This window comes from Dipteris shenzhenensis, chromosome 28 (assembly GCF_047967505.1).
Source record: "Dipteris shenzhenensis isolate YYH24624 ecotype China chromosome 28, Dip_SZ_1.0, whole genome shotgun sequence".
NCBI classification, from domain to species: domain Eukaryota; kingdom Viridiplantae; phylum Streptophyta; class Polypodiopsida; order Gleicheniales; family Dipteridaceae; genus Dipteris; species Dipteris shenzhenensis.
The window spans coordinates 40,563,050-40,635,138 of NC_141623.1; the positions used below are offsets into that span (position 1 = coordinate 40,563,050).

The following is a 72,089-nucleotide window of genomic DNA, read 5'->3' on the forward strand; positions in this document are numbered from 1 at the left end:
AGATCCAAGATGGTAATGAGGATGACAAAGAGGAAGATGAGAAGGAACAATTGATCATCGCCTTACACCCCTCCAAAGATCCCAGTCATTTTGTCTTGGAGCTTACAATGACAAAGCATATCTGGGAGGAACTTGACGAGTTTTATGGTGCAAAGGGAAAAAAATACAAGCTTGCTCTTAAGATCCAATTTTATGATTTGAAAATGCAAGAGGGAGAAGCTCTTGGTACCCACATATCAAATTTAAAGAGCATCATGGCTCAGTTGTTGGCATTTATTGATTCAAAAGTGGACCAAAAAAATGCTATAGCGATCCTCCTCAAGTCTATGCCACTGAAATATGACAATTATGTAATAGTCTCAAGAATCTTCCCAAATCCTACATTTGAGGTATGTTTTTCTCTCTTTTAGGGGAACAAAAAATGGTTTGGGATAGGGCCTCTCCATCGGCACCCATCTCTTCAACAACCATTTTGTAGGCTCTCTCCACAACCGAGAAATTTCAACTAAAATGTACACTTTTTGCAAAAAGAAGGGGCACACCAAATCCTTGTGCTTCAAGAAGGATCCATCAAGAATAAGTGCGAAAAAAGAATGAATATCAACTATCTTCTCATGAGTGTATGGGAGGTAGTTCATCTAAAGAAGCAGGCAACTATGCTCAACCAAAGCTACCAAAAGGGCTCCTTTGAGCCTATGTAATTTTTTATTTTGTAACCCTATGGTAAAATCATATCTTATGAAAATTTCTACCTCTATAAAGGCAATAGATTATAAATAAGTCCAATGCAATATTGCATAAGGGGGGGGTTTTAAATCCCTCTCATAGGGACCTTCCTTGGTAGGCATGTGCTCTAGATACATGAACCATGTGGACTCACAAAGGCGTATCCTCAACCTTATCTTAATGGAGATAGCTCTAGCATACATCTATAAAGGAAGATCATCCTTGTGGTTTTGTACCACTTGTATGAGCTAAAATTCAATTGGGTCAAGACCCCTTTAGATAATCTCATGCATATGTAGTCGCTAGTCTCTTGCTTCTCCTATCCTCTTCTTCTCTTGCTCTACGTTCCATCTTCCACTATGCTCTATAACTTTGTTACATTTTTTTGGGTTGAAAAGTGATGACTGATAAATGATTCATTGAGGCTCAAACACTCAACTTGATCAAGATTATGTGCTATTATCATGAGATTTCATGACAACACCCATTCATTATGGCAGATGTCTTTCATTTACTTGAACACTAGATCTTGATGGGCTTGGGGTTAATACTCCCTCTTATTCCATCCCCTCTTCCATACAGATAAGTCAAACATAACCCATACTAGTCCATCTGGCTACTAAGGCTTTACCATCCAAAACCCATCATGGCACACTCCTCTCGCTAGCTCTCTAGCTCAACTTTATAAGTTTTTAAAGAAGTTGTAGGTTGCTCGTTTTGACCTTCTCACATTTTCCACTCCATAAGTGGTAGAAGTGAGCACTCAAGGCCATAGAAATAGTAGTTTTGGACTCATATAGCAATGCATTCTCACTCTAATTTTCCTTTAGGATATGTGCAAGGACAATGTGGCAAGTTTCAAGGAATCTCTTTTGGGTCATATGCAAGGATGTAATAACCCTTTCAGGTACACATTAGCAAAAGCATAGAAAATTTCCCTCGACACAAAGGAAAAAATGCAAGGAAGAAGGAGAGATCTTGAAAAAATTTTGGTTTAGGCCTAAGAAGAATGTTTCTTACATTCCAAAAAAGAATCTATATAGTGCACACATCGGGTTTTAGGGTTTAACCCCAATGCTAATTAAACATGTCAATTTCCACCCCTCAATTATCGAAAGACAAAGAGGCTTGGTTCATCATGGGCATAAATGAGAGCCTCATATACCCTCTACCTATGCAAATTCAAGTGGAGAAATAATTATTGGCAAGAAGTCTTGTTAACATGGGGCTAACAAAATAAGTTGGATTCCTTCATTGATATGTTAAAAAGTTAACAAAGGATTCCTTAAAGGTTCTCATAAAAACTGAAGCCTGAAAGTTGAAAAAGGATTCCTTGAAGATGCTCATCGATTGTACAGAGAAAATCCTTACCAACTTAGGATATAGTCTACAAGAAGCTTGACATTCTATTGTGACCCCTCTTTCATATTTCAACTTTTAAGGGTAAAATGATCTACTTCCTAAAACTTAATCATAAAATGGATAAGATTATATTGGAGGACAACTAGCCCATTTGTACATGGGAAAGTGTTGATTCTATGTAGCAGAAACCAAAACTTGAGTATGAGCCATATACACAAAGCTATTTGCATGTATGGGTAGCAACGTTACTTTTGTTTAAAAAACTATTATGTTCTATCTCATAAAGTTCATACATAGATCAAGAAACCTAGAGGAAAAGATTTTCTTCTATACTTGAGATACAGTGGAGTCATTGATGGTTAGACACATTTTCATTCCCTTTAGGTGATATGCATGAAGAGGACCTCTACAAATGAATAGAAAGGAAAAGCTTTGGAATTTGCTCTACGATTAGAAGAGTATTGGGAAAATAAGTATCTATTAACTCTGTGTCAACATGGACTTAAGTAGCACAGAATTTGTGTGTGGAGTAGTGGCAAAGCTCCGCTTGTATTTGCATAAGGCTAGGAATAATCTCTCTTAGGAATCCAACATGCATGTTCTACATGCAAGTCCTACATACGAGTCCTACATGCAACATGCAACTCCTACATGCAACATGCAAGTTCTATATACAATTCCTACATGCAACTTCTATATGTGCATCCTAGATGCAAGTTCTACATGTAGAGAGAGAAAGTCTTACGATCCCTACATGCAGAGAGAGAAGCTCTCCAACTTGTATAAATATCCCATAGTGGAATGAAGCCCAGACTCTTTGGAGCATTGTGTCGAGTTCTATTTTTGTGCTCGATGCAATTGTCACCAAGTGTCCATGCTCCCTTCGCCACGTTTAAAAGCATGTCCTAAACATGCCTCTTTCTCCCCTCTCCTCAAACCTTGCAACTCCTCCTCTCCCTCTCCTCCTCCCTTCTCCTCTCTCTCCCCCACCCCCATGCTCTTATGCCTTCTTTCTCTCCCACTCCTATGCTTCCCCTAAACCCTTACCCTCTTAGATTACTTCCTCAACCCTTTACCTCCATGATCGATGAGGGAGATGAGTTCTCCACCATGTACTCTACTCTAAACCTTGGAACCCCTTCTAAACCTTGAACCTCCTTCTAACCCTTAAACTCTTTCTAAACCTTACAACCCCAATGTAGGTGAAAGCCTTCATTACCCCAACCATGTTGATGAACGTTCCTTTCACACTAGCATGCATGACGTTTTCTCCCCACACTTGAGCCTACGTCTCTCTTTGGAATATGACCCGAGGTCCTAAGCTACACTTATAATACAAACAACAACACCAATATATCTATAGGTGACAAAAAGCCTCATAACCCTGCTCATCCTATGAAATCTGTGGGATAGAGCCAACATTTGGCATTGTTGCCAGGGAGACTAGCATCTTAAGTACAAAGTAGAGATACACAAGTATGTGTGAAGAACAAACCACCATGAACTATCACAGACATATCCCTTAAGGGCTAGGAGAGTTGAAAAAAATCCAACTCTAGCCAAAAATAAGAATCCCAAGCAGCAACCTTCAGTAACTAGCTTAAGAAATTTTATGTTTCTTAAAAAGGAGTATGATTTTTTCCCGAGTTCAAACCCACGAGCTTATAGTTCTGAGCTTGATTCCAATGACCTTTCATGATATACCCTGTTAGATATGCTCAATGCCCCACCCTTCTAGTAACCACCGGTGGTCCAAGGTGCTCAAGTTATAAGGCCCCCATATGAGGAGAAGCCATGTGTGAGCCCGAGACACTCGATGGATCCTAACTTGCATGTCAGATGAGGCCTATCAATGAGACCGTTGATGCTAGAAAGGTGATTGTATGGGAGCCCCTTGCTCTTGCTGGGGTTTGGGGGCCAGCGGTCCCCCTGGTGAAGGTTTGAGGATGATAGCCCCTGAGGCGATGGTATAGAAAATATTCCTTGAGTATTCCATGGACGACTAGTCGGTTCCACCGACTAGGTTGACTGGTTGGCTTCACCAATTAGGTTGACTGGTCGGTTCCACTGACTACATTGATCCGATTATCGCCCTCATAGCTATAAAGAGGTGACCTCCCCAATCCATTGTACTAGATCAGATCTTCCAGTAGAGATCTTCCAGCTAGTAGCTCTTCACCTAGTATCTATCTAGATCACCATCTAAGCTCCACTGTGGGAGCACACGGGTGGATGGAGCCATCATCTGTACTATATCAGTATTGAAGGAAAATTTTATTCATCTCCAGTTTGCTGTGTACTCTCTATTCTTTGTTCAATTTACGTTCCGCTATGCCATGTAATGTAATATACCCTTTCCTAGAGAAATGGTGTTGTGCACCCTTTTGATGCTTCTAACCCATACCCTCTAAGTTTGTCTCCAAGGTCCACACAAATACTTACCAACCACGTAGTACTAGAAATACAACACCAACATAGAACGTGCACCCAAACCACAAAACACAAAACACTACAGATATGGTGTTATTCTTGTCATACCACAGGTACATTCCTTCAAGAATAACATTAGAGATGTACCCTAGGGTATGGAGTCCACACACACCTTAAGGACTACTACATACCACCTAACCCTTGAATGAATGATTGGTGTGCGTAAGGGTATTCAAGGATATTAATTTGAACTGAAAACCCCCCATTTGCTAAAGATATCTCCCCCAGTTGCCTATTCAAAGTTGGCATTATAGGCCTCCAAACCAATGTGATCCCCACATATCTCACTATCATCTACATACTTGAGGCTTGCTCTGTGCCTTCTCATCATGATGTTGGTCTTCCCCCTCAATATCATGGAGAAGCTCTTCATGTGTCCCACTAAATCTCTCGACTCCAACATCTTAGCTAGTTGAGTCCTCTTGCCTCCACTCTTATTAGAAAATGTAGTATTCGCTCTTCCTCTTCCTAATCCTCTAAAGGAGTGCATTGCATCATGTATATACTCACCTTTGGCATGGTAATCCTCTCTCTCTCTCTCTCTCATAAAGTTGGGAGGACCAAATTTTTTTATAAAATTATATTGATCATTTGGCTGGATAGAGTCTTATAAGTACATCATTTGTCCTTTTTATAGTTCATCAATCTGAGCTATAGTTTGAGAGTTATGACCATCATCACATCTCAATGAACCATTTTTCTAGTAAAAGGGTCCTAGAAAGATGCCAAAATTTATTTTTGAGTACATGATCAGATACAACATAAAAAATACATCACATTTTATTTTTACATCTGATTAATCCAAGCTATGGTTAGAGAGTTATGAGCACTTTTGTTAACCACCCCATCATCATGATAACTTTCCATGGTTTTTGAAAGGTCACCTCCATTTATCATACCTCCCCTTAATGGAGGGGAGATGATGAGGTGAACGTCAAAAGGGGGGGTGAAGTGGATGCTCCAAAAGAGAAGCGACACAAGTTGCAATGGAGAAGGGCTAGTAATACATAGAGAGTTGATCTTAAATTAAGGTTTTAAAAATACCCATAGGACCCTTTTGTTGGCCAAAGGGTCTCCTCCATTTTTTCTTTGTTGTATTGAGCCTCAAGAAATTAAATCAAAAATGGTTTGAAAAAAGACCACAGGACCATTTGGTCGGCAAAAGGGTCCTTTGGCCTTTTTTTGTTGTATTATGCCTCAAACTATTAAAAAGGAATTGCTCATAGGACCCTTCCATTGGCTAAAGGTTCACTTGGACCATTTTAAGAAATAAGTTTATTGACTTATTTTTTACTTAAATGCAAAAAAAAAAAAGCTCATAGGACCCTTCCATCCAATCTCATGGGCTTTTTAAAGACCAAAAGTCATTTATTTACTTTCAATTTGAATGCATCCAAAATAAGCTTAAATGACCCTTTTGTTAGCAAAAGGGTTATTTTTTACTAAAGAGCCTAAAAAACTTATGAAATTTTGGTTTATTCACTCTTTGGGCAACAAATGTTTTTGAAAGGATCCTAGTAGTTTTTAAAAAAAAAAGCCAAGATGTAGTCAAAAGTAGTATTTTGCATCCTTCTAGGACCCTTTCGCTAGTGAAAGGGTCCATGGATATGTGACGAGCCTCAAACCGTAGCTCAAATTTAGTGAGATATAAAAAGAAAAAGTGATGTAATTTTTGTGATTCATCTAACAATGCAATCAAATATAATATTTATTTGAGACCGCCAGTGAAAGGGTCCATGGAGATGTGATGGCAGTGAAAAAATGGTCATAACTTTGAAACAATATCTCGGAATGGTGAGATGTAAAAAGGAAAAGTAACTTTGTTTTTTTTCTCTATCTAACCGTGCAATCAAAAGTAAGTTTTTGCATCCTTCTAGGACCCTTGCTCTGGCAAAAGGGTCCATAGAGATGTGATGAACATAAAAAATGGGTCATAACTCTCAAACCGTAGCTTGTGGATTGCTGAGCTATAAAAATAAAAAGTGATGTAATTTTTGTGCTCCATCTAACTATGTAGTTAAAAATAATATTTTTCATCCTTCTAAGACCCTTCTGCCAGTGAAAGTGTCTATGGAGATGTGATGATGGTGGAAAAATGATCATAACTCTCAAATCGTAGCTCAGATTGACAAGCTGTAAAAAGAAAAAAAGATGGAAATTTTTCGTGCTCTATCTAACCATACAATCAAAAGTAATTTTGTTAATAAAGAAAAAGTATTTTACTTTTTTGTTCTATCTAGCCATGAAATCAAAATTAAGTCTTTGCATCCTTCTAGTATCCTTTCGCAAATGAAACGGTTCGTGGAGATGTGATGAGAATTAAAAATGGTCAGAACTCTCAAACCGTAGCTCGGATTGATGAGATGTAAAAATATTTATTTATATAAATCTAACCAAATGGTGAAAATAATCTTATAGGGCAAAAAATAACCTCAGCACAAAAAAAGAGCTAGGGAGGGTTACATTCCAAATATGAGTATATGCATGGTGCACTAAGTATATACATAATGAAAAAGATAGATAGTATATACATGGTGCATTTCGCCCTTTTGTTAGTGTGAAAGGGGTCATGGTGGTATCCATATGAGAGCACGCATTTCCTAATACCATTGGATTCTTATTTCCCTTGATGCTATGCTACCAATGATTTCATGGTGAAACATATCCTACCATTAGTACATTCCAGAAGGCTCACAAAGTGCCCTTACCACTAGAAGCTTAATGAAGTGTTCAACATCCCTTTTAGTGGAAAAAGGAGTGACAAAGTGTTCATCCACCCAACCAATACAATTCATGGTGATGAAGCCTAACAAAACCCCTTTGCTAGCAAAAGGGGAGCTAAGGGTTGCATGTCTCCAAGGACTATTTCTAAAACCATGGAAAATAAACATGAGCTTGTTATTTCTTGTGACCTAAGAGTATTAATCTAAAGTCCTCTCTCTCTCGCTCGCTCTCTCTCTCTCTCTCTCTCTCTCTCTCTCTCTCTCTCTCTCTCTCTCTCTCTCTCTCTCTCTCTCTCTCTCTCTCGCGTGTGTGTTCCTTTTATCATAAGTTATAGGTACTATACAAAAGTATGATGCATGTATAAAATAGTATCCTTTCACCCAAAGATATAGGCAATATGAAAAACTATTGTGTGTGTGTGACACACACACATGCACACATACACACAAATTTGAGTATGCGATTTGAGTTTAGGACTCATCTTGTTCCAGAGACATCCTATGATAATTACAATAGTAAAGGGTGACTCTTGGACTTGGGTAAGACTCAAAGACTTCAAGACTCACATTGCACATCATTGAGTACTTTCTTCAAAGGACATATATTTCACCCTTTTTCCAAGAAAGAGTAGTTTGGGTGGCTGTTTTTTAAAGCTATCTTGGCAATGCAAGCTCGAAGCTCGAGGATTTAGGCTCGAAAAAGGGAAGCCCCCCTTAAAAAGAAGCCACTTAAAGAACAAATTAGGCCATCTAATGGACACCAATGTATAGAGCTAAATTTTTTGAATATTTTTCGTTTTTATAGAAAAGCGATCCAAGATATCCATGAAAAGTTATGGGCACGAGAAGGTTCTATGGTCAACCCTAACTTTAAACCCCTCCCACCTCCATTCCTATAAAAACCCTCTCCACCCCCTCATTCTTCTTCTTCCACATCTAGCCTCCATCCTCTTCCACATTCCGAGCCCCACGCAAGAGCCTTCTCCCTCTCCATGGAACACCACCCTACTCCCATCCTTAAGAAAGGACATACAGATTCGGCCTTGGCTGAAGTTTGCAGAAGTACATTGCTTGATCTCTCTAGGGTGCTATTTAGATATGGTTTGCTAGTTGCCAATTGTCTCTAGATATGCTTTGGCAAGAGTACCTTGGCTGATCTCTCTGGGGTGACGTTTAGATATGATTCGCTAGTTGCATATTGTCTGTTGGAGTTAGCCGGGCTTATCTTGTTGTAATTTCTCCCAACTATAATTGGGTGCCTCTATCTTGCTTGTAAGCATGCTTGTAAGCATAGGCCACGGGCTCTTACCCTTGTAGATGGCCTCTTTTTGTACTCTTTTTTTGTTGTGGTTAATATAAGCTGTCTCTCTTTTTTTTTTTTAAAAAGAGCGTAGAGAAATAACCAACCTAGGAAAGATATATGATGAATTGTTATAAAAACTGTAGTTCTTGATGAAGCTCACTAGACTTGTGATCTAAAAGGGAATATGGATCTCTCTTATGTTTTTGCTTTGGTTTCCCTTGTTAAACAAGGTAAGTATAACTAAAGGAACTTGTTGCAATAAAGAAACACAAAAATGATACCAATCCAAAGGGGAATCATGGATGCCTTTAGCATAGGTGTCATAAAATAATGTCTACACAACCACTGCACATTGGAAAAATGTGAGTACTTAAACTTATATGGATCCCAATAATGTTTATTGTCTAGCATGGGAGAAAGTTAATTATTATGTACATTGTGTGGAGGCATCTCAAAGATATGCATAACATTCATACCATATACAATATGTTTAATGCATACAAATTACCTTGGGTATTTGCTACACCTGTATTGATTTGGTTTAACAACCATACCAAACATTGATTACAATTAGATAGTTCTATTATATAATTTCATCCATTTATTATACGATTGTATGTAATGTGTAGAATCAAACTAGCTTATCTATGCAGTGTGTCATAATTCAAATGAAAAATATTACATGATACTACTACATATAAGGTATTTCTCTTGGATATTTAGCAATGTAGCAAAAACCAAGTGGTGTGGAAACAATGTTGGATAGGCCCATTGCTTTTGTAAAATATTGGATTCATCACTTTTGGTCAGTAACAATATATCTAGGACGGCTCAAAATAAGGAGCACTAGTATTAAAATTTAGAAATTCAATGACAAGATATAGATAATAATATTCATATGACAAAAAATGTGAGGTTATATATATCATTTGGAGAGTAAAAGAGGTAGGTTAATTTTGGTAAGAGATAAGAACATAAGAAAATAGGGACGACTAAAGATAGTTTTCACAATGGAAAAATGGAGTTATACGAGTATTGTTCTCTATAATCAAAATTCAATGGAATTGAACACTTTTTTCCCTCAAATTTCCACTCAACACCATGTTGGTATCAAAATATTCCTAGAAGCAAGGCTCCAAACGTGGAAGTATTAACATAATATATACACTAATAGCAAATATCTACAATTTCCTATATTCAATTTGATGTTCACGAAAGGTGCAAATTTGAAATCTCCAATGTGGCATTAGGGACAAAAAGAATAGTGATTACTTCTATGAGTAAGGGATTTGCACACAAAATAAATAATGAGACTACAAATCTAAGATTTGGAATGTACATCGTAAAAGTTTTGACAGGGGTTCAAATGAGAGCTTTCCAGGTCAAAGATATGCCACAATGAGTGAAAGGGGTGGGGCTATTAAGATCATGATAAGGGATATCAAACCCATGGAGCTATTGAGATATTGAAATGTAGCTCTTGAAGGGGATGTCCAATGGTTCAATTTTGCATTTTCCAATAAGAAACACAAACACAATTAGGTGCACTATGGAGTGCAATAATCAAGACAATTGTAAACATTCAAATACTATGAGAGAACAACCTTTCTATTTAAAACCCTTCCTTAATGCATTGCATAAAACAAAACAATCTCGTTGAATGGTTGTCTTTCTTGGTCGAATTCATTTGTGGCCTAATTGTGGACATTTTAAATGTCACAATACAAGGAATATCAACAAAAGTGGTGCCATTTTACGTGCACATAAAAACAATGTCTTTATTAATAAAGACATGTGAAAGGTTGCAATGGGAAAGTAGTATCATGGATGCCTCTATCCCCCCTCTATTGTTGGTTTCCATGATTGATGTAACACGCATACAATCTGATTTTTTAATAAGTATCAATCCCTTTGAGCATATTGAGCCTTTTTGTGGAGATCCTTGAGTAGTACGTTCTCTTATGTACCATTCCAATTTCTTAGATGGTTAAGCATCTTGAATATGTTGGGAAAACATTGAGTATTGAGTTATATTATGGCCCATTTGCATAAAAGCATGGCATAGCATTCTCAACATATGCTTTGATTGAGCCCATATGAGTATGCCAAACATTTTCTTTAAATAGTTCACTTTTACGCTTTGATACAATGTTTGAGAGAAAAGTAACCTTTCAAAGAAGTGTACGAATTGTAATTTAAGTGGAAATCAATACTTGTGCTATTATATGCAAACGTGGATATTCGATATCTCTCAAATAGTGGGTTGGTGGTTGTGTTTTCAAATTTTTAAATGTAGTCGTATGCTTGATTTTTTAAGTTGTCAAAGTAGTAAGAAATTCAAATTTGTGGTGTTAGTGGTGGATTTCTACAAATGGCATGCATCTCATTTGAAGTTGTTTTCTTATGCTAAGTATACTCATACAAACTATAAGAATGTTGTCGCATGTTGATCACTTATATCTTCCCCTCAAAAAGTTTCCAAATGAACAAACACAACATTTGACTTTGTAATTTACTCATGGGTCCAATCTTCAATCACTCGGTAGTTGATATTATGATGACGTTGACTTTGAGGTATTAAAGCAAATCATGCATCCATACATATTCTTATGCATAGGCATGTAAAGTGCACAACTTTGAATCAAGAAGTGCATTAACTTTCCAACCCATGGTGAGCTATAAAGTGGTTTGAGATAAAGTGCACAAAGCTTTGTGATTCACATTGGAAACTTCTAAACTATGAAGTCCTACCTGAATCATTATGTATCGTGGAATGATTCACAAAGGACAAAGGACATGGTAGTTTGGAGCTGTCCATTGTATACATGTTATAATAACGTGGAGGCTAAACATATGGATGGATGTTGATGTGAAGAGCATGGACACCAAGGGTCATTCTCATGGGATGGGGTAGTAAGAAGGTGGGTGTATAAAGGCAAGTAGAGACCAATATATTTGATTTTTGGTGGTCCACTTGTAGGAAGAGAGGGTGGAGGGCATGGGAGTGAGGGAAGGGCACAAAATCATTGGGTATGAGGTGAAAGAGTAGGTAGAGTAAGAGGGCTTTAGAAGTATGTGCAAAAGAGGCTTGGGAATGTGGAGTAGATCGGGAAGTGGTGGTGCTATTAAACAAAAGGGGAGTATGGGGATAATTCTTTACAGGTTGTCTGGTGCAAGGGGAGCCTTAATCTAAGGAGATTTTATTTTAGTGTATAGAAAACTTGAATAAAGAAGTTGGTTTAAGTCAAAGAACGAGTCTCTAGGTGTGAACGTGTGTTAGTGAGAGTTTTAGATCAATTGCCAAGTTCTAGGTGCGAACGTGTTTGATTAGTTACAGGTTTCTAGGGGCATAGAACAAGATCGTGATGAGATAACGACGTTAATGATTAATCCCAAAAGAAACCCACATGTTTGGAATTAAACAATACAGGCTTATACAACAAAGTAAAAATGCTGAATGTAGGGTCACCTATTTAACATGCCACCCAATCTTTAACACTTGGCAATATTCATTCAATTCAGTGGGTGTGCTTGGGTTGGGGAGAAGGTGAACCTATCGTGCCTACAATGCAAGCATGGGCTTTGTAGAGTTTGGCAAATGTTGGTAGGGTTGTTGCATTGATAGGATTCTCATATATGTCCTAGGGAGGAGTCATGATGGTGAGAGGAAGCCAGGTATGATGCAAGAATCGATTGGAAAATGGGGTAAGTAATGATTATAGGTTGCATGGTTTTGCTTGTCAATAACCCATCCATGAGAGTACGGAGAGGGTGCTGGTGGTGGTATGATGCATTGTGATGAATGCCGGTTGTTCACCATGGTGGTGATGGTGAGCGAATTGCACATAGTGTTGGTGAAGTAGAGTCGATGACAACGCTTAAGGTCGGGTTCAAACGGGATGAACAACATCCTCACAAAAGGGGTATTTCATGAGGGGGCACATGTTTATTTGACAAAGGACATGTCCGCTAGAAGGCTTCTTTGTCCGGCAATCCCCCTTGTCCAAGCACTAGTCAAGCATTGGCTAACCAATTAAAAAAATTGGTATGCTAGAACGACCAATAACCTTCTAGGTGAAGCTATGAGAAGTAAATGACGCGATGGATGTCCACCATGCGTGAACGTCACACAACGGTGCGAGAGCTTCCCAAGAGGACGATTTGGTTGCTGTTATTGCCTCGTGTGAACTTGCCCTGAGCATGGAATAGGCGTGTGAGAGGGCAAACGTGGGCAGAATGGGCAAGTGGACATCTGTGTGCACGTGCTCTCGATAAGCACATAGAAAGAAAGAAAGAAAGAAAGGCGTTGGAAAGTGCAGGCGGACACCGGCCGAATGCGAGGAAAGCCGAGTCGGAGGTGGAGTCCAACTCTGAGAATTCTTGGAGCAAAATGGCGAGGCGTCGAGTGCAGCAAGATGGATGTTAGGTGTGGGGTGACAAACTGGCATGGATGTGTATGCATGCATGAAGATGGGATGGATGGATGGATGGATGTGTGTGCATGCAGATGGGATGGAAGCCATAACTCGCATTCAAAGCGGCAAGCTAATTCCCGAGTGTTTTTTCTGAAGTTTTCTGTGTGCGTTTGTGAGAGTGCGTTTCTTCACGGAAAGCTTTGCAAATTTTGCCGGCTATGGCGATCGCCCTCCCCTTCTCCTTTCCCCAGGTATTTCCCCTCCCTCCCCCCTCCCCCTCCTCCATTTTTCCTCCCTCCTTTCCTCCTCCCTACCTCGCTTTTCCTCCCGCAATCCTCCCCCTCCTCCTACTCCCCCTCCCTTGCCCTCGACTTTGCCGACAGCTCGCTCGCGCGGCTCCTCGGCGAGTTTGATGGTTGGGAACCGCCACTACTGCACCCGCTTATGCGGGAGGTGATTGGCGCAGCTCGATCTGCGGCCACGTGCGAGGAATGGATAGATAGAGGGAGGGAACATTCGGGTTGTAGAGGAGCTTCTGCCTGTGATTTAGCTGGCCAAAGGACAGCTTGTGAATCCGGTTGGTCTACTCCAAGCTCAACCTTTTTTGTCGTGTGATTCTCGAAGAGCGCAAAGGAACAGCAGTGATCAGCGTTGGGGAGTGAAGCATTCTATGCTTAGAACTGGACTGGTTTTCCTAATGTTTGTTCCCTCGAACGCCAGCAATTTCTCGTCGCGTGACGCGTGAATGCATCTGCGAGAGTGAAACCGCTCAATGATCATGGTTCTGGCAATAGAGGTCGTATTCTTGCACACCATTGACAAAAAATGCGGGTGCATGTTTAACTCAGATTCTCGAATTACCGCTCGACGGCTGCGCTTACTTAGTCGGGAACGCAGAGTGATCGGATAGACGGTATCGCGTTTGAGAAGATGAAGTTTTAACTATTAAGTTGAACAACGACAGGTTTAACGAACTGCCAATAGTTGCTACATGGCTTTGTCAGTGACAATCCTTCAAGACGAAATTTTAATGCTGAGACATTTTGTTCTTTAAAACGATGGCATTTATCTGGAGGGACCATTTTAGACGATTCGATTTATAGCAGAGAGTTTTTCAGGCAGAAGAAAATTCGCCCGTGATCCCATCTACGGAGTCGAACAGACCCTCTTAGTAGTTTCCGTCAGCTAGTGGTAGGCAGCCATAATATGACCACCCACCTCAGGAGCAGGAAAGCCATACATTTCCACCATGGTGAAAATGCTTCAAGGCATAGGTGTTGCAAATCTTTAAAAAAGATTATGATATGACCCCGAAGCTGTTAAGGAGTAATAAGCCCAACTAACAAGTTGAGTCTTTCTGCCTGACAACCTCTACGGTGGATGTATGTGAGTCGCCAGAACCCGGAGCGTAAACATTTTGCTTGGGCGTAGGTTCCTTTGAATCAAGGGATTCGCCGATTCGAGTTACTGTTAAAAATCGGTTACGTAAATGTAGTGCGATGGGTTGCATGGGGAGAGGTATTGCTTTGTGTAGCTTTTAAACTGGCTGCTGAATATTTTACCGTCCAAGCCAATTTGTGTGACTGTAGGTTTTGACATAAAGCTCTGCCTGCCTCCCTGATGATAACCTTGCTGGTTGGCTGGCCCAACTGAAGATGGCAACTGGTCCTGTTTCCAGGCTTGGGACGAGATTAAATGGCTGCTGGACTGATCCCTTGGTTTGATGGTAGGTTTTACATCCCCCTCTGCCTAGGCCCTTGGTCAGATGTTTACCCTCCTCATGTTAGAGCTGCTAGCTGGCCAGCCTGATAGTTTCACATAGGTCCTTCAACCTGTTAGTCAACGTGCAATACCTGAAGGCCTGTAGCAGGGTCATACAATGTAGTCTACTCCTGATAAATCTCAATATGAACCTAAGGGCTGTATTTCAGTGTGGGCGTTTAAATTATAGACTTTAAGGTGGTTTTTTTTTTGCAAATCGTTAAATTTCTCGCTCTCCCATCTCCATGGATCTGCTATTTGACGATTTTAAACGTTATATTTCTGTGGTTTAGTGGACAAGCACACGTCATCTTTCATTGTCCAAGGTGCTGCACTATGTTTCCTAAAATTTCTCTCCAGAACGGTTCATTCAAGATACAAACTGAAATAATTTAGCATTCATAGCTTGGATGAAGAGATTGTGGAGTGCTTGCCTGCTTCATGCCTGAGGAGCTTCAATATGAACACTTTCACATAAATGGATGCACGTGTGTGTGTGTGTTTGTATTGATGCGTGTGCATGTGTGATGTCATTGTTTTGGTTGGGCATGTTCTTGAATTCATGATGTATATCTATGTTTGTTTTGATATACCTTCTCAAAATTGCAATTCTCTCTCTCTAAGAGACTTTTCCTTCTCTCTCCCCCCCTGTGTGTGGGGGTCTGTGTGTGTATCACTCTGTCTCTCTCTCTCTCTCTTTTTCTCTACCTATGTATGTAGATAGATAGCATGTGCATGCACGTGTCTAGGTACATAAGACTAGCATATATCCTATCTTCCCAAATTTATACATAAAATACTAAGCTATGTAAAAGTTTCTATAATTGAATATATTCTAGCCTTATGAATTTTGTGTGTTAGCATTGACGCATTTTGGAACATATTCCTTGGCTATTCTATTTGCTGTGTACTTTCTAGTTTATGCTTGTGATTTACTTCAGTAATACTTGTGAACATGAGCGTTGGAATGAGATCTGTTTATGCATTTGTGAACCTTGGGACAAGTTTAATGCTGTGGGAAATTGGCTACAGCAAGCAGCTCTCTATCTTCTGACAATCAGTACCCAAGCATAAGCTGTCATGGGTTTTTAAGCATTCCAAAAGCTCTTGGGTAAACCAAATGCTTACTAGAACAAATACAAAACAAAACGCAGAGTTAGGAAAGAAAAGCAGGGAAGAGTGAGAGAGAAAGAAATAAAGAAAGTTCAATTAATTTCCAAGGTGTTACCATATGTGTACGGCACAAGTTCTGGTACATGCATCGTATGGAAATTTTTAAGTACCTTTTGAAGAATTATTTTTTTCCTAGAGAAGTAAGGAGGGGAGGACTATAGTGCATAGAATGCAATGATCAGGACTATAGAATGCAATGATCAATCACCATCAACAATCGAGTAGATTCTACTATAGTTGACTATGTGTGTAAATATAATCGTCATACATGAGACTAAATAATACTTCAAGAGGTGCAACTTGAAAACTGAAAGCTGAAATTTGAAACCAATTACTAGATCAAGATTGTAGAACATATTAGAGCATTGGATTGAAAGGGTAAATGTCCTGCTTGTTAGGCCCCAAATGAGGAGTGCAATGGGGCTTGATATGTGTAGCAATATAGGTGAACATAGCGTCATATGGGCACATAAACAGAAGGGGTGGGAGAGACTGCCGCATGGGCAGCAACAGACTATCATTCTTGTTTGAAACTAATAAGACCACCCTGTTGAGCAGATATGGCTGAGAGTAAGTCCGTAGTCTGGGCAGGTTGTGGGGCATTGGGCTGGCTCAGGAAAGCACAGCAAATGACTGGGCTGGGGCTGGTAATAGGCCCTGGTACTGGTTAGCAGATCAGGAGAGCGCTGCAAGGAACCAGTACAGGTTGGTAGCAGACAAGGTCTGCATCAGGTCGGCAGTACAGAGGCTGGTGTGTTAGAAAATGACCCAACAGAGGGTACGCACAGCGGAAGACTTATAGTAATGCCCAGGTGCTCACACAGTGTGCGTGTGGGGTGTGGAATCACAAACTTCTTTACTTAATGTGTGTCACATAGATGTGCAGACTCATCAATAGACAATGAACCAGCCAGATAGAGAAACCACCAAAATACTAGGTGGGCAGCTCTCCCAACTCTCAGTCTGCAGCTCCTTGTCACCTTCTTCACCTCCTGATATATAGGCCCAAGAGAGGGTTCCTTGGCTGCTCCAATCTGCTGGTTCCTGCTGCTGCAAGTGATGATCAAATGAGGCAACAAGCCTCTCCTTTTATAGGGCCCCAGGGGCCTGTCAAAAAATCAACCAGCCAGCTTCATACTGGCCGACCAGTCTGCTGCTGGTCCAGCCCTTTAAGGGCTCTAAAACTGGGGCCCTTTGGCCCTCCACTCTAGGCAAGGGCCCAGCCTATATAAGGCATGCCACTGCCCACTGGCAGCCCCATTTGCTGCTCCATCTGGCCACCTGTAGGCTCTGTTGCATGCAGGCTGTCCATCTGCACACAGATGCCTTCCACATAGGTGCCTTTGTCTGTGCAGTCCCGCGCCATGTCTGCTGTTCACTCTGCTTCTGCTGCGCCAACCTATGCGCCATTGTCAGGGTCTGTTGCAGGCCCTTCGCCTGCCCACTACCCTCGCCATATGGCTCGCCATGCTGACGCCATCTGCAGGTTGCAATCCTGTGAGGTGCTGCCCATGTGGCAGCCCCCTCTCTTCCTTCTCTGGGCATCTTCTGCCCTAGGTCTCCTTCCCCCACGCTCTCCTCATTTGGGGGCTTACAAATGGGGAGGTGGCCTTTCCAACACCCCCTCACCGACACATCTCGGCCCAATGCCAACACCTCGATGACGATGCTCCAGTAACTCCCTGGTCGTAGTCCTCTGGAACTCTTTGATGTCGAAATCTTTTCTTGGCTTTTCATCCAGTGGCTCCTGCTCCTACCAGGTCTGGTTCCGCCTCCGCACACCATCCTGGTACACAAGTCCATCTTTGGTAGCACCTCCTGGCACCACCTCCTTCAGTCACGTTCCCGCCTTCGAACTCAAGCAATCCAGCCGTCACGATCTTCTAGTTGTCCCCCTCATAATGAGTGAACAGCCTGGAGTCTTCCAGGCACCATGCTCTGAGGGCCTGTTTCAACCCGTCCTTCCTTTGGCAAGGTCTGCAACCAATGAATATTTCCAGATAACCTGGATCATGAACTCTCGTTGAGTTTTCAAGCATGTACTCTTCTGGCTTCAGTAGTCTTTGTCCATCACCTTCAAGCAATCTGCGTTCGAGATTTGAAGAAGCACCAATACTTCCCCTTCTGCCTTCGAAGAAGGCCAATTCCTTCCAATCTCGTATCACTTGAGACAAATGAAGAACAGAGTCTCTCTACAGCATGCTATAAAGGCTCAAATGCAAAATATCAAGTACATACCAGAGTGTTGTACTACTTGTGTGTTTGCCCCGAAAGCAAACCCTGTACCTCTTTGAGGCACCCACCAAGAGCCTGTGTAATCATGTATCGTCCCCTTCTGAATTCCAGCATCCATCTGACCATGAGACCCCAAGGCCCTCGATGGAATCCACCCCGGTGTTAGTGTCAATAGCCACGCACCTGGAAGGTACCAAGCGCTCCATGCTGTCCTTCACCTTCATAAAGGCATCTGACTTCTCGTCGACCCACATCTCTATGTGAGACATCCTCACTGTGATTTCTGGATCAACATATTTGACCTCTGCAACACTCGGTGATGTCACTAGGAACAACTCTTTGATTACCATATTTGCTTTGGCCTCTCCTTCTGAATCTGAGTCGGACTCCTTTTTGTTTTTCTGATCCACCTTTTTCTTTTTGCAGTCCTTTGCAAAATGTCATGGCGTATCACAGTAGAAGCTCTTCTTCTTATGCTTCCTCTTCGAAGTCTTCTCGTTGCAGAGTTGTTTTTCTTGGACCTGCCACTGTTAGGCTTGCCCTTTCCTTTGCCAGCGGAATCCTTTGCTAGCATCGCCTTGTCGTCTTTGTCCTTGTTGTAGAGCTTCTCCCGAGCTTCCTCTTGTAGCAGTAATAGACCCAACTCCTCAAACGCCAGAGGTTTGGTCCTCTGTCCTGTTGTCACAGTCGTAACAAAGCTCTTGAAACTCCGAGGTAGTCTCCTCAGTACCATCAAGGCCAAATGGCATGAGTCTGTCTTTTGACCAAGTGCTGCCAGCTGATCCCTCACCACCTTGACCTTCGTCAAATGGCTATGTACCGTATCTCCTTCTTCCATATCAAGATTGTAGAGTTGATGCTGAAGAAGCAAAATCTAGGAGGTGTTGTCCGTCTCATACAGATCCTTCAGGGTGGCCCACGCCTCTACTGACGTCTCGGGTAGCTAGATATGTGGAAGAACAGAGTTCGCCGTAGTCCCTACGATTATTGCCAGGGCATGGGCATCTCTGTCTTCCCAAGCTTCGAGCTCCTCTCTGTCTACTGCCATGACTATCTCCCCTTTCCTGTCCACCATGTCCTCCGGCTTCGACTCCACTCCCGTGGTCAGCTTCCACAACTTCTGAGCCACTAAATGACTCCGGATCTTCACTTTCCAGATCGGGTAATTAGTCCCGTCCAGTTTCCCAAACTCTCCAAAGTTAGGGATAGTGAAAGAGAGAAAACTAGGGGAGGAGGAAGGGAAAGCAGGGGCTGAAGAGGCTGTAGAGGTCGACATCTCTGCTGTTTATACCACACAGCAAAGTCAACCAAACTCAATTTCAGTAAACCAGAACTCTGAAAGCACCTGACTGAACCTGAGTCACCCTCCTTCTCGCAAGGGCACAATCCTCCAGTCGTGGAAGTTGATTCCCAAGAGCTTTTGAATCAGGGTCGTCCTTTAACAAGGTCCCTGCCTTCAGGCTCCCACACCTGTGAGCCTCCTACTTGGGCTCTGATACCATGATACCATGTTAGAAAATGACCCAACAGAGGGTATGCACAGCGGAAGACTTATAGTAATGCCTAGGAGCTCACACAGTGTGCGTGTGGGGTGTGGAATCACAAACTTCTTTACTTAATGTGTGTCACACAGATGTGCAGACTCATCAATAGACAATGAACCAGCTAGATAGAGAAACCACCAAAATATATATTTCTGTCCAAAACTATGGACATGATACAAAAGATATAGATCCAGAGTCCCACCAATGGTGTGGTCCTCTGATCTTACCACAAGGTCCTTCTCCTATCTGCTGGCTATCTCTAGACTCGAGCCCGCGTGCTCCACCTAGAGCTTTTGTAGACTTTCTGTCCAGATCCCTTCCACCTTGCTGTCTTTGCACCAGCCTAGGTGGGCAGCTCTCCCAGCTCTCAGTCTGCAGCTCCTTGTCACCTTCTTCACCTCCTGATATATAGGCCCAAGAGAGGGTTCCTTGGCTGCTCCAATCTGCTGGTTCCTGCTGCTTCAAGTGATGATCAAATGAGGCAACAAGCCTGTCCTTTTATAGGGTCCCAGGGGCCTGTCAAAAAACCGACCAGCCAGCTTCATACTGGCCGACCAGTCTGCTGCTGGTCCAGCCCTTTAAGGGCTCTAAACCTGGGCCCTTTGGCCCAAACTTCTAGGGCCTTTGGCTCTCCACTCTAGGCAAGGGCCCAGCCTATATAAGGCATGCCACTGCCCACTGGCAGCCCCATTTGCTGCTGCATCTGGCCACCTGTAGGCTCTGTTGCAGGCTGTCCATCTGCACACAGATGCCTTCCACATAGGTGCCTTTGTCTGTGCAGTCCCGTGCCATGTCTGCTGTTCACTCTGCTTCTGCTGCGCCAACCTATGCGCCATTATTAGGGTCTGTTGCAGGCCCTTCGCCTGCCCACTACCCTCCCCATATGGTGTTGGAAAGCTGAAAGGAAAGCAAAGAGTGGACACAAACTCAGAATACTTTCTTATGGAATGAAGAAAAGAGAGGTCCTTAAGTAGGCACCTCATACAAGGTCACTGACATCACGTATGACCTCAAAGCTCCACAATCATCTCCTCAATCTGCTCCTAGATTCACTCAATCATCCTATGTGGCTTTTCCACCACCTAACTGTGCTTGTGGGCACCTAACTGTGCCTCTAGCACTCACACATAGAAACATAAGGTGTGCCTGAGGCATACACCTTGAGATATCCCAACAAACCCCCCCTCAAGGAAATGCCTCAGGCTATGTCAAGGATACATCTAGTCTCATAGTTTCTCATGCCATCTCATGGTGGTCAAGGATTAATCTATGGCTAGGTTCTCATGCTAGCAAGGGTTCCCTTGGGTGTAAGGTAAACAAAAAGGGATACAAAAAGACTTTCCAATGGTTATCTCCCCTGCATGTACATGCACACAATGTCTGCAGGAGGGACCATGGAACAAAACATACACATGGCCTACATCATAAGGTGACCAGAGGTGTTTACAAAACACACAAAACACAATAGTTTATTTGCATTCATTTTGGAGGACTATCCAGGCTGAGTACCTTGACATAAAAGAGAGATCTGGAGCATACATAGAGATGTGTTTAAAATGCATAATCTTCAAAGGATGCCTCATCTTGTGGAGGCTCATTAACTGTAAGTAGATTTGCATTTTCTGTCTTTGCTTTGGCTCTGCAAAACTTCTCACTATGGTTGTTTTTGCCACAGTGCTTGCATGGATTAATTTTGAAGCAGTCCTTTGAAAGGTGATTTGTCTTTCCACAGTGATTGCAAGGAGTATACTTGCCCTTCTGGACTTTTACAGCATAAGCAGTGTCATTGCCTTTCCTGAGCTCCATATGCCTTTCTTCTTCTTGGAGAGCATATGCTTTTTCTTCTCTTGCTGGATCCCTTGCTGGTCGTCTCGGAGTTGAAGATTGTCCAGCATTTGAGGCCGTAGAAGAAGCGGTAGGAGTAGGTTTGACAAGTCCCCATAAGTTCTCCCGCATCAATGCAAATTTCACCTTCATTTGCCATGTATGGAAGCCCTTTCCATTGAACTTCTCAAGATTATATAAGGTAGCCATGAGAGGGTCTAACCCAGATATTGGGCAGTGTCTATCTCTCTTACAAGGCAAAAATAACTGAAATACTTCCAAAGTATGAGCACTTGATGTAGCAAATAGTAGTGACTAGATTTCAAACAATGATGCTTCCTTTTACATGCTTCATAGAAGTGGATGAAATAAACACTTTCCAATCAAAACCAGGTCTAGCAAGTCAAAACAAAACTGAAGCAACACTTGTAGTGAAGTTATTGAAAACTTCAAAAGACCAGAAATGCTAGAGTAGCATTTTATGTAGCATCATTTTTAAAAGCATGTCAAAATTGTCAAAACTAGAGAGCTGAACTTGGAGGGCTCATAGCACACTCTTCAAAGCAAAAGAAAGGGGGCTTTCTGAGGCAAAAGAAAGCTGGTATACCACAGTAGATCCTCTGGGAAGAAGAGGCGAAAATATGCGTCAGGTCGCCTTCACCTTCTTGAACAAAGTCGACTGGTTTTTCTCTGTTTTCTCCTTCAATATGCAGCCATTGCTGCTCAGATTTCAGCACAAGGTAGCTCTAGGTATGGAGAAGCTTGCCCTGAAAGGAATTAGACAAAGACGGAGCAGGCGCAGAGAAAAGGCAGGAAGAAGAATCGACGACTTTCGTACAATGGCGACCAGCAGAGCTCACATTTCTTCAATTCCTTGCAGCCCGAAATTCGCCCCAACAAGAGGGATCTCCAGCTGGAAGGGCGTGGGAAATGGGTGAGAATCGGAGGAGAACAAGCTCAAGCAAATTTTTGGAAGAAGAGGGAGAGATGGTGAAGAAGAAGAAGAGGAAGAAGATGATGATGTGGCAAAAATGGGCTCAAGGGGGATCAAATGGCTCTGATACCATGTTGGAAAGCTGAAAGGAAAGCAAAGAGTGGACACAAACTCAGAATACTTGCTTATGGAATGAAGAAAAGAGAGGTCCTTAAGTAGGCACCTCATACAAGGTCACTGACATCACTGATGACCTCAAAGCTCCACAATCATCTCCTCAATCTGCTCCTAGATTCACTCAATCATCCTATGTGGCTTTTCCACCACCTAACTGTGCTTGTGGGCACCTAACTGTGCCTCTAGCACTCACACATAGAAACATAAGGTGTGCCTGAGGCATACACCTTGAGATATCCCAACATATGGCTCGCCATGCTGACGCCATCTGCAGGTCGCAATCCTGTGAGGTGAGGATGTGCCTGCCACATGGACAGCATTCTGGCTGTAATGTGGGCAGTGCATCCATCATGGAGAGGGGGCTGCCATCTGGGCAGCACCTCACAGAAAAACAACATGGAAGGTACCTGGAGCTGGGATGGATCTGCAAGGCAAAGCAGTAGCCAGCACAAGGGACCCAGAAAGTAGGCGATGACATGGCACTGACATCTGCAGGGTGTACGGATCTGTACGGCGCGGGAGACCTGGCAGAGGTGCCATAATGGCGGGACAAACCAGCAGACAAGTGGCCTGTTTAAGTGGGCTGGTTGGACTGGGAATCGCCAGCCAACCAGGCCTATTTATAGGCTTGGTACTATGGAAGTGTGGGCATTTATCGAGCAGACCAGGTCAGGGCCTGGTCGGCCTGTTTGGGTCGGCCAGAGGCAGCCTGACTGGTCGGCTACTTTGACCAGGCCTCGGGCCTATAAAAGGAGAGGCCCTGGGCGCCATTTTTGTATCCAGTAGTCAGCAAGAGTTAGCAGACAGGGGCAGCCAGCAAGCCTCTCCCTTGGGCCTCAATAGTAGAGGTGAAGGTGAGCCAGAGGTGTGCTGCAGACTGAGTTCACAGGGCTGAACCTTAGGCTGTCTATCAAGGCAGCAAGAAGCTGAGATCTGGACGTAGAGTCTACATATGCTCGAGGTGGAGCACGCGGACTCAAGTCAAGAAATATCTGGCAGATAGTAGAAATACATGGTGGTAAGATCAAAGGACCACGCTTTGGTGGGACTTTGGATCTCTCTCTCTTTTGTATTGTGTCCATAGCTTTGGACGGAAATATATATTCTTTTGGTAGCTTCTATATCTGGTTGGTTCATTGTCTATTGATGAGTTTGCACATCTATCCGATCACATAAGTTGAAGAAGTTTGTGATTCCACTCGCCACACACACTGTGTGAGCTCTTGGGCTATTCTATCAGTCTTCCGCTGTGCGTACCCTCTGTTGGTCCATTTCTAACATGGTATCAGAGCCCAAGTAGGAGGATCACAAGTGTGGGAGCCTAAAAGCAGGGACCTTGCTAAAGGACTACCCTGATTCAGAGGCTCTTGGGAATCGACTTCCACGATTGGAGGATAGTGCCCTTGTGAGAAGGAGGGTGACTCAGGCTCAGTTAGGTGTGTATGGAGTTCTGGTCTATAGAAGGTTGAGTTTGTTCGATTTTGTTGCGTGGTTTAGCAGCAGAGATGTCAATGTCAGAAGCCTCTTCAGCCCCTTCTCTCCCTTCCTGCTCCCCCAGATTTCTTTCTTTCACCATCCCTAACTTTGGAGACTTTGGGAAACTAGATGGGACCAATTATTCTATGTGGAAGGGGAAGATCTGGAGTCATTTAGTGGCTCGGAAACTGTGGAAACTGACAACAGAAGCGGAGGCGAAGCCGGAGGATATGGTGGACAACAAGGGGGCAGCAATAGGCGAAGTAGTAGCTAGCACAAGGGACCCAGAATACTAGGCAAAGACATGGCGCTGACATCTGTAAGGTGTTCTGATCTGTACGGCGTGGGAGAAGGGACTGGCAAAGGCGCAATGATGGCAGGACAAGCCATCAGACAAGTGGTCTGCTGTGGGCATTTATGGAGCAGACCAGGTTAGGGCCTGATCGGCCTGCTTGGGTTGGCCAGAGGCAGCCTGACTGGTAGGCTATTTTGACAGGCCTTGGGCCTATAAAAGGAGAGGCTTTGGGCCTCATTTTTGTATCCAGCAGTCAGCAAGAGTGAGCAGACAGGAGCAGCCAGCAAGCCTCTCCCTTGGGCCTCAATACTGGAGGTGAAGGGGAGCCAGTGGTGTGCTGTAGACTGAGTTTGCAGGGCTGAATCTTAGGCTGTCTATCAGGGCAGCGAGAAGCTGAGATCTGGATGTCTATCAGGGCAGCGAGAAGCTGAGATCTGGACGGGGAGTCTACATACGCTCGAGGTGGAGCACACGGACTCAAGTCTAGAGATATCCGGCATATAGTAGAATGGCGTGGTGGTAAGATCAAAGGACCATGTTTTGGTGGGACTTTGGATCTATCTCTCTTTTGTATTGTGTCCATAGCTTTGGACGGAAATATATATTCTTTTGGTAGCTTCTATATCTGGTTGGTTCATTGTCTATTGATGCATCTGCACATCTATGTGATGCACATAAGTTGAAGAAGTTTGTGATTCCACTCCCCACACACACTGTGTGAGCTCCTGGGCTATTCTATCAGTCTTTTGCTATGCGTACCCTCTGTTGGTCCATTTCTAACAGCTGGGGCAGCAGACCTGCAGCAGAATCACGCCACATGGTAGGCACAGCCAGCAACAGACTGCGGTGAGCAGTTGGGTACATCAGTAGCAGACCTCTAGGCTTTGGAGGGCTGATGGAAGTAGATGGACAGACTGGGTTGGCCCAGTCTGTAGATAGGTTGGCTGGACCAGACTCAGTCAGCTGATTTAGGTCGGTCTGCTGGATGCAGGCCGGCCAGATTAGAGGGCCTAGTGCCCTATATAAAGGCCCTATGTGGGCACTCCAAGCAGTCATTCTGTAGAACTGTACCATTCTAGGGGCACACAAAGGGGTAGATCGACTCACAGTAGAAGAGCCAGATTGTTGTGTATAGGAGGATCAGCAGGAGACTCTACCTAGAGCAGCCACTGAAATCAGTTGGAGGTGTGCTGTGATATAGGAGAGGTGTACAGCAGTAGGAACAACAAACAGTGTTTAAGACTGGTGCCCTACATTAATGGATGTTGCTGAAGGTGATAGTACAGGTTTGACAAGATTTTGTACTTGGATCTTTTGTCTATATATGCGATTGTTTGGCTGTACATCTTTGTATACTCTCTCTTTATCTGAAGTGTTCTCTCTCTATACATACAACTACAAGCACACAGAGTGAGTTGGCATTTGAAGTTTTTGTTTTGAGGTCTTGAGATGTCATTTATTCCGCTGCGTAGGAGTTGGCTTCAGCAAGCAACTCTGTCTCTCTAACATGGTATCAAAGCCAAGCTATTGATGAGCTTTGCTGTCCTGGAGATCATCAACGAAGTGCCTTCTCCAAAAATGAAGGGTGGTGACCTTGCCGAGTAGGAAGGAGCTTGCACATTTAGTTGTATTGTGTTGACTTGCAGTGAATGTAAAAATGGGTTGAAAGACTTCAGGTTATCTACATTGGGATCCGGCTCACTCATTCAGAATTTCAGTGAGATTGGAAAGTTGGATGCAACCGGCTATCTGACTTGGAAAGTGAATGTTTGAAGTCATCTAGGGGCTAGGGCAATCTGGGAGGTGACAGAAGGCACGGAGGTTATCTACAAAAATGAAGGGTGGTGACCTTGTCGAGTAGGAAGGAGCTTGCACATTTAGTTGTATTGTGTTGACTTGCAGTGAATGTAAAAATGGGTTGAAAGACTTCAGGTTATCTACATTGGGATCTGGCTCACTCATTCAGAATTTCAGTGAGATTGGAAAGTTGGATGCAACCGGCTATCTGACTTGGAAAGTGAATGTTTGAAGTCATCTAGGGGCTAGGGCAATCTGGGAGGTGACAGAAGGCACGGAGTTGACACCTGTCGAATACAGGTTTACACAAAGGCATGGAAGAAGAAGGTACTTCTGGGAGGTATGTGGTTTGCTCCGACGGCAAGCAACACGAGATTGAGTTTCCAGGGTATGCATTCTCAATATGCTTCATTGGAGATTTTAGTAGATTGCTTTGGGATGGTTTTTTTGTTAGGAAAGCGGTGAGAGGAGAACTCCAAAATGTGGAGATGTATCTAGAATGTAGGAGTTGTGTTACAACGAAAGACCGAAATGAGGAAGTTATCCTCTATAAAGGAAGTTAACGCTAATACTAATCCTGCAAACCATCTCTCTGTGTGTGCATACCAACACCTCTGATCTCCCCCTGCTGCAAGTGCCATAGAAGAGGACAGTGCTAGCCATGGTATCCTGCTACGCCCGGATGTGTAATCCCCATACTCCCTAACTCGGTACAAATATGTAATGACCTAAAATGCAGCATCTAGCTATAATGGGGGTGACCCAAACTCCGCCTGAATGATTTAGTGAGGGACAGATGGCTTACCACGGATCATCCGTGATAACGTGAGAACCTGTAGCTGCTCCACCTTGGCCCACTCTGTATCCAACAAATTTGGTCCCCAGCATGGGCTGCCATACATCCCTGCAAGGCGGACCAAGGAGTCAAAAAGTAACCCTTTGGTCCGTATTGTGAAAATGAGAGCGGAAGCACTGTCTCTCTAGTCTAGCCAATGAAGCATATCCTCTACTTAGGCGTGCCTACATCGCGGGTCTCATGGTGAAGGAGCTTTGAAAAGCTTTGTGAATGCCATCTGGAAACCACTCAGAGAGTGCAGCTGGGGTGCAGTGTGATTGCATTTGGATAGCCAATGGAATTGCACTCGGAAAAGAGAATGCCTTTGGATTGAGCCTATGGGTTAAGTGCACTTATGTGATGGTGTTCTATGCTTGAAAGCCTTGCGAAGGCTCAGTGAACTGGGGCTGCGTGCTCAGTTGCAGGGAAGGTCTCTCAGATGCAACTTGTAATTATTTCACTGTGAAATATAAAAAAATACTGAAAGGGGCGCCACGGTGTTTGGGGCCAATCGGGTGCACTTGTCTATGTTTGTTGAGCAGGGGCATTCTAGCCTCCATACCTTTTTCAGTGGTTTTGTTTGTGAACAAATGGGTAAATGCCAAATGGTGATCGTGCAATGGTTAATGGTTGTGATATATGCTTTGTGAGCTGTAATGAAGTGCTGAAGTGATTAAAGGTTTAGTTCCACTGCCCTCTGAGTGATTAGAGGCCGGTTTCAACCCTTCAGTTTGAAGGTGGTCTCGGTAGTAGATCTCCTGGGCTTTGACTCATGAGCTTGGCACAAAAACCATGGCTATCCCTAATTGATTGTTAGCACTTAGCCTTAGTATGGCCTTGTAGGCCAAATACAGGTCGACTTCATTGGTCAACTCCTTGGTTGACTTGGGGGCCACCTCATGTACTTCCTTCATTATTGATTTGCAAGTACTCTCGGTTCCTTAGCTTATCGTTTGCTTCCTTGCATTATATCTTCATTCCATTGCTCCCCTCACACAACAAGGGTATTAGAGCAAGTTCTCGTGTTCCTACTTGCCTCCTCGTGCTCACCTTCAGCTCAGCTCAGCTCCTTGTGTAGCACCCAGCTCACTATCGCAGCTCAAATGTACTGTGATTCAATTATTAAGATCGGCTAAGGCCCAACACTCTTTGGAGTAGCTAGACTAGACTCGTTCTAGCCTATGTAGATCCTAACAAGACAAAACAAGTTCTAAAAATGGGTGAGTGAGCAAGCAAGCCCGTTCTAACTTTTTGCACCTTGACTTGCTCCGTTTCAGTCACATACTACTCCAGCTCAGTCCCATACTTATTCTGCTGATTTTCAGCTGGATCCAATAGCTTCAATCTGTCCAACAGCCTTCGAAACAGACTAGTGTCAGTCACAACAACTGCAAGCACTGCTTTAGTGATTTGTGGGTCATTTTGTTGTCATTTTCACTCCATCTCTATTCTAGAACAGGTGAAATAGCAAGCTGCTGCATTTCGGCGGAAAAAGGTTTCTGTTAGACGTGTCCGTACAGCTGGACAGCTGTACGGACGACTGCAGAATCATATGAGCAGTTGCACAATATTGTTAGCAGGCCGTACGACAATTCTGCAGGGGTTTTCCAGCATTGTTCTGCTGTTATATTGAGTTTTCTACTCAGATTCGGACCGTTTCCAGCCATTTGGGTCTTCCTCCAGCTGTTCCACCAGCTTTCGCAGTATTTGGTTGGGATTTGCTTCCTTTTGGCTCAGATTTTCAGATCTGCATATGCATCATACAAGGCCATTTTGGGTGCCTTACCTCAGCCCTAGTATGCTGCAGGTGTTAGTACAAGCATTGGCAGGTTTTGTACTTGGATTTATACATCTATCTGAATTCTTTTGCGTGCAATTCTAAGTATTCTTCTTCCAAATCTGAAGTGTTCTTTCCTTACATGCATGGACACAGAGTGCATTGGTGTTTCATAGTAAGTTGTGTGATCTCAGTTCTGTTGTGGGGAGTTGTCTATAGCAAGCGAGCTCTCTTGTCTTGTTATGGTATCCGGACCTTGTATGGTAATGGATGGATCGTTTTATATTATATATACCTTCATAAGACTAGAATATATCCAATCTTACAAATTAAATAATTTTTACAGAACAAGCAAAAGAACAACGTAAAGAAGGGAGTTGGTAAGCAAGGCTATGCTTATGTTCTCATTAGTACATGAGAAAAATTACGAGTACATGAGAAAAATAAAAAATAATAGTAACTTAGTAAGCAAAGCTATGCTTATGTTCTAATTAGTACCCAAGCATAAGTCGCCATCTGCGTTTCAAAAGATTCTGGAATCTCTTATACTCTCTTACATGGTATCAAAGCCTGGTTGTCAATGTTGGGTGTAGGGAGCAATGGAATGGAAATGGAATGCAAGGAAGCAAACAACAAGCTAAGGAAACGCGAGTACTTGTAAATGGATAACGAAGAAAGTACCTGAGGTAGCCTATGTATGCAACTTGAGGGTTGACTGAAGTCCTTATTGGCCTACAGGCCATGCAAGGCTGTGTGCTAAAGAATCCCCCTCCATGGTATGGTTGGTTGTTGAAGTATCCTGGATACATCTCAGGTATACCTAGAAACTATATCATGGTTGCACATATTCGTACAAGATGGTTATAGCAACCAATGATAATATAGGGAGATCAACATCACGTAGTAAATGGTGTCAAGTGTAAGGCATGTCAAAAAGCCTCAAATTTAGGTTGTGGTAGGTATACCTAGAAGCTATATCACGTTGGACATATTCGTACAAGATAGATATAGCAACTAATGATAATACAAGGATATTAACATCACATAGTAAATGGTGCCAAGTGTAAGGCATGTCGAAAAGCCTCAAATTTGGGCCGTGGTAGAGCCTTCGTGAAGAGATCTACTAAGTTATCCTCCTGGGAACGTAGGACAATCTAGCTTATAGGGGCTCTCAAACCTAATGATAGTGCATCTCAATGTGCTTGGTACACGAAGGAAAGATAGGATTACGCGCAATGGCTAGAGAGCACTCTGGCTATTAGTATAGACCATGGTAGAGGAGGTCTAGCGGACATCAAGATCTACAAGTAACTTACGAAGACAAACACACTCTATAGTGGCTATGAAGGTTACCCTGTACTAGGCTTCTCAACTCGAAGAAGCAACCGTAGGTTGCTTCTTGCTGAACCAAGAAATGCGATTGTGAGACACCCTCATGTCGTAACTTCTTACTCAATCATTGTCCGTGAATGGCATGCAAATCCAATGAAGACTGATCACTATAGAACAGTCCCAAATGCTGCATGGCCTTCAAGTAATGGAAGGCTCGCTTCGTTGCTTGCCAATGTTGCGTGTTGGGCTTGTGCATGTACGTGCTTAACTGAGAAACACCATACTGCAAATTAGGCTGGGTATGACATAAGTAAATAAGGCAGCCCACAACTTGCTGATAAAGAGTGGCATCAAATGGGGCTCCCATCTTTGGAGAAGAAATGGAAGCCATGTTTCAATTGAGTAGAAACTGGCTTACAATCCTCAAATTGGAAGCTATGCAAGAACTGTCTAATATATGTGGATTGACTCATCATTGTGCCCCCTCAACATTAGCAAACTGGATGCCCATATAGTAGAGCAACTTGCCCATATGTGACATTGCAAATGATTTCTGCAAATCTGCCTTGAAATCTGCAATTTTTTGAATGTCGGCCCCAGTGATAAGCATGTCATCCACATAAAGAAGTGAAATAAAAAATTCTAATTCACTCTTCCAGACATAAAGAGTGGCTTCTGTAGAGTTGTTTTGAAACCCAGGGCATAGCAAAAAAGAAGGTATCTTGGCGTACCATGCCTGTGGTGCCTACTTTAAACCATAGAGGGCTTTTAGAGTGACGTAGACCTCTTCTAATAAATCCCCATGAAGGAAAACGGTGTTAAGTGTCATGGCAAGCAAATTTTGTAGGCCATTCTATGAGCTATCCATAGGTCCCACTTATTCCTTGGTATGTGCCTTGTAGGCCTAGTTATAGTCAGTTAGGACTATTGGTGTAGTAAGTACATGTAACACCTAGGTTAGTTAGGACACTTAGTCTAGTTAGAGCAGTTAGCCCTAGGGTTTTGTTATGTTGGCTCCCTCTTGAGCCTCCACTTCAGTTTTGCAGCAATCTATTACAGCATCTCGTTTTTCTTCTTCTTGCCTCCATTTTTGAGCTTCCATTGCTTGCCATAGCCAATAGTGGTGTCAGAGCAAGCCGGGAATCCATTCCCTGAGCCATTGACAACTTTCCCAATCTGTTTGGCAGCCTCTTGAGCCCTCATTCCTGCTGGTCTTGCCAATTTCTACACACCCGTGAGTGTTGGTGGCCTTTGCAAGCACTTCTATGACGAAAACCCTTTTTTTGACCCGAGAAGACCGCACTTTGGAGCAACCACCATGAAGGGAGCTGTGTCGGAGCATTTTCCAGCCTGCTGCAGCAAATTCGACCACATGTGTGAACCTATACGGCTCTGTCAGAAGCATTTAATGCTGTACGGAACTTGTATGGCTTTGTCAGACATCATTTAATGCTGTACGGAACCTGTACGACTCTGTCAGACATCATTTAATGCTGTACGGCCCTGTCAGACATCATTTAATGCTGTATGGGGTTTGTACGGACCTGTTTGACAGCATTTAATGCTGTATGGGTCTGTCTCGGGGTGCGTGCCAGCCAGTTTGAAGATTTCTCAGCACTTTGGAGCTACTTCGTGAAGCGTGCAAGTGTTTTCGGAGCTGCCTTGAGCTGTGTGCCGGCTGTTGAAGACTTTTGGAGGTTGTTGGAGCGATCTGGAGGCCTCTCCTTGAGCCCATTTCTTCTCATTTGGCTTACCTTTGCCTCGGGCTGCGAGTGCTCCTCCATTGAATCTCTCTTTTGTCATTTCTACGTGGTCACCTCCTTGTGGGAGCACTTTCTCTTGCTACATTCACATTTCCAGCCCTCATTTGCTCTCATTTTCACCTTTCTTTCAAGGGTGAATCTCTTTGCTCACATTCAGAGCCTTTTTACTGCTGTCCTTTTGGGCTACATCATTGGGTAAGCCGTTGTTGCGTTGGTTCTTTCCAATTTTTGCTTCATTTGCATTTTGGAAAGGCCCCATGTTGCCTTGGAAGGCCTCATGTTGCCTTTTGGGGATTTTTCTTGCAACAGGTACACCTTGGGACAACAAAGTCTCTTGCAGGCATAAGCTTTGAAGCTTGGGCAGAATTTTGTCACTTGATTTTGAGAGGTTGCCTTTTTGGTGCATTTGTCTTCGATTTCAGCACCATGACTAGCAGCAAGGATGACTTGTTTGGGATGCTTGGGGCTGATGACAAGCTTAATGGCACCAATTATCCCATGTGGTCATACATGATGGGACATGTTTTGGTTGCTAAGAATCTATGGCATATTGTTTCAGGTTTCGAGGTCAGGTCTACACGTAATGCTGCTTTTGGTGCTGTACCTACTGCCTCGGGTTTCTCTTCAGGTGATGTTTCTAATGCTACTTTCAAAACACCTGAAACTCCTGCTACAGATATTTTACCTCCTACACAGGAGGACATTCAGTGGGTAGGTCGTGATGCCAAAGCACATGCCTTGATTTCTCTTTCAGTGAAACGGGTTATTATCCCTCATATCCGGTCTTGCAAGACAGCTAAGCAAGCATGGGATTAGCTTGCATCTTTGTATCAGGTGCGGAATGAGGCGAGGGTTGCCTATCTCCGCAAGCAGTTGAAAGACTTGAAGCTTGAAGAGGGTGGTAACATGGATACCTATCTCACTAATGTGAAGGATTTGAAAGAGAAGTTGGTCAACATTGATGAGATTATGCCTAATTCTCAGCTTGTTTCTAATACCCTTGATGGGTTGCCTGATTCTTATCAAGGCTTTGCTACTACATTGAGGTTGGTTGCAGGGGGTGATGCCAATCATTTTTCATTTGACCAGTTGGTTGCTCTTCTTCTTCAGGAGGAGCAAAGTCGTGCGAATTGCAATGCTTCTATGGCTAGTGATCAAGCATTTGCTGCCCATCACAAACACAAAGGTAAAGGCAAGGGTTCAACTGGTAAACGCTCTCATTCCCATGCTGATCATTCACATGGTGCGTCTTCTTCAGGGGATTAAAAAAAAAAGAAGAGTTGTAATTATTACAGGAACCGTGGGCATGATATTTCTGAATGCAGGAAGCTCATTGCATCTAAGAGAAAAAGAAAGAGTCTGGTCTTGCAGTATCTAGTTCTTCTAGTGCAGAAGATCGACACGAGTCCGTTAATTTTGCACAAGACCAGCATTGGGCTTTCTTGGTTACATGTCAGTATAATCCCGATGTTCATGATGCTTGTATGGCAGTTGTAGATGTTCATGATGCCTGGTCATTAATAGTGGTGCTAGCAAGCACATCACTTCTTGCCGGAAGTTATTCAGCTCATTAGACCATACATCTCAGGGGGTTAGTATCACATGTGCCAATAATGCATCCTATACTGTGAAAGGTATTGGGCAAGTTGCTCTTACGGGTGATGCCAATCATTTTTCATTTGACCAGTTGGTTGCTCTTCTTCTTCAGGAGGAGCAAAGTCGTGCGAATCGCAATGCTTCTATGGCTAGTGATCAAGCATTTACTGCCCATCACAAACACAAAGGTAAAGGCAAGGGTTCAACTGGTAAACGCTCTCATTCCCATGCTGATCATTCACATGGTGCCTCTTCTTCAGGGGATAACAAAAAAAAGAAGAGTTGTAATTATTACAGGAAACCTGGGCATGATATTTTTGAATGCAGGAAGCTCATTGCATCTAAGAGAAAAAGAAAGAGTCTGGTCTTGCAGTATCTAGTTCTTCTAGTGCAGAAGATCGACATGAATCCGTTAATTTTGCACAAGACCAACATTGGGCTTTCTTGGTTACATGTCAGTATAATCCCGATGTTCATGATGCTTGTATGGCAGTTTTAGATGTTCATGATGCCTGGTTCTTTAATAGTGGTGCTAGCAAGCACATCACTTCTTGCCGGAAGTTATTCAGCTCATTAGAGCATACATCTCAGGGGGGTAGTATCACATGTGCCAATAATGCATCCTATACTGTGAAAGGTATTGGGCAAGTTGCTCTTACTTCTGTCTTTGGTGGTATTGTTACTCTAGAGCATGTGCTTTATGTTCCAGGCATTCGTAAGAACCTCATTTCTATTTCAGCCATTGCTACATGTGGCTTTCAGGTTCTTTTTGATGGTGCTAGGTGTGCGGTATATGATGCTACACATGCCTTTACCATGGTCTTGATTGGCACATTGGCTAGAGGTCTTTATAGACTTGATGCTTATGATAGAGGTTTGGATGATGATGCTGTGCTTGCAGATGCACATGCCTTTGCTCTTGATTCTACCATGGCAGATATCCATTCGTGGCATGAGAGGTTTGGACACCCCAATTTTGGAGCCTTGGTGAAGTTATATAAGGAGGGTATGGTTGTTGATCTTCCCAAAATGCTTGTGCCTACAAAGCATGTTTGTGAACCATGCTTGCTTGGTAAGATGCACCGTGCTGCATTTCCCAAGGATGGGAGAGTTAGTGCTTCACGCAAACTTTATCTGGTTCATAGTGATGTTTGTGGACCCATGAGGGTTGCAGCTCCTAGGGGCTTCTATTATTTTGCCACTTTTATTGATGACTTCACCAGGTACACTTGGATTTTTACTTTGAAATCCAAATCTGAAGTTTCTTCATGCTTCAAGCACTTTATTGAGAATGAGAGTGGGCTGCACATTGCTCACCTTAATACAGACAGGTGGGTTTGTAGGCCATTCTATGGGCTATCCATAGGTGCCACTTATTCCTTGATATGTGCCTTGTAGGCCTAGTTATAGTCAGTTAGGACTATTGGTACAGTTATTACATGTACCACCTAGGTCAGTTAGGACACTTAGTCTAGTTAGGACAATTGGCCCTAGGGTTTTGTTATGTTGGCTCCCTCTTGAGCCTCCACTTCAGTTTTGTAGCAATCTATTACAACATCTCGTTTTTCTTCTTGTCCATTTTTGAGCTTCCATTGCTTGCCATAGCCAACAAATTTGAAAGTATACGTAAACTTTGATTAGCAAATTGAAAGTGTGTTGGAAAATTATTCATAGTCTTGGACACATGTTGTTTAGGAAACATTGTAAAGACTCGATATCTTCAAACATTGTATGTATTCCCTGTCAGTGCGGAGGGTCAAGAGGATTTTCCTACTCTCATTCTTCGCTAGGCAAGGAAATGCTTGAAGCACGACAAGACATCTGACTTGGATTTAATGGGATAAATCCAAGTGAACCTGGTGAAGTCATCCATAAAAGTAGCAAAGCATAAGTAGCCCCAAGGTGATGCTGTCCGCATCACCCGCATACATCACTATGTACTAGGTGCAACTTTTTGGATGCACTGAGTGTCGAGTCTTTCAAAAAAGGAAACCGATGCATTTCTTCCAATTAGCAGTCCTCACATACATGTTTTGTCATTGCATGCATGGGTGGTAGATCTACCACCATGTCCTTTGAATGCATCTTCACCAAGCTATTAAAGTTTAGATGCCCCAATCTCTCATGCCATAAGTATCACATGATTAAGCAATGCCATTAGCTTCTATAGTAGCCTGTTTTCAAAGATATCAAGGTGATACAGCCCATGGTCAAAATTTTCAGTGAGTACGAAACAATTATTGTACATGTTATAATACACAGCACAACAATGACCATCAAAAAAACTATGAAGCCATGTGTGTAGATGACTGAAATAGAAATCAGATTCTTCGTGATACCTGTAACATACAAAACCTCCGCAAGTGTCACTATATCACTTGACATTGATGTGACTTGCATCTGACCAATCCCTTTCACGAGATAAGCTGCATTGGTTGCACAAGTGAGAATGCCCCATGTGGAGCATCACTCAAGGACTGAAATAGAGATTTGTAGGAGGTAATGTGCTTAGAAGCACCACAGTCAAAATACCAAGCTGACTTGGAATCTGAAAGAGATAAAGCTGAAGCATGCATCTTTGGATTGTAGTAGCGGGTCACAGCAAATGCCCACTCATCCTAAGCCAAGTTTTCTTCCTCATAAGGGTTACCATTTGCAGCAGGAGCATGTGTAACTGCAAGACCTTTCAGCTGATTTCTCTTTTCCGACGCAATTCGCTTTTGACATTCAGAGATGTCACAGCCGGGCTTCATACAATAATTACAGTGCTTCTTCTTCTCGATAGCAAGAGAAGAAGATCATGAGGTGCCATAGGAAGTTTTGGGCTTGCTGTAATTTTTCCCCACTTTGCCTTTGCCCTTGTGATCAGTGGCAAAGGCTTGATTTGCATGAGTAGAAGCAATTCCGTTTCTGTTTTGATGACTCTGCTCCTCCCCCAGGAGTAGGGAAACAAGCTGATCGAAAGAATAGTGGTTGGGGTTACCCATGGCCACTAGCCTCAATGTCGTAGTAGCACATCCCTCGTCTGAATCATCAAGTGTCGTAGACACTAGTGAATTTGTGACAATCTCATCAACACTGATGAGCTGCTCTTTAACATCCTTAATGTGCGTGAGGAAGACATCCATGATGTCCCCTTCGTTCATCTTAACACCATTGAGCTACCTATGCAAATACACAGCCTTGGCCTCATTTTGAATCCGATATAGATTGGCCAAAGTGTCCCATGTAGCCTTGGCCGTGTTGCAAGACCGAATGTGAGGTATAAGAAAGAAACCAAGGAAGAGGCTAAAAGTCCCACTTTAATCCTGCTATATACTCTGAGAAAAGCCCCAAATTCTTGCAAGCTGGGTGTGTGAAATTGAGAGGACAATGTCTACTTGGCAATCCAAGAGCTGAAAAAGGAAAAAGCCCCAATTTCTAAAGAGGGAAAATGTCCCAAAAAGAAGGAAATTCTGAAAACCCCCCAAGATGTGACCAAATAAGGCCAATGTCAGTGCAAATGTGAGAAAATGTGACTCAAAAGCCCCAAATGTCACCTATACTAGGCAATGCTACTATTAAATCTAGCAAAAGCCCCAAATTTTGAGAGGGCAAATGGAAAAGGCTCCACATTGTGCTGCAATACTGGAAATGTCACTGCAATGTGCCTGCAATAGACTCAACAGCTCTAAACTTTGGGTCAAATCAGCCCAATGTGACTGCAATTTTGCAAATGTGACTCAAAAGAGCATGAAAACCCCCAAATTTCACTTCAATGCACCAATCCAGACTACAACATCTACAATGCACCCAAAACCCTAAAAAATTGAGCCTGAAAAAGGGCAAATATGAAAGATCCCCAAATTCTCAGCCGGATGAGCCAATCTGCTCCTTCAGAACATCTCCTATGGCTCTTGTACTTTGCTGTAGACTCTTCCCTTTGGTATGTGCACCTGGAATGATTAAAGCTGATAACTGGAAGTGCCTGTGCCCTTCACTCCTAGAAAGTGATCTCAAGACGAAATCCTGTGGATGGGTGGAACCCCCAGGTGGGGTTCCTTATATAGACCTGGGTCTGGGTGCTGCTGACCTGGTTCCTACTGGCCAACCTGAACAAGCCAAACAGGAGCTGCTCTTGGGGCCTATAAGAACCCCAAGCCTGACCTCTCTTCCCAGCCCTTAGGCCTTCCATTTGTGCTCTGCCAGGGCTCTTTCCATTCCACTTATGCCAGTCCTGTAACAGGGCAAACAATTGGTGTAAATGCTGACACGGGTGACCCATGTGGCTGCCCTAAAAACAATTCAAGAAGGATATCTATATGCTGCCCATGCAGCAGCCAGATTGCTGCCCACACGGCAGCCCTGATCGATCCCCCTTCATCCCTGCCTGTGTTGCATATCAACTTCCCCCATGTCTCCTCATTTGGGGCTCACAGGTGGGGAGGTGAGTCGTGACCAATTTAACCCAGCATAGTCTTCTCAAAAAACCATTTGAACAAAGTTGTTTAGCTTTTGAAATTCTGTGTGCACTATTCAGCAACTGAGCAATCCCCAATTTACGGGGCAATCAACAAGCTCACAGGCCAGCCAAAAGGCCAGCTACCTCAGCCAAACAAATGGCCAAACCGACCAGCTGGTCTGGCCGACCAGATCTGGCCGACCAGCTGGCAGGCCCACCGACCAGCTGGCAGGCCCAACCGACCAGCTGGCCGACCAGCTGGCAGGCCCACCGACCAGCTGGCCGACCAGCTAGGTCTGGCCTATATAAACTCCTCTGCCCTCATACTTACTGTACAGGACAGGACCTGCAGCTACTCCTCCATCTTTTGCTGCAGGCCCGCCTGCTCCATCTACCTCTCCTCTCCACTTCTGCCTCCTCTGCTGCCTCCCTCTGCTGCCTCCTCTTCTGCCTCTCCTTCCTGCCTCCTGGCTGTTCCATCCTCTCCTCCAGATCTGTCCCAACTTCTGCTCCTCTGCTCAGATCTGCTCCTCTACTTCAGCTCAGCTCCTTCTGCTCCAGATCTGTCCCATCCTCCTCCAGATCTGTCTCCTTCAGCTCCTCTTCTCCAGATCAGCTCCCGCTGCTCCAGATCTGTCCCATCCTGCTCCAGATCTGTCTCCTTCAGCTCCTCTTTTCCAGATCAGCTCCTTATGCTCCAGATCTGTCCCATCCTCCTCCAGATCTGTCCCTTTCTGCTCCTTTGCTATAGATCAGCTCCTTCTGCCCCAGATCAGCTTCTTTTTCTTCATCCTATTGCTATTCCAGATAGCCTGAAGGTTCCTTCCTCAGAGCATGCTGGTTTCAGCCATCTCCAAGGGCAGCTCCAGCTCCCATCATCCTCGTCATCATTGAGCTACACGGAGGACTGCGTGACGCTCCCTCTGCGGCTATCTGTTCTACTGTCTCTCTACAGATTCACCTCAGCCACGGTCCTTCAGACACGATGGCTTGAGGTTCTTGTATTCAGTTTTTCATATTACCGACAGGCACTATGTTTTCTGAGTTCCGTTCTTCAGTTGTATCTGAGTATTGTCTATTTTCTGATCGCTCCACTGCAAACCCTATGGTTTCTCTATCGTTTCTCTATATGGTATCAGAGCTATGGTGAGCTAAAGACCCCAGAGCCATGGTGATCTAAAGACCCCAGATCTCAGGTGATATAAAGATCCTGCTTCTTCATGGAGGCCATAGGTACAGGGAGCATCACTCCTATGAACATATCAGTTTCCTCTTCATTCCGCTGCGCACTAGGGGAGAGAACTCCATCTTCTACTCCCATCCCTCCCTCCCTTTCAGAACTCCATCTTCTACTCCCATCCCTCCTTCCCTTTCAGAACTCCATCTTCTACTCCCATCCCTCCTTCCCTTTCAGAACTCCATCTTCTACTCCCATCCCTCCTTCCCTTTCAGAACTCCATCTTCTACTCCCATCCCTCCCTCCCTTTCACAACTCCATCTTCTACTCCCTTCCCTTCCTCCCTGTTCGGTTTCCGGCTTGACACTCCCCATTCCTTCGAAAGAGGGGGTCATGATTCTTCACCGCTACCACCATCGGCATCGACTTCCAGGATCTACAAGTTCTCCCTAGGCGGGACCCTTTCTGTTCAGATGTGTCTAGATGACAGTTGTTTAGAATCTACTACCTGCATGGAGGCGGGGATAGACTCCTCTCTCCTGAGGTCCAAGATCGGACACACACTGGCTCCCTGTTCAGCTCCGACCTCTCTGGATTATCAGTACTGCTACGACAAATTTGTTCTTTGCTCTTTCCTCCACCTTTCGGCGGTGAGAGGGGGTGGCTTATTCTCTCAAGCTTCACAGTGTTCTTATTTCTATCTGGTATCATACGTGTAACTACGACACTTGAGGAAGTGAACAATTCCCTTGCAAGGGCACTCCTCTTGTGATCTTCTATTGGGCATTTCACAGGGATAGCCAGCACCATCATCGACATCCCTACACGAAGCTCCCAGCACACAAATGTTTGCCCCTCAAAATTGGCAATTGAGAGGGGGTATTCAGCAACTGAGCAATCCCCAATTTACGGGGCAATCAACAAGCTCACAGGCCAGCCAAAAGGCCAGCTACCTCAGCCAAACAAATGGCCAAACCGACCAGCTGGTCTGGCCGACCAGATCTGGCCGACCAGCTGGCAGGCCCACCGACCAGCTGGCAGGCCCAACCGACCAGCTGGCCGACCAGCTGGCAGGCCCACCGACCAGCTGGCCGACCAGCTAGGTCTGGCCTATATAAACTCCTCTGCCCTCATACTTACTGTACAGGACAGGACCTGCAGCTACTCCTCCATCTTTTGCTGCAGGCCCGCCTGCTCCATCTACCTCTCCTCTCCACTTCTGCCTCCTCTGCTGCCTCCCTCTGCTGCCTCCTCTTCTGCCTCTCCTTCCTGCCTCCTGGCTGTTCCATCCTCTCCTCCAGATCTGTCCCAACTTCTGCTCCTCTGCTCAGATCTGCTCCTCTACTTCAGCTCAGCTCCTTCTGCTCCAGATCTGTCCCATCCTCCTCCAGATCTGTCTCCTTCAGCTCCTCTTCTCCAGATCAGCTCCTTCTGCTCCAGATCTGTCCCATCCTGCTCCAGATCTGTCTCCTTCAGCTCCTCTTTTCCAGATCAGCTCCTTATGCTCCAGATCTGTCCCATCCTCCTCCAGATCTGTCCCTTTCTGCTCCTTTGCTATAGATCAGCTCCTTCTGCCCCAGATCAGCTTCTTTTTCTTCATCCTATTGCTATTCCAGATAGCCTGAAGGTTCCTTCCTCAGAGCATGCTGGTTTCAGCCATCTCCAAGGGCAGCTCCAGCTCCCATCATCCTCGTCATCATTGAGCTACACGGAGGACTGCGTGACGCTCCCTCTGCGGCTATCTGTTCTACTGTCTCTCTACAGATTCACCTCAGCCACGGTCCTTCAGACACGATGGCTTGAGGTTCTTGTATTCAGTTTTTCATATTACCGACAGGCACTATGTTTTCTGAGTTCCGTTCTTCAGTTGTATCTGAGTATTGTCTATTTTCTGATCGCTCCACTGCAAACCCTATGGTTTCTCTATCGTTTCTCTATATGCACTTGTGTAAGGATCTTTGATTTTGAGATTCAGTGTGATTTTCATATAATTTCTACTGACAGAGTTGGCAAGGGATGCTCTTTTTGGACTTACTGTGGAATGCTTCATGCAGGTACTGGGGAATGCAATGCTGCATGTGAGAAAATTGAGCAAGAACATAGATGTCATACTTGAGTTTGAAGATGTCAGTATATTATCCTGGGGGAAATCGGAAGAGTCATTACTTTAACATTCTAAACAAAACTTTTGTGCCTCAAAATGTGCTGGTCGATTTTTCTGAAAGCTTCCAGCGTGGGGAAATTTCTCTACAGGAAAATCACTTTGATGGATGGTCAGCCACTTCATCGACAAATATGGCAAAGCTTGTGGGAGAGATGACTGGAGAAGTTGCAAATTCAATAGACACATGCAGTTCTTTTCCCCATAAGTCCAATAGAAGTCTGGAAATCTGTGGCAACTGGGTCAGTGTGATAGAAAAAGCTGCTACTACAAAAGATGGGTTATCTCAGTGCCCCAGCTGGGAAGTAGTGAGGAGAACCCCAATGAGAATGCGTCAGCTTCTTATGCACCTTTAACCTTCAGGGGATCAATAGGAGGCAGATACAAAAATTTAAAGACTTTGGTGATGGTGGAGAAGAGTGATTACTCAGAAATGGAAGATATGGTGTCTCTTCCATCGGGTCGAACCTCAAACTGCAGTCATAGAAGCTCAAATAATGATAACCATAAACGCGAGGCCTGTGGTTCAGATTGCTCAGAGCCAAGTGGAACAAGAGGACAATCGCCAGTATCGACTGGTTCTCCTTCGTTCTTGTGCTTCTTACCTGAATCTCATGGGAGGCTCAGCCTACTCCATTCAAAGGGAGCCACTGAAAACCTCTTTGACTCCTCTACAGGATGTAATTCTTTAAGTATCACTAGGAAAGGCATTCAAATGCATAACGCTCCCTACAGCACTGTTAGATCTATCAATGCCAGTGCAGTTGTTGCTTTCAAGAATGGATACAACAAGGTCGATGCCACATGTGGGGATGCTTCGTCAAATATCCAGAAAGCCATTCCAGAGGCTAGGAACAACATTGTGATCTCAGAAGGTGTCAATGGTGGGCATGAACGATATAGTAAGGCGATGAAAGATGCCACACAGAGTGCAGCTGTGGGGACTAGAAATGCAGATTTTTTGCAGAAAGAAGATTTCCTAGTAACCAATGATCCTGACAGAGAAGAGACAGGGGTTGAAGATGAATTGGCCTTTGAGATTGCTGAATTCTTTAAGGCTTTTAATGAAGGCCATGAATATCTTCTGATGAGTGTGAGAAGGCAACTCGAATCCTCTGTAGAGAGAGTCTCAATGCAGGCAGATGAATCATCATCTGCTTCGGAATGGTCAAGGATCAACCCCCCAACTATGGACGATCAATCATCCTTTGATGATTTAGGGTGTTCTAATGTTTTTTGTGGTGAAGAATGTGCTGATACAATGGTTCAAGGGCACTGGGGCAGTGCTGGATATCCCGAAGAGTTTGAGAAGAATGGTGGAATTACTAGGACACGACAAAGTTCACAAGATGATGTTCAAAGTTTGTCAGGGAAGTGGTATGAGGATGTTGACGCTGGTGATCCTCTCTTAGTTACGTTTCCTGGACCTGTTCCATTTTCTGGACCAATTTCTTACTCGGGTCACTCAGGTCAAGTTCCCTGTTCAGGAAGTCTCTCACACCGATCTGACAGCAGCACTGCCAGCTCCCATTCCTTCGCGTTCCCAATGTATGTGTCAATCTAACGATCTGGTGGATCTTGTGTTGTTGCGGCGCTGTACTCACTTTTTGATTTTCCTCTGCGACTCATATCTGTTTAAACAGCAATCTCTACATAAATCATCTTGGCTCAAGAGTTGGTATCTAAACAACTGACACTCATTGTGAGAGTACATGATTTGATGTACTTGCAGTTTGCCATGCGAATGGAATAGCAGCCCAGTGAAAATGCCTCAACCAGACCAAAGGTATATGCGACGCCGATGGAGGCGGCGCCTGTGCACCTTTTTCTGTTGCAAAAGTCCTGCAAATAGGTTTGACTAAGGTAGCTTCTGTAATGCTAATTTTTATTCATTCTTATCTTTATCTGTGACTGTTTTCTGCAATATGCTCTATGGATGCAAGCTATGATCACTGATACAATCCACTAAAAGCTGGCAAGTTAATGGTTGTCTGTTTGGTTATGTTTGAATTTTTGTTGTCAGTTAAGTTGGCTGCTTTGCTGCCGTTCTGGTTCTGTTGAATGGCTAGGGACTCTCCTCATGTGTGCCAACACATTCTTAGGCATAATTTTGACCCTTTATGTTGCTTTTGCAGGTGACAAAAACATATCCATAATATCTAAGTATTATCACTCATATATGGCTTGAAACTCTTTGCAAGTATCTAGCCAGAAATTATGATTGACTGAAGTTACCATGGCTGCTGCTGCTTGTTCAAGGCTGGGTGAGCATTGATGTCATTTCTGATTGTTTTACGAGGAACCTATATCAGGTAGTGGCAATGCGGCTGACTGGGCGAGGATGTGCAACCTTAATATTTAACCACAAATTGTAATTGTATAGGCATTTGGATGCCATCGCACACCAAACCATCTTGGTGTAGACGTCAAGTTAGACCACCATCTAAAGGAAAGCCTTTTTCTGTATATTGGTGTGCTGTATTCCCACAAACCAAGAACTGTTGTAAAGATCTAGATATTTAGAGGCTGATCGGCTGGCTTGCCATTGCAGGTATCTGTAAAATTATCAGAGTTACAATTTTCGTTCATTGATTCATTTCTTCATTCTGGCTTAATTGCCACAAGGAGAATTGCATCTATTCTTTTTTATAAAATTTGTGTTGTTACAACTTCAAGGAAGAGAGAGCTAGTCATTTTATATTTTGCTCTAAGCAGTAGTATTTTTGTTTTATTGAAATCTATGTACTGATCGCATTTGCATACATCTCTGACATGATTTACAAAGGCACCTGGTCACAAACATTGCATCTTTTCGCACAAGATTCCCTCTTCCACAGCTCTTATGCTGTAAATGTCGTTAGTATAACGAACACAGCTTTGGTGGGGCTTGTTTTGGGATAATATCATTTCAATAGCCCTGATTGCATTAAGAAGGATCCATATTTTGCGAGCAGATGGAGATTTCCATTGTCTGAACAGGAAACGTTGTTTAGAAACATATAGTAACAGTTCCAAAACGATTTTGGCAAGAAGTTTGAAGTGTCGTTGGGAGTTCAAAAAGTGGCTAATTGGATTTATGCTTTTCTCAAGTGATCTCAAGGGCAATACTGCATGCCTTACTTTTTACTTGTATATGGATTTTGTGATTTTATTTAGTAGCAATAAATTTGATTTGATGGGCCTTAAGAGGCATTTTAAGCGGCTACTTGATTCTTGAGCAGAACAAAACTCTTGAAAGAGGTGTAGATTGACTTATTCAAGGTCAATTAATGACCGTTCAAGAAGACATCAAATTCAAAAGTAGGAACAAAGGTCCATGTCGTTTTTTTATACCCTTTATGATGAGGTAACAAGAACTTTCAAGTCGAATGATGTCTCACATGAAGGTCCAGTCTCTATGGATACCTTGAAAAGCCATTAGCATTATCATGTAGTCAATTTTGGCACATTGGATATTGAGGTAGAGGCATAATAAACCCAATCTTTGATCTTACTTGTCCATGGGAGGCTTCCCCTAGAGATACCTACCCATGGGAAATTTGATGCCTAACTTTTGGCTTTATTACTTTTAGAGACATGATGGACTTCCTTGTGCTAGCATGCTTGTTCGACAAGAGGTGTTTACTTCGATTTCCATATGGTAGCCTGGCATGAAGGGATAATTGCTACAAGAGGCAAAAGTGGACCACAAGGAGCAACCTCGTCCTCCATCATTTGTCCTAGTCACTATTGAGGGAATGAAATTGCTTGCCAATTAGGATTGCTTCTTGGGTTATTAGGATGAGGTGGTGTGTTGAGTTGAGAGTAATTTTGTTCTAAAGTAAAAAGTCGCACGTAAGGATTCCAAGTCACGTGGAAGAAAGAGTCATCAAGTTATAATACTATAGCTCTTTGTTACAGTAGCCAGAACGATTGGGAGCGTGTGGACATTTGCATGTTAGAGCACATAATGTAGTTGCAATTGTGGCATATACTTGTGGTCCTTAAGACCATTATAGTCTCATTTAAAAAAATGAGATGAGATGTTTGCATTAGTAACTCGTGGCACCAATGAGCCCTCTTCTCTTCTCTTGTCCTCCTTGCCTTGTGATGATGACTCTCCCTTATATACTAAGCTGTCATCTTTCTATTGAGAATTTCTCTCAAGGACAAATGGCATCTCTCCCTTATATCTCATTTCCTTTGCTTTTGTACTCTAAAAACTTCAAATGGCATATCTTATCCTATATATTATGCCTCATTTAAAACATTCTCTTATTTGTTATTTGGCCTATCAAAAACAATATTTTAAAGCCTTGATCAATTTACATATTTGTGACAGTATCCTAAAAGATTTATTTTTGAAAATTTCTCCAATGGTACTACATTTATATTGACAAGCATAGCATTGATTATTCAACATGGTAATTTTAAACGTAGAAGCTTTGATTAACATTAAGTTGTGGAGAGTCATCATTGGTGTTGAAGCTTGACCAACGAAGCATTAGTACTTGAAAAAGTGGAATGAGAAGAACAACAAAGCTTTATTAAGTATCAACTTATCACTTTCAAAAGGTTTTTAATTCCACTTGCAAGAAGTGCATGGCTTGCCGTTATCACCTAGAAGACTTTTGCAAGATATCTTTAGATAGCAAGTGAGGGTTGAGAACTCACATTGCAACATCAGCCTTACTCTCTTCAAATGAAGGTTTGTTTGTCACTAGTTATGTGACTAGAATACAAAATATCATAATACAAATTGTTGGAGAACATGACACATTAGCTAGATGTTCGGAGGTCTACCAAAGTGATTTTATTAGTTTGTTGCTTCATTAAGTATGAAAGAATTAGATGCTATAATTTTTAATTCCTTTTTTTTTTTGGCGAAGAAAAGGACTTTTGTTAAGTATGAAAGAAACTCCTAGAGCAAAGCTTAAAGGGAAAAGTACATCATGCAAGCATGAGAAAGCAAAACCCAAGTAGCATAAAATCAAGCACTTGTAATAGAGATACAGAAAATCCAAGGTTGAGGCTGAAAGTGCCATCTCAACCCTGTGGGGGACTCCTAGAAGAACAGTGAGCCGCTCCACCCTATGAAGAAAGCTGTCCTCCTAAAGCAGTTGCTTGTGAAGACCCCTTCATACTTGCTCAGATGGCCATCAAGGTGTGTCTCATGTCTATCCAAATAATGACCAAAATGTGTGTAGGATAGACATGGGAAGCATCTAAAATCTTTGTGCACCAGGCTGCTATGCTTGCTGGAATCTCCCATGAAGTATCCACGGAGGCATGCACATGCCTATATAGATAGCCAAAAACATCATCAGGTGAACATGACACAACCAGATGTCGTCGAAGTAAAAGATCTAGGAAGAGTCATGTCTCTCGTAAAACAAGTGAGGCTTGAACAGAGAGAGCCAATATACCGAGCCTAGGGGTTATAAAGAAAGGAACCTCAGCAAAAAGGCAATGAGTACATATGGAGTTTTCCCCTAACCTAGATCTCCAGTGGTTCATCGCAACCCCTCCGTAAATAGAAAGCCAAAGAAGAGAGTGATTTTTCTATTCCTAAGGGATATCTAGAGTCCCTTCCAAAAAGAGTTCTCCAAATGTGCAAAAATTTGAAAATTCTCCCAATGAGGAGCTCTAGTGGGCCTCTAGCCTTTGAGGCTAAGCTGAAACTTCATGGCATTAGTAACCCTATATTGAATGAAGGGGAGATTCTTCTCTTAGTGCCCTGGATTGATTCATTCCCACTCGTTGGGATCCCACTACAAGCAATTTATGGGGACACCTCTATCGAGCCAATCCTCCATGAACCCAAGGGGTTAGGGTGTAGATAGGGCGTAGATACCATCTTGAATCCAAGAGACACTACTCCACGTGCCCTATATCCCTGAGGGGCTAAAATGGAAAATGCATAACCATACCTTTTTTAGATATGGATAGCCTGCCCCCAGAATGGACCTCAAAGACCAAGGCATCTCTATTTGATCCTCGATATCTTAAGACCTAAAGTAGAACCCTTGATCTCACAAAGGCCCTTATCCAAGTAAACCAAGACATAGACTCGTCACCCGGAGGAACCAAATCCAAGGGTATGGCTTCATCAATTTGTTAGATTGTCATTGCACTCCCTCTCCTTTGAGGTGACTTACTACTTGGAGTTTATGATCATCTAGAAGTCTTTTGAAAGTCTTCCAAGAACCCATTGAGGAGGCAAAAGTCCTCTCTCCCATCTAGACCACTGCATGTAGTGAGAAGTATTGAGTGGTCTGCCATGATCATCAAGTTTACTATCTTTCCACATGATAGGTTACCTATCAATTGCTTTTTGAGAGGAAAGAGGAACTCTCCGAAAATTAATCCTGAAATTGGCCCAAGCTTTCAGGAGAGCATCCATAAAAGGGAAGGAGGGAACCTTTTGATGGGTTGAAGTGAAGATCCATCTAATTCTATCCATCCAATCTCCACCTTAGGAAGGAGAACATGACTTTATGCTTCAGAAAAAATATTTCCATGGTTCATATCCTAGCAAAGGTCCTCTAACCACTGCGTTGCATGATAAGGCTTTGCTCTGCAAGCTTGGGTCTATTACGCTGAGGCCTCCTTCCTTCGTGGGGTAAATCAAATTCTCCCAAGCCACCCTAGCTTTGGTGTCTATTGCAACATCTAGTCCACTCCAAAGAAAATTCCTTATGGGCCTTTTTACCTGAGTGATGCAATCCCTATCACGATCTTTCTATTTGGAACACCACTTCATAGATCTTGTTCACTATGCTTGAATTGTCCTCAAAACCTCCCTTTACTTGCAATCAAGTCTAGGCCAAGGTTCAAACCTAGGAGTATAATTTGGATCAAGTCTTGAATGTACTATCAACAATGGTATGCTTGATGAACTTGTGAAAGATACATGGATATTGGAAGTTGCTAGTTCATATGTAGTGACTGCAGATGCAAGTGGAATAGCATGTGAAGAACTCACTCGTACCATGTGTTCATTGAGAATTATGAGAACCCATCAATTGGAGAAGATGAATTAATTAGGCTTGAGATAAGCATACTAATTACCAACAACATCTAAGAAGGCTGCTAATGTTCGATATTTGATTAACAATTCAAATGTTTAAGTGTATTCACCCCCTCTCTCAATTCACAATAGCAAAGTATGTTTGTCACACAATTGTCATACCAAAAGACCCTCTATCATGAAGCTAAAAAATGCCTTATCCTTATCGGACTTGTTGCCTGATACAGAAGACCCAAAGATACATGACCAAACTTCTATCAGCCAAGAACAAGTGGTAGAGCACCTACCAAAAGACCATGCTACTAGATCCTATTAGCCAATCTAAAGAAGGCAAAAATCCTGGCAACCTACAATGTAAGTGCCAACAAATTATGGATCGGTACGCTTATACACATAGGTGTATGTTAATCGTGGTTATGGAACTTTGCAAAGACCTTTTGCTGATTCCTGCTCTTATACTAGCAAATATTCATAAATAATCAAACATCATTTATATGGTGCGATGCACATCTTCTCATTTTCAACCCTCAATGATGCATTCCTATAAAAAAACTATGCATCGATATGTGTATACCATACCTCTATGTGTTTGATGATCAAGAAAATTTGCAAAGGCCTTACAACAAGTATGGAGTTTATACTTGGAAAGTTTTATAAGATTTGGACACCATTTGTATGGTGCAACATGCACATGTTTTCAATTTTAAGCACGCATGATTCGTAAGTACCCAAAAATTATGCATCGGTATGCTTATACCATAGGTATATATTGTCGATGGTCACAAACTTGTAAAGACATTTCAATGAGTAATTCCATTTTACTCACAAAGATCCATAATGGTGAAACATCATTTTTAGGGTGGGACACATGCAGATGTTCTCATTTTTGAACAAGCACACAGTTTGTAAGTGCCAAACATTGTGCATTGGTAGGCTTATACCATAGGTGTCTATTGTCGATGGTCACAAAACTTTGCAAGGACATTTAATGAGTAAGAACTTATACTTTCAAAGTTTCATAACGATCGTACATAATTTGTGTGGTGGGACATGCACATTTTCTCATTTTTGAACATGCATGGGTTGTAGTTGCAAAAAAATTATGTATTGGTACACTTAGACCATAGGAGTGTGCTGCAGATGGTCATAAAACTTTACAAAGATATTCTAAGGAGTAAAGCCCCTATAATTTCAAAATTTCATAAGGATTTTACATCATTTATGTAACGGGACATGCAAAATTTCTCATTTTTTACCATGCATAATGGATTACTATTAAAAACTTGTGCATCAGTATTATTATACCATACCTTTATGTGTTAAATGATCATAAAACTTTGCAAATATATTTCAATAAATAATCATATTATATTTCAAAATTTTATTAGTATTTTATGTCATTTGTATTGTGGGACATGCACATTTTCTCATTATAGTTATATGTTTATTGATGGTAATAAAACTTTGCAAAGCTATTAAATGGGCAAGGAGATTATACTCATAAAGATTCTCATTTTTGATCATGGATGATGCATTACTATCAAGAAACTGTGCATCGATGTGCTGATACCATACCTCGATGTGCTAGATAGCCAAGAAACTTTCAAAAGACCTTTTAAGGAGTATTTACTTTATAATTAAAAAGTTTCATAAGATTAGGACATCATTTGGATGGTGGCACATGCACATTCTTCCAATTTTGAGCATGCACGATACCTAAGTACCAAAAAATTTGTGCCACTTTACGCTTATACCATGAGTGTATGTTGCTGATGGTCATAAAGCCTTGATAATACATTTTAATGAGGAATTCCATTGTCCTTGCAAATTTTCATAAGAGCGTACATCATTTGTATGGTGGGACAATGCATAAGTACAAAAGAAATTGTGCATTAGTATGCTTATACCATAGGTGTATGTTGCTAATGGCCACATAACTGTGCAAATACCTTTCAATGAGTAAGAACCCCATAGTTACAAATTTTCATAAGGAATATACATGATTTGTATGGTGGGACATACACATTTTGTCACTTTCATACATGCATAGTGTGTTTGGAGTTGCAAAAAATTGTGCATCAGTTTACGGTTAAACCATACCTCTTTGTGTTAGATGCCCAAGAAACTTTGTAGAGAACTTTTAATTGGTATATAATTTATACTTGAAATGCTTCAAAATATTCAGACAGTGCAACATGCACATTTTCTCAACTTTGCGTAGGTATGATGCTAAGTATCAAAAAATTGTGCATGGGTATGCTTACCCCATAGGGGTATGCTGCTCATGGTAAAATAACTATGCAAATATATTTCAATGAGTATGAGTGCCTTTAATGAGTAAGGACCTTATGCTAACAAAGATTCATGATAATCAAACTTCATATGTATGGTGAGACATGCACATCCTATCATTTTCGACCATTGATGATGTATTACTATTAAAAAGGTATGCATCTACACCATACCTCTATTTCTAATCATCAAGAAAAATTTGAAAATAGCTTCTAATGAGTATGTAATTTTATATTTAAAAAGTTTCATAATATTTAGACATCATTTATATGGTGCAACATACAGATTCTTCCAATTTTAAGCATGTGATGGTGCTTAATTATCAAAAAATTGTGCATTAGTACACTTATACCATAGGTGTATCTTGCTGATGGTCATAAAACTTTGCAAATAAATTTCAATGATTAAGGCACTTATAATTTCAAAGTTTCATAACCATCATACATTTGTATGGTGGGACATGCACATCTTCTCATTTTTGAACATGCATAGTGCATAAGTACCAAACAATTGTCCATTGGTATACTTTACCATAGGTGTATGTTGTAGATGGTCACCAAAATTTTCAAAGACATTTTAGTGAGTAGCAAAATTATATTTTCAAAGTTTAATAAGGACCGCACACTTAACTTAACATGCATGATGTGCATTACAAAAAAGTGTGCATCGATTTGCTTATACGACACCTCTATGTATTCGATGGTCAAGAAACTTTGCAAAGAAATTGGAATTTATTTTCAAAGTCTTCATAAGATTTTAACTTCATTTTTATGGTGCAACATGGACATTCTTCCAATTTTAAGCATGTACATTGCTTGAGTGCCAAGAGGTTTTGCATTTGTACACTTATAGTCTAGGTGTATGTTGCCAATGGTCATGAAACTTTGCAAACATCTTTCAATGAGTAAGGATCTTATACTTTCAAAGTTTCATAGAGATCTTACATCATTTGCATGTTGTGAACTGCAAATTACTTTAAAAAAATCTTACATTATTTGTATGTTGTGATTGCAAATTACTATAAAAAAATTGTGCATCATTATGCTTACATCATACCTCTATGTATTGAAGGTCAAGAAATTTCACAAAGGCCTTTTGATGAGTATGGATTTTATACTTGCAAAGTTTCATAAGATTAGGACATCATTTGTATGGTGAAATATGCACATTTTTCTAATTTTAAGCATGTATGGTGCACTGATAATTGCCAGAATCTTCTCACGCAAATCTTCTCATTTTTGACAATGCATTATGCAAAATTATCAACAAATTGTAAAACTACGTGCTTATACAAACATGTATGTATGATAGGGAGAAGAGGCGAGAAGGGCATGAGGGAGGGGGAGAGGGGGGTGAGGGAAGGGATGGGGAGGCCATGGCCATGGCCACAGGGGTGCAAGGGAGGAGAGGGGAGAGGAGGGTTAAGGATTGGGATAGCCATGGCCACAATCACGACTACTGGGGGGTGGGAGGGAGGAGAGGGGGATCAGGGAGGGGGTGCAATGGCCGTGGGGTGTCGGCTTTGGTCGTGACCGTGGAGGGGGGAGGAGAGACGAGAGGGGTGAGGGAGGGGGTCTGGGGTTGGTGGGACTAGCATAGCTATAGCTGTAGCTGTGGGGGGTGGGGTGGGGTTGGGAGAGAGGAGAGGGGCGTGAGGGAGGTGGTGTGGTGGGAATAGCAATTGCCACGAGGACCAAGTGGGGAGAGAGGGGGGATGAGGGGGGTGAGGGAGGGGGTGTGGCCACAACTGTGGGGGGTAGGAGGGGAGAGAGGGGTGAGGGAGGGGGATGACGGAGAGGGGGTAGGGAACCCTGTACACCATGGGGGTGTGGGTGGGCGGAGAGGGGGAGAGAGACGAGGTGGGTAGGGCTATGGAGCAAGAGGGATGAGAGAGAGAGAGAGAGAGAGAGAGAGAGAGAGAGAGAGAGAGAGAGAGAGAGAGAGAGAGAGAGAGAGAGAGAGAGAGAGAGAGAGAGAGATGAGATATGAGTTTTTTAAGCTTCGTAGCAACAATGCCAAGGAGCCAAATAGACTCATCCGAAGCATGGGAATCGAGCACACACACACACCACGACATGAACTAGAGAGAGAGAGAGAGAGAGAGAGAGAGAGAGAGAGAGAGAGAGAGAGAGAGAGAGAGAGAGATTTCCAGCCATCTTCCCATCTTCGTCACCAATGTTCTTTCGGACTCCATCTAGGCAGTCCCATGCCTGCATTTAGTCAGACATGGAGAGAGAGAGAGAGAGAAGCAAAGGAAAAATTTACCTTGGATAGAGGGAATATTATAAGTAGAGATAGGGGGAATGAAAATACAAGGAAAATAAAAACTTATCTCGGATAGAGGGGAATGTAGTACATCAAACAAAAGTGAGAATAGAGGGAGAAAGAAAGGGAAGAGAAATAAAACTTACTCGAATAAATGGAATGTTGTAAGTTGCACTAGGAACGGACAAACAAATAGAGGGAATGTGGGAAAAGGGAGAATAGAGGGGAATGGAGTACTTCTCACTAAGGAACAAACAAAAGAGGGAATGCTAGAAAAGAGAGAATAGAGGGAATGTTGTACGTCGCACTAAAGAAAGAGGGAATGAGGAAAGGACAAGCAAAGTTGGATTTGGGAGGACAATTGCAAATGATAATGAAGCAAAAGCTACATACAGATTCATTAAGAATTCAAATTGAAAATTTTAAATTTCTTGCACCTTTTTAAAACTCAACTGTTATTTTTTAAATCCTCTTTTTCAAATTTCAATTTGTCTTGGGCAAAGATCTCTTCGGTGGGTGAATAAAAGAAAAAGAAAGTGACTATTGCGACTATGGGTGGGAGGGAGGAGAGAGGAGAGGGTGAAAGTTAATTGTTTTAAACTTGAATAGTTATTTGTTTATTTCTTTTTTGTATTCTCTAATCAAAAGTAAAGGAATGAAAAACATTTAAATTTATTAGTTCATATTTTAAAATCTATATTAAAAAAAGGTATGATCAAAATTAAAAGAAAATAAAAATATTTGAATAAAGGGTAGGTGTTAGGAAGATGGGTAATTGTTTCAAGTTTTGACCTAGAATTAGGCTACCTATTATGCCCACCTGTTGTTGGCAAGGTCCCTTATAAAGAGGTTTTTGAGGTTTTTTGGCCTGTTAATAAGTGAGCAAGACTCTCGTTTGTGCATGGTTACAAGTAGGAATGAGAGTTAGGATTTCAAAATTATAAAACATCTTACTTTAATATTATTATTAATAATATTACAAAAAATATAATATTATTTAAAATATAACAAGTGATTTATTATAATATTATATTATGTTGAGATTTCATTTAGCCTTTATATAATCAAAATAACGTTTTATATTATTTTAAAAATAATATATAAAATTTCAAGATAGTAGACTATATATCTTTATGATTTTAAAATTTATATATATATTATTTTATTTGTAATATAATAAAGGATATTTTATAACTTTATATTATATTTAATTTTTAGGTTATTTATAAATATAATGAAATTTAAATATAATATTATTCTTAAATTATTAAGATATTTAAATTAAAATTAAGATTGGATATTTAAATAAACATTAATACATTATAATTTGTACTTTATTATTTCAACACACACACACACACATACTTTATACCCCTTCCTTCTTTTTAACCCCGTTATTTCTTTTTATTATCCCCCCCCCACCCCCTCCTCCCCCAACTCCCATTTCTTCATTTAGTTTTCCTAACCTAGCTTCTTTCCAAGTTAAAATTTTTTCCTTCTTGTTCATTTATAATCCATAATTACCTTATTTCTTCCCTTCTCTCTCCTTTTCCTTTAATATTGTTTATTGCTTTATTTTTCCCTTTTAATTTCCTAACTTCCCTTCATTGTTTCCTATTTTTCTAAATTTTCTTAATAATTTCTTGATCCTTTCATTTTCTTTTCTTCATATCTCTTATTATTCTTAAAATTCTTTTCACTCCTTCATTTCCTTATCACCTTTTTAAATTCTCCTTATTTATTTAATGAACTTATTATTCATTTTTATCCTTGTTTTCTTTACTCCTCTTAAAATTTTAAAACTTTCTTTACCTTTCCTTTCATCCACGCCTCTACCATTCCACCCCCCTTCCCCCGTAGCCCTTTCTCCATCCCTCTACGGACTTGTCCTCTTTGCCCCCCCTAGATCAATAAAAACCCTGGTCTTATTACTCACTCAGGGTTTTCGGTGACTACGCCCTCACAGTTTTTCTGCCACATGGTCTCGACGGTTGCACCCTCACGCTTGCCTCCATCATCTGCCACTACCTACTTCACCGCCTATGACCTACCTTGTCCTTGCAATTCGCGCTATCCTATCACCAGCTCCAATGTTTGCCTCTTAAGAGTCTTGACTCTCCCTATGCTACAGCCTCCAATTGCATTTACTCCAACTGTGCAGTGTTTCTCAGGCCTCGGGTCTTCTTGTTTGTCATGCTTTCAATCTTCTCTCTCCCCCTAGTACACGTGACCCTTGACATGACTCCCATGACTATCGACTCCCCCTTCATCTTCTGTGCATCAACAAAAAAAGGTGGGGGGGCCTTGCTATAACACTCCGATGCCACATGATGATATTTGTGCCAAAAAGTTTTATCACTGCCTAGAGCAGTCCTCCTTGTAGCCAAATAATGCTTCTTAGTGCTCATTGAAATCATCCTACCCCAATCACAAATGACCAAGTACACCTCTGAGGTTGACTCAGAGAAATGAAACAAAATGTTTTGCACATGCAACTCTTTGTGCAGGACATTATGTTGGTGCTTGAAGTGGACCGTGTGCACAAGTGCATGTAAGAGATCTAGAACATGCTCTTGTATGCGTCGAGATCTAGTAGGCATTTTTGCGTCATCTCAGTGAGTTTCTAGAGATGGTGTCTTCCCATTACGTTCGAGGTACATCAGCCATCTATCCAAATGGTTGCCATTCCAATAAGGACATCCCTTGCCCAAGTGACCCACTATCCCTTGCCCAATTGACCCACTATCTTGATTTGCTAGCAGTCACTCTAGTCTCTTCAAGTCCACCTCATCTATGCTGTCTCTCTCTAACTATGCCTACAACATGCCTCCTGGACCCACGTTAAACCAATGATAGAATCCAAGGGACTCCCAAAAGAAACAAACCCTGAGAGGCACCCCTGTCAGTGAGAACTTCCTAGACTAGCTATGAGGGGTCGAGCGACTATGTAGACCCTCCCAGTAGGAGAAGGGAATCGCTACATCTTAACCATTCGTGTGCCTGCTCATGCCTCAAATGAGAAAGAGCCTGCACTTTGGTCTCTATATCCCTAGGGATTTGTCTCCAACCACCAAAAGATCTTGCCACTCCACTGTCCCAATGTGTCCAATTAATGTGCATCCTTTGGTCTGGCATATGCTCCGTTGCATCCTTAACCTCTGGGATCCAAATGAGTGGTTTCCTCTCAAACTCCTCCTTGTAAAAAGAGCCCCCCGCCAAACACTGCGAGACCCTAAAAAGGCTCCTCATGAGGGGGGAGCACTTTCTTGTGAGAGGAGCCTTTGAAAAGATCCACCTGAGGGGGGACGGCTGCCATAGTCTACCTATGCTTAGAGTGTTACCAAGAAGCCCCACTAGAGCAGGAACTTCCAAGGCTTTGTGCTTGGAGTAAGAATGTGTATCACTAGCTTGCCTAAGAGGGCTCGACTCTACACCTCTAGGTCAATGATACCCTCAAGCCTACGGCATGATCACTATCTTCCATGCCACTCATGTTCTAGTAGTTCATATGCTATCTGATCTAACCCAGTGGATGTTATGGACCAAGTGTCTCAATTGCCCCATGCACCCTCAATGGAAGCACTAGTAGGAGGAAATGTACCATGCTACAACAACGACTTGGTTGACAACTAGTGCTCTACTAGCTAGGGAGAGTTTGTCTGAGCTCCAATCTTGTAGAAGGTTATGCCATACACACTCTAAAATAAGTTTGCTACTTTACTAAGATATCAATACCCTCATGGCAGCCACGGTACTCATTGTTTGCCCCCATAGGATCCACTAAAAATTGAAGGAATCCCCCTAGTCACGGACATCCTGAACCTCCTTTGTGCCCATGAAGAAGCCCATAGATTTGATCCAGTTGATCCATGCCCTAGAGACCTTGGAGTAAATAGCCAGGCCCCACCTAGCAATTGCCATTGATCCCTCCACATAGAAGGTAGTGTCATCTACAAAAATTGAGTCTAGTAGCTACTTCTCCCATTGAATCAGTAGTCTCATCCCTATGAGGTTGATTGCCTATGATCACAAAAAATAACCTAGCACTTCTGGTACAAAAAGAAAGAGGAAAGGGACGAGAGGGAAACTGTATCAAATAGAATGTGAGACAGACAAGGGCTTGCTGGTATGCCCCCAAATTATCTCTTAATTAGAACTCCCTACATAAAGGTATGAGACCCCTCCAACCCATTGCTTCGAGAAGCCCAATCTATGCATGGTGCCCTCCAAGGGCCACTGCACTCTATTGTACACCTTCTTAAAATCCAAGAGAAGGATAGCAAGATGCCATGACTCCTCCCTTGCCCAATCCACTACCTCCCAAAAAGTGAATATGTCCAAGAATCGCGCTCTTGGACAAAACCTATCTGCATGTCATGAATAAGATTTGGCAGGTGGGGCCTCGATCGCAAGCTCAAGACTTTAGCTAGAATCTTGTAAACAGTGTCCAATAAAGTGATTGGTTTCCACAATCTTATGTTTAGTCTATCTCCTCCCTTTGGAATTAAGTCAATCTACCCTTGACTCAAGGACTACAGGAGGGATCTTGACTCAAAAATCTCCTAGCAGGCCAACAAAATGGCATGGAGATACGAAAGAAACATAGGGTCAAGCCATCCTCCCCTGGGAACTTATATTGAGGGAGAGATTTAAGGGCCTCCAAGAGATCCTCATCCATGAAAGGAGCCTCTAGGTGTTTGCTCAAACTCTACGGGACTAAATGATGGAACCTGTGCCCAAACTACCTCTCTGTCTACTAGCGTCATTGATGACTCCTTCTCTCACTAAAATGACTATCAAAAGAAGTCAGTGGTTTGCTCAAGGATCTTTTGAGGATCCGTATGCATCTACCCCTATGCATCCTATAGCCTCTAAAGCTACATCCCAGCTGATCATGTCCCCATGGTCTGAAAAATCTTTTTGGTCATTTTATCCCCTTGTTGAACCCAACTAGCTTTGGAGCAGTATGAGAATTCAGCCTGAATGGACTTCTATAGCCTACAAATCGAGTCACATGCTCTCATACCTAGCAATGAGCCACTAGGAGTCTAGGTCCTACTCTCGGAGCCACCCAATGGATGCTAAATCACACCACAAAGCTCTTTCCCATTGCTGAAGAGCATGTCTCCGACAAAGAGCTTAGGACTATAGCTCTTCGCTCCTCTGTTGGATTGCATCTACAACCCAAGATGCCCAACCCTCACTACCCCCCCCATTGATTGCCTCCATATCTCAACTATCACCTGCTACACCTCTACCTCCTGCAAGAGATCATTTGAGGTACGGATCCCCTTTTGGGGAATTCCAAGGTGGGCTTCTATAAATGTAGAATGGAATAAAATCAAAGTTGATTTGACATCGCAGTACGTGCTAAGATGCTAGTGGAGCCTCCCCTATGTACTGTGTTGTCCTTGACAGAAATTTTGTCAAGGCGCTTTAACAAGCCATCGTGCCTCCTTTGGCCAAACAAAAAGTGAAGGATGCCAGGGATCTTGGTAAACTCCACCTCCCTCAAGGGGACTCTATCATTGGTCATGAAAATGGACTACTTCCAGTGCTCCTCTCCACTACCATCATCTCCGTGAAAGAGGCTCCTCCTTGCTTGTCCTCCGCAAACTCAAGGTTGTTAAAGTCACCTCCAACATTCTAGGAGTCATATGGGAGGAACTCTGTCATCCAACTCCCAAAAGTGGGGTGATGGTGTCTACAAGTAGGTGCTTATGCATTCAGAATCTCGATACTAGACTCACCAACCTAGAGACCCATCCACACTACATGACTTGTGGTGAGCTCATCCTACTCAAAGACCTTGGGGGCTATTGCTTGGGAGGCTGAGATGCAGAACCCTCTGGTCTGGTCTACTGTTGGGGACCAAATCTCTAGGCCCCTCCTAGGGAGGAGGAAGTGATGAGATTCGATCTTTGCTATTGAAAGCATGTACTCCTATAGCAAAAGAAAATCTATCATTTGTCCTACCACTGCTCTCAATAACCCATGTTGAAGTATGAGATATTGTGGCTAACTATGTGCACGGTCATGGAGAGCATGGACATTCCAACCCATGGGGAGGAGTTAGTAGAGAACAAGGCTCGGGGAGCCTGCTTCTGTGAATAAAAAATCTATGATTTCAAAGGGGGTTTGGAAGGAGAGTGATCTGTTTCTTTACATCGGCATATCAAGGTTATGACTGGTTCGATGCCAACCTTCCATGACCACTGCATTGTGAAGGAAATATCTACCCAAAACAATCAAGCACACTGCTGAAGCATCCAATAATGTAGGTGCAAGAAATCATATGGTACAACTGGTCCTCCATCATGGTGTTGAACATTTTTGGGGTCCACTTCTATACACCTGTGGAGGCAAGTTGATGAGCCCAGAAAGGATGCATGCGGTAGCCCACCACACTAATCGAGCCTCCTTTTTGGGGTTGCAAAATCAAGACTGTCAGCTCTAGAGGCATGCGGTACATGTGTAGAATCTTAAGGTAGTTCCACAGCCCCAATCTCCAAAAATCCCTCAATAGAGGGAGCCCACCATGTAAACATGGGGCAAAAATATTGGAGGAAGAAACCTCTTCCCCTGCTACCTGTGAAGAGGGAATGTCTTGCAGAGGAGGGGAAGTAGGCTGCAAGAGTGAAGAAGGGGCTAAGGAAGATGGCCTAACCTTTCCCTTACCCAAGGGAAAAGGAACATTGTGTTAACATTCACAGAGTACAGCCACCAAATGTAGGGTAATCAGTGAATAAAGGTGACCAGGTCGAATGATCTACTTCAACGGACAAGCTCAAGGGAGTTTGATACCCAAATACACCAAGATCAGTGATTACAAGCAATGTGCATGCGGAAGGAGTATAGCTCAAACTCATGGAGTTTGATCCCCAAATACCTAAAGTCTACTCCAAAGTCCAAGGATTCAAGGATCCTAGGCACAGGCTGTATGTTCCAGCTACCACCGCCAGAAACAACGAGATGCATACCAAGAACAAGGAGATGCACACTTCTGGGCCACGAGGAGTGCATGCACCTTACACTTTTCAGCTCCACATCCATAGGAAATAGCTATGCCAATGAAAGTAGCCATGAAAGGAGTATATCTCAAACTTAGGGAGTTTGTCCCCCAAATATTCCGAAGCAAAGGCTTATAAGTGCAGGGTTTTCGTGGGGTGTCTTACAAAAGTTAACCTCTGCCACTCCAGGTTTTGAGCCTAGTCTACGGGGTTCGAACCCCAAATAGGTGAAGGCGTGAGGGCTCAGGGAGTTTGAGCCCCAAATCACCTAAGCCTAGGAGTGGTGAGGCTAACACAAGCGCTATTCGGGAACTGGTTAGGACCACCTCCTAATTCCAGGCTTTTTCCAAGCACTCTATTATGGTTAACACAAGCGCTATTTCTGCTAGTAGGGAGAGTTAGTAAGAATAGCAATATGCCTTGGCACCCTATTTGCCCAAGAGCCCTTGGTTGTAATGTGAGGAAGAGTGCTAAAAAGGAAAAGGGTTGGCCCTCCCTTCAAAAGGTGACATGTATAAAAGACCAAATGTTTGACTTTGGTCTTCATTGTTGTTTGCACCAAGTTGAATACAAGCTCCCTCTTCTCTTCCAAGCACTTGTGGATCGCTTGTTGTATGCATTGCTCCCACAAGGAGTAGCTAGGAGTGGAGACTGCCTCGACATATCTTTAACTACCCCATGATACGTGAGTCACCGCTGAGACCCACTACATTTTTGGGACCGTTGTTAGGGAGAAAAGGTATGCTTTTGCATTTGCACTTGCCTTCCTTATTCCCATTGCACAAGTCTTCAAGCTTACCTTGGAGCTTGTTAGTGGAGTTGTAGGAGAGAAGAGAGGTGGAAGGTGAGAGAGAGAACGGAAATCTGTTTTTTCTTGTTGGAATGCCATTTGTGAGCATGGGAAGCTTGTCTTTGATGCTTTTTTGGTGTTTCAAGTTGACAGGAACTTAGTAGGCTTGATAAATAAGGTGTGTGTGTGGTCTAATCACCCCAAAAAACAACAAAACTAAGGATTTTTATCAAGTTTTGAAGTAGTTTTATGTTTTAGAACTCCCCTTTTCTAAGTTTTTGCATTTTGGCTTTCAAAAAATGTTTTGTTTTCAAGTTTTTTTCCTTGAGTAGGTAGTGTAGCATCCCCCCATCACAAAAAATCATGAACAGAAACTGCAAAGTCCTCATACATCATCAAATCTCAGTCGGCAAAACTGTGTATGACTATCCCATTGAGTCAGTGCTATAGCATATCGCACCAATCAGATTCCCCATCCTCTGACTACGGTTTACCCCATCGCCCAGAATTTATTGCCTGTCAAAGTTACTTTCGCACTGATCTGATAAGTCGTTGACCGATGCTCTAGTGGTTTCCCATTGACCATTGCTATTCCACTACCCCACCGTCGGTGCAGTGAACCCACCCCTCGATCGTGGTCATGATCGTTCCCTTCTGCCTGTCGTGTTACTTCCATCCCTCTTCCATCACACCGCCCGTTGCTATTTGATCTGACCATTCTATGTTTCCTACTTACCCTACCATCGTCACTATATGTGTATCCCACCAATCATCGCCGTTTCGATCCCCATGCCCATCACCAGATTATCCCACCGACTGGCGCGTTAGTAAGGTCCTGTCAATTCCCTATCCCATCGCCTAGTATTATCTGGTATCCCTACGCCCCTAGGGATATCCCTTCCGACCGTCTGCGTTGACCACGTGGCAATCATTATCCCACTGATCGTCGTGATATCTATCCCATTGACTGGTGCTATATCCCTATTTTATCGATTGTCGCTGAAGGGTTACATGGCCGCCCGCCACCAAAACCGTGTTACACCACCCATTGCTATACCTATAGCCCACCGACTAGTGCTATAGAGTTATCCCGCCAACCAATGCGATACCTCTAGGGTAGCCAAGGAATTAATAGAAAATTCTAGAACCTTAGTTCAGCTTGGGTGTTCCTAGCTAGAGGCATCCCACATTGAGGTCCGGAAGGATCTTGCCAAAGGATCCTATGCTAGAAGAAAGCGTTTCGAGCTATGCTCAGCCCACCCTCCGTCCTTTAGCTAGGAGTCTGGAAGCTCAATCCTGAGCCTCCACTCATTCGTAGGTCCTTGTCTAGAAACTCCATCTTATTCAGATGAGACACAGAACCTTGAACGAGTAATGAAATTCCCCTTGGGTCCAAGCGCCTCAGAAGCCCCCTTCACAAGTGTAGCCTCTCCCAACTCTCCTGTGCCTTCAGTTGCATCCAGGCTTAGAGGTACGTTCTCTAACATGTTTGGCCACTTAGGACGAACAGAGTCGGCGGACATGGAAAACGCCTTTGTCAGCATGTCTGCAGGAAGGGAAGGCCAACAACATACAGTTCTTGATCCCTAGACCGAGATAGAAACTACATTCGCCGATCCAGGTCCCTCTGCCTATGCCAGACCTCCCTAGTGGGAGAACATGGATGACGAGGATCCATGGATGAGGGAACTTTGTAGACAAGAACCGAGTTGAGGGGATACTTGGAACTTCTGAGGTAGAATCCCTTATGATTCCCTAACAGCCCTGGCCCCACCAGCCTTCGCCAACTATGGGGCACCTCAATTCCCACTCTATTGCCCACTGCATGGAACTAGCGTTACCATGCCTCTGGACCCATCACATCCGAGAGTCCATCCCTTCCCGCCTTAGGTGGAATGCTGGCATGGCTACCTCTATCCCAATGCCGACTCCAGCAACTACATGGATACCACCCTACAAGGCCTAAGGCCAGCCCTGCGACCCATCAGGCCCACAGCAACGCCACCTCCACTAGCTACTCAAATGGTGTTGATTGATGAGGCAATGCGTATTTTGGTGAACACCCTGGGAAGGGGGACAACACCACCTCCACCTGCCCCAGTGTTCTGTGCAGAAATGGCAAATCCCTCAAGAAGCCATCCCATAGCCATTTCTAAACTAATGACCAAGTTCCTCTGAGAAGGAGACTCGGTCTCCCATGTGGAATGATTTGAGCAGATTTGTGAAGCTTTGGTGTGCCAGGTGACCGTGAGATGGCCAATACATTCGGCCTCAGCTTGGATGGCAAGGCATGCCAGTGGTATAGGGCTCTCACCCTAGAAGAAAAGATCAACTAGGAGACATTGAGAAAAGCATTTATTGTGGGATTTGCCCCCAGCGGCCACAAATGGAGCCTGATCAACCAATTGTATGGGGTGAAATAGAATGACAAGGAATCCCTGATGGATTACATTGCGAGGATTAAGCACCTCAATGCCCGTTGTGAGCCTTATGAGTGGATGAGTGACGAATGACTATTGCCTCGCTTCCTTATCGGATTAGCAGATCTGAAGCTGCACGATGGCCTCATGGTGATGAACCCCACCTCCTTTGATCTATGTAGCAAGGTGGCCATCCATATATGTGACAATATGATGGACAAGGTGGATTTGGACAAGGCCTCAGCTCCCTCCAAAATAGCTCCCTCGATTAGGTCTTTGAGTGTAGAGTCAAGCAAGAAGGAGGCTAATGAGCCTAAGAGCTTGGACGTGAGTGAGCTGGCCTCCACTCTATTGGATCAGTTAGGCCAGAAAAATGGAGGACAAGAACCTCCAAGGAGGCACCAAGAAACCCCACTTGTTTCCATGAAGATACAATGTCTGGTGTGGGGTATGCAATGGCAACCACCCCTCCAATGAGTGCCCACACCTAAGGGCAAGGCTGACACTCTATTGTGCACATTGCCATAGGTGGGGAAACCATGATACCTCCCAATGTTGATTTTTGAGGTCCCTTCCCCAACCCATGTATCAAATGTGACCCCCTTAGCCCTAATAGGCCCACCTAACACCCAGATCTCTCAAGGTGGGCCTGTGGCTAGCTCTAGTCAGCCAGCCCCACTACTACCCCCCATACTAAGACTACGACCCCCGATTCCTTGTATCGCCCTAGTCAATCAAGTGTTTGTTGAAGAATTGCCCAAGGGCTGGGAGGAAATGGATCCTAATCATGGACCTCATGATTATTACCCCTATGAGGAGGGAAGTGGTGCCCTGATCCACTACCTCCTGCTAGAGGATCAATAGGTCCTCAAATTCCAGACTGCCCCTTAAATGCAAGAGCGAGAGGTCTAGACTCTATTGCTCAAGACCCCCTCTCCAATGTTCTACATGCCAAGGTCCCCATAGAGCAAGTGAATGCCCCTACCGAGGCACTTCAAACCATCCAGTGTCTTGTTTCAAAAGCTAGGCCCACACTTCTTGAAGGATTGTCCATATAGGGATCGTACGCCCACCGCCCCAACCACCACCAATCCCACCCCTTTATGTGTAGGATGTGGAACGGAGCACCTATTCTAGGAGTGTCCCACAAGGAGACCAAGCACTCCACTCACTCCACCAAAGAGCACCAACCTAAATTTGCTCAGCATCAAATAAGACCTTGTGGCTGCAGTACCACTACAAGTCATTACGAGAATGCAAGCCAAGGCACTAAGCAATGCAATGAGGAAGCTCAAAAAGAAGGGGAAGGTATCCCTGTTGCTCGGTCTCGAGATTCCCCCGCAACCTCTAACTCGATCTAAGAAGGCTGTTTGAGTGGGAAATGGGTCCGACTAGGTGCTCATCTAGGACGGGATTTCGATGAGGAGACAACTACCCTTGCCACCTCCTCTGCTTCCAAATAGTCTTCCATCTAGGGTGACCCTGATGTACCCCTGATTCTAGAAGTGAACAAACCAGTGCAGGCTTAGGGCTTGGCACCTACACCCACCTATAAAGAGACCTACCCTAACCTAGTCTTAGAAAAGCAATACATAAAGGATGCCTAGAACTTGGTGCGGGATTGCCAAGATAAGTTGGAGCATCGACTAAAGCTAGTAGGGCCATCTAGCCCACCTGATGGGACACCGAGTGAAATCGCTCAAGGTGCCAGAAAGGGTGGAGGAAGAGGAACACCTCAGCTTGGAGCAGTCAGAAGCTTTGGATCTGATGCAGAAGATGTTCCAAGAAGACCCAATGCTACATAACATCCAACACAAAGGAGACCTGTACGAATTCGATGACATGTTGTCCATGGAGGAAGAAGCTTCACTAGAACCTTGCGATAGTGCCGGGTTGGTTGCTTTCCTATCAGTAGAGGTGAAAATGCTGATCCCATCTCTGCTAAGAGGAAACCCCATCCTATGCCATGATCTATCCATTGGATGAAGAAGTTGTTCCTACCTCCAATCCCTACCAGCCCTAAGCCCAACCAATCAATGCTAGAAAAGGGGCAAAACCTACCCAAGATTCCTATCAACAAGCTAGGCCAGTATTTCGAGGGTGACAACACAAATGCCTCTATCCCCATAGTCTACCAAAGCCAGAAGGTGGAAGCCATCTTGGATGGGGGAGCGAGGGTTAGTGTATGCACCAAGGAATGCTAGGAGAAATGGGGAAAACCCGCACTCGAGCAGACCCATCTGGTAGTAAAGCTAGCCGATGGAGGAACCATTGAACTCCTAGGAGTGCTGACTGGCATAAACATTAAGGTGTTTGGATTCACATACCCCATCAGGTTGGTGGTCATGACTTGACCAAATGGGAAATCTGTGCGGGTGAGCATTATTGATGGGGAAAGGTGTCCCCACAAAACTGAGAGCAAGCCCAAGCAAGTTCAGGTGCATGCTCCAAAGTTAAGATTTCCTTGGTTTGAACTAGATCTTTACACAAGAAATAATTCTTTTCCTCAATCAAATGGCGCATGATCAGACATGTCATATTGCTATCTTGTCGGTTGGTTACTTTGCAAAATATCCAACTTCCTTGTGGGGTGCAGGTCCGCAGGTGCAGGTCCGCACTGTCAGATGATGAACTATACTGGAAGCATGTAATCAAGTTGTTGTGGGATTCTAAACTCCACTTGTGCCAGAATGAGCCTTGGGAATGGATGACAATGGAATTGTTGCTAACTAAACTTCACGCACACTGTGTTGATGAAAATGACGCAATGCGTCCAATGGACAATATGAAAACTTATCTATAAAATTTTCATTTGCAAGTCATCATATTTCCACTTCCAACTCATCATATTTCCATTTGCAAGTCCTGTAGTTTTTAAATATTCCTAAAATAAAATTTGCACTATTTTGAAATGGATTTATGTTTTTTAATTGGTTGTTTAGTGTTTTGAAATTTCAAGAAAACAATCTTCTGCAATAGGATGAGAAGCAAATGTGTTTGAATGTATGTATGTATCATGTCTTGAACTTGTATATTTGCTATTATATTTAGGGTTTAGCACTTCACCAAAACAATGGCATCATCATCAAGAACACCCTCTCAACCATCCACACAGGTCAAGTACCAAGCGAATGCACTCGTGATAGTCAAGTGATGCAGTTCATGATGGACGTGGCTAATGCTACCACGCATCTGTCACTAAAAGAGCAAACAAAGGCAATTGCCCAAGCTAGTATTTTCCACAACCCTAATGGCATGAAGTATGCGGCTATAAATCTCCTCGTCTCAAATGACGATTTAGAGACCATATGGGATTGTAGCAAAAATGCTCCTGAACATGGGCGATGGTCCCTTGGTGTTATAATGAAGACATGAAAGAGAATGCACAATGCATCTGGGAGATGATTTTTGCTAGGAAATTTCGCTCAGAAATTCCCAAATACTTTGCAAAGATGCTATATGCAAAGTTTGTGCTTGGGCGTGAAGTGGAATTTGCCTCAAACACTCGAGCACGTGAGGATCCATGTACACCAAGCGGTGCCAGACCCATGGTAGTCGAACCTCCACAAAGCGTCGACAGTCCACTCTCAGGTGAATATAATATTTAAATATGTCGATCATTTTCTTTTGGGTTTTTTTGAAGAATTCCAACCCAACATCAATTGATAAGTTTGTATGTGACTTTATTGAATGTGTAGCCTCTGTCACAAGTGAAGATCTTTATATGAATGTTGAAGAGGGAGCTAGATAGGGACCACATGTCGAGTGAGATGTCACGCTTACGGCTGCCACTGTACGAGATGCAACAGCAGAGTATCGACAAGTGCTGCAAGAACTTGAGCAGGTGAGAAGCAACAACGAAAGATTGCATGCACTATTATCCCAAACCGGTCAGCGGCTTGATATCGACAATGCATATGCAGAGATGTGCATAATAGCAAGCAATTATTCTCAACAAGCACATGATGCACAAGCCACCTTGCAACATATTGAAGATGGGGATGTAGTCTCCACAATCAGTCATGATTTTGTTGGCCTCGCCATGCGCAATCCGTCCATGATGCCTAGAACATTGCAATACATCGTGGACGAGCAATGTTGCCCAATCTCCCAAGGTTGTTTTGACAGGGCCACAGGATACTATGCCCTCCCTTGTGATCATCGCTTTCACCTTGTCTGTTTGGTGAATACCTTAAAGGTGAGAAGTGCATGTGCAACATGCAACGCTCCTGTGGCACATGAGTTGTATGACATGCCCCACCCCCCTCCCGATGTGGTTTGATGATTATAAACATGGTAATCTACTTGTTAAAATAGGCATGGGATGGCAATTCGCCTTTTCCCATGTCCTTCTCTCTCCTAAGCATCTATCTACACTATGATCATCCACAACATCATGCTCTATTGACGGATGTCGGTATTTTACACACACTAGTGCAGCAGCTAGCATCACTTACACAAGTACATCAAGGTTGTAAGCAATTGGATAATATGTTCCAAATTTGAACATTGAAGTAAAACAATTGTAATACCATCTAAATAATATAGCAATACTTCAAATTGGTATGATATCCATCAACAAAATTGATGACGTCAATGTAAGTAAATTTTATTTTAAACAAAACATGAGCACGATTGTAATATCATCTAAATGCTATAGCATAATTTCCAATTGATATGAAGTCAATTAACAAAATTGATGTGGATGTCAAACAAAAAAATGCTTTGGTATGATGTCAATCAACCAAATTGATATGATGTCAATCAATTAGCACAATATTTAATAAGTCAAAATGTAAGCATGATCAACAGTGTATATAGTATTTCAAGCCTGGGAATGATTGCTCATGAGTGATCACAAAGTTTCCTCTTCCTCATCCTCCTCATCACCAGAGCTTGCTTCGGCTACTGCTGCGACTTGCAATTGTCCAACATTGGGAGGATCATGCAACGAACCTCAGAGATCACAATGTACCCACTTGGCTAAATCTCCATCATTGCTCTCTCCCTTAACATCATCCAAAACTCTACCATTTGCATAAACATATACCAATTTCTCTTCTCTTTCTATCTTCAAGCGATTTCTTGTGATTGAATGAAAAAACTTGTAATTGCTCCAATTTCATTCACTCGACGAATTGCTACAAGGCTGGGATAGCACTTTCAATGCCAATGTTTGCAAATGAGGTGTCGAAGCTCCACACTCTTCCCACCATCTCCATGCAAGCATCTCCTTTTCAAGGTCTCATATTCTTGTATATGCAAACAAACCTTTCCCATTTCAAAAAGTGGATAATTCCTTGACAACAGCAGCATATTTAGATCCATCCTCAAAAAATCATCCCAAGAGATTATGCCAAGGCTGCATTACGTGTTCCAATGTTTCCGGACGATACTCCCACCATTGAGGATCTAGAATATGGCCAGCATAGTGGAGGTCATTATGAGCATGATTCCATTGCTTTTGAAACATCTTTTGCAAAGTGGCACGATGAACGGTGCTATAGCTAATGTTGTCACCTATGGATCTTCTATTTTTCTTTAAGAAGTCTTGCTCTGTAGTCCATCATGCCATGTAATCATTGCCCAAACTTGGACCTTTCACATCTAATTTCCAAATGGCAAACCATACCAGCCTCATTGCATCAGCCACATCAGCTATTCTCTTCCAAAAGCTAGCAATGTGAGCCATTTTCTTCATCTCTGTGAATTCAGTGTGAGCCATTTGTGTGGTTGACTCAGCTATCCACTCACTAGCTTCTACATTGAATAATGTCTCCGTTACAACTCCTTGTAGCTTGAGCAAATGGTCCAACATTATATAGTTTGTTCCGAAACATGTTTCGCCAGGTTTCAAAAACTCTAGTGGATGTTTTGCAAGTTGGTGGTTTATGAATATGCCCAACAATCTCTCGTGGTTGGAAAAGTATAATACCAATCGTTTTCCTTCATCTATAGTGGCTTTGAACCACACAGTTTCCATTGATTTATACCAATCCTCAAGAACAAGGTCAAGGCAATGGCAAGAGCACGACGATGCCCAAGTGGTAGGATATTTATGATTTATAAATTTTCCAGCTTTCCTATAGTTCTTCGCATTGTCGGTGATTATTTGAACAATGTTATGCTCCCCAACATCTAGGATTGCAGCCTCCAATTGTTTAGCAATGTATTCACCTGTCTTGGATGTCCCACTTGTGTCGATGGATTGACGAAAAGCCTCCCCCTTAAATGTCACTACCATGATATTGATAAGAGGTCTCTTAGTGACATATTTCCAACTATCACGAACAATGGTACATCCCGTTCTCTCAATACCATCGTATACTACTTGCTCAATCTCTAGTTTCATCCTCTCATAGAATGCATCTAGGTAGTTGCAAACAGCATTGTAACTAGTGGGCAACATAAATCCTGGACCCACTATTGCTACAGATGCCATAGCTCTCTTCCAATGCGGGTTTTGAACCATGCTTAGTGGGTAACCAGTGCGACAAATGGCCTCAAAAACATCTTGTTGTGCTTTCCCTATATGTTGTTGTGTAAATGACTCTTCCAAAGATCTTTGATGCAGACGTGCACGCGATTGCAAGCAAGAAATGTCACTACATTGTCCACTATCCATATACTTCATAGAGCAGCTTGCCATCTATGTGAATGAGGCCACACCACTACTTTGAGGTGGCACATCTACATATTGACTAGCTGGAGGTGTGAGTAAATCATCAGGTATACGTTCTTGAGGCTGGGATTGGTGACGTGTGACTATATCATCTACCTGGTTGTTTGTACTTTTAGGCATTTGGCCGCCTAGAGTGGCTATAACTCTCTTAACTCCTGGTCCCTTGCATTTTCCAATCTGTTTGTTGCTATCACCCAAGAAGTGCTTTTGCATTCTTGTGCCGGAGCCTGAGTACTCTTCATGACGAAAGTTGTATTTCCACTTCTTGTTAGGCAACATTGTAACGTAATCGCGAGCCTTTGTTGGATTCCTTCCTCGTTTTTTTGGAGCCATGCTTTCAATAAAGGCTATAAGAGAAACATACAAAAACTTAAATAAGTTCTATGTATATTCACATTAGTAATCATGTTCTGGATACTACCATATCATTTAGGATCTATGACACGTCACATTCTCTTGAATCATTTGCAGTTCTATGTCCGAAATCAATGTGCCTATTTGTTATACTGACTTAGAATACTCCATGCAAGCTTGCTAGATCTCGAGAGAGAGAAATCATCCAACTGTCTTGTCCCCTACCGATGTAATTGGATGATTGTGAATGTGGTAATCTACCTCTTAAAATAGGCATGGGATGGCAAATTGCCTTTTCCCACGTTCCACCCTCTCTCAAGTAAGCATCTATCTGCACCATGATCATTTTGCAGCATCATACTCTATTGATGGATGTCGGTATTTTACACACACTGGTGCAGTAGCTAGCATCACTTACACAAGTACTTATAAATAATTTTACTACTACTTTCTAAGCTATGAGAAATTGTTTTACTACTACTTTCTAAGCTAGGAGAAATTGTTAACCTAATGTCCTCAGTCCTCAATATTGTTTTTTTCTAAGTATATTGTACTATGGGGTTTCAATTCTAATAAAAGCTATAAATTAAAATGGATGTCATATATTCATACCTGATTTGTTTCACCTAATAATCTATAAAACATAAGGATAGTGAACCTATGTATATCACTATCTTTCCACACATACGCAACATAATTTTGCGAGTTGCTATGAGCCGGCAATTACGAGCTCCACAACTGGCTAGACTTCGAGTGAGACGAAAACGGCCGACATAAGCGAGCCCACAACCAGCTCAAAGTCAAATATTTCCCCATCACTCTTAAATACTAGTTTGTAGAGTTTTAGTAATATATAGTATAAAATTTAACCACATACGAGATGTTCCAGGTCAGCCTAAGCCAACCTCCATCCAGCACGTGGTATAATATTATTCATCAATAAACAAGTTGTTACAGGTCGGCTTAAGTGAACCTCCAACCGGCCCATTGACTTTTTCTTTAGGTATAGTTACAAGCTATAGTTACATGCTTATAATAAATACATATGCTAAAAGTAAGAAAATCATACACACAAACATAAACTATTTCATTTCATGCACTAATGTCTACTCTACCATTTTCCTAAATTTTGCTAGTATCTATGTACTATATTTCATGCATCTAGAATGAAATCATAAGTTATGAGACTAAACTAAAATTCCAAGCCATGCAACTACATAGTCCTAAGTGACAAGTCATGCCAAAGAAATTACAATATAGACAAGTAACAACTTCTATAATTCATGCATAAAATCAAAATCACCTATTTTTCAAAGCTAAGTACAATGTCACAAGCAACTACCTTACTCTTCATCTATAAGTTATGAAACTAAACTAAAATTCCAAGCCATGAAACTACCTAGTCCTAAGTGACAAGTCATTCCAAAGAGTTTCCAATCTATTGTTTATCCTCTTTCTTATGCTTCTTGTCTTTCCCAAGACTCCACAGTATTCTAGGAATCTCAAATTTTATGAATAGTACAAGTGCGACGCAGGTATATATAACATTAACGACACCGACTGGTGTCGCTAAACGTTGGCCAGTGTTGCTAATTATACCGGTCGGTGTCGAGAAACATCGGTCGGTGTAGATGTATACTGATCAGTAAAATTGTATATCAGTCGGTATATTCTAAACCGATTAGTATTATAAAATACCGGTCGGTATGGTATGAAGATACCGGTTGGTGTATAGGTATACTACTTCCTACAGTTAGCTGTCCCAAACCCTGGACATTCCATCTCACAACCAGGGATCAGTGGAAAGTCCTATAGTAGAGGAGGTGGTCCATTGCTAATTACTCTTCTCCAAATGCTTTTCATTGACTGTAGCACTACAATCCATGTTGCTTGTATTAGAAACTTCAATTTCACGCCATGCAAATAGTACATTGACTTGAATTGTATCAT

The 72,089-nt window shown here is 42.8% G+C and overlaps 1 protein-coding gene across 4 annotated transcripts; it reads left to right on the forward strand.

The window, feature by feature from the left end:
* The first annotated feature begins 13,183 nt into the window (after positions 1-13,183).
* LOC147883569 (uncharacterized) lies at positions 13,184-43,941 on the forward strand. Of its 4 annotated transcripts, none has more exons than XM_087399806.1 (4): positions 13,184-13,270; positions 41,211-42,865; positions 43,050-43,180; positions 43,453-43,941. In XM_087399806.1, exons 2-3 carry the CDS (start codon positions 41,724-41,726, stop codon positions 43,177-43,179), a joined length of 1,272 nt encoding a protein of 423 aa, XP_087255932.1. In that variant the 5' UTR covers positions 13,184-13,270; positions 41,211-41,723; the 3' UTR covers position 43,180; positions 43,453-43,941. The 4 variants fall into 4 exon arrangements, with proteins under 4 accessions (XP_087255932.1, XP_087255935.1, XP_087255934.1 ...); XM_087399809.1 differs by having other exon boundaries at positions 43,050-43,189; positions 43,482-43,504; XM_087399808.1 differs by lacking the exon at positions 13,184-13,270 and adding an exon at positions 13,688-13,815.
* The last annotated feature ends 28,148 nt before the right edge of the window (positions 43,942-72,089 follow it).

Coding starts and splice junctions, on each gene's coding strand:
- LOC147883569 (XM_087399806.1), top strand. CDS start 41,724: ATGGTGGAGAAGAGTGATTACTCAGAAATGGAAGATATGGTGTCTCTT. Junction 42,866..43,049: donor CATTCCTTCGCGTTCCCAAT/GTATGTGTCAAT, acceptor ATGTACTTGCAG/TTTGCCATGCGAATGGAATA.